This window comes from Lactuca serriola, chromosome 4 (genome assembly GCF_051521515.1).
Source record: "Lactuca serriola cultivar US96UC23 chromosome 4, Lser_US96UC23_V15, whole genome shotgun sequence".
NCBI lineage: Eukaryota > Viridiplantae > Streptophyta > Magnoliopsida > Asterales > Asteraceae > Lactuca > Lactuca serriola.
In genome coordinates, this window is record NC_136411.1 from 148,464,801 (window position 1) to 148,536,889 (window position 72,089).

Below are 72,089 nucleotides of genomic sequence, written 5' to 3' on the forward strand. Positions count from 1 at the left end.
GGCCGTGGGAAAGCGAAGGCCTGATCGTGCACATCTTCCTATTTTCATGATGTTGATTTTTGGGACACTCTTATATGACTTTAATTTTGAAGCAATTATTCTTTTTGTAAACAATTATGGATATTGGTTGTTTTTGAAAATTTTAAATTCCTATGATTTTTGGAGTGTTACAATTAGAGAATATTCATTTAATTTGTTTTGTTAAAGAAATCAAATATACACTCACTTTGAATTGATTGAGTAAAAACCCTAACGAAGGCTCTCTCTCTCTCTCTCTCTCTCTCTCTCTCTCTCTCTCTCTCTCTCTCTCTCTTCTTGCTAGTTTTAATAATACGAAGTTGTTTACTAAATAGTTGTTGGTCTAATGACATCGAGGAGTTCAAAATGTGTCCCTCCATATTCAAATCTCATTGTAAACTATATAATAGTTTATATAGTTAGCCGTTAAAAAAATGAAGTTGTTTTAAAAAACAAATTGAGTCTTCCTAATCAATTTGATTTTTGTAAAGCACTCTTATCATATAAACAAGATAAAAGTTTCTTTCTTTTGGTAGATGGATGCGTCTTACTTAACACTAGGCGATATTCTACGTGCTGCATAGTTATAATTAAAATATTGATAAATATATGTTAGTAAAATAAATATATTCTTGTTAGTTACTTTAAATTAATAATTATAACACTAATTTATTATAAATTATTTTAAGTATTTTAAATAAATGATAATTATTATCAAATATAGGTGTACGAAATTACTTTCGTAATGGATTTATGAGTATAAAATAATAGATCTCATATTATTTTATTTAAAGTCGGATCATCTCAATAGCCACTACCCGTGAAAATAATAATAAACTCAATTTAGATAGACATATTTTATGTGATATTATTTCAATGAAATATATCTATAGGTTGTGTGTGAATTTGGAATTACAATGTAGGTTTTATATTTAACATTTTATTTACACATTTATTATTTTTAATAATTTTTTAAAGCTATCTTTTGATACATGTTTTATATTTAATATTATATTTAAACTTTTAATATTTTTAGTTTATTTTAAACTATCTATTTTGAAGAAAAAGTTATTATTATGAAAAAATAAATTTTAATCAAATTTTTTTTGTTAATTTAACATTTTTATTTAGATCTTATATTTGAACTTCTTAACTATTTAGAAAAAATAGGTTTTGAATATATTATAAAAATTATGTTTTGAATTTAACATCATATTTAGATTAATAAACTAACTATATTATAATGAGAATAAAGAATTAATATTGAAATTACAATAATATTAAATTTAACCTATTAATTTAAAAAAAAAAATTGAAAAGTTAGGGGTTTCAAATGAAGATGGATGAAGAAAAAAAATACTTTTATTATAAATATATATAAATATAGATATAGTCATATAGATATATAGACAAATAGATATAAATATTATAGCTTAAAGAAAAAGAAAATGCCTCTCGATTTAAAATATGTTTTATTTTAAGAAGAGTAAATTACACGAATGGTCCCTATAGTTTGGGGTAATTTTTACGCTTGGTCTCTAACTTATTTTTTTAATTCGGAAGGTCTTTACTGTTTTGTTTTTGTTACGCGTTTGGTCCATAGTGTTGATTGAGAAATTAAATATTCTCCTACCTTTTGATCCTACCAATCCTCCTACCCATTTAAATGATGACATGTGTTATATTAGTATCTAAAAATATCATAAAATCTCATTAAATGTTACACATGTCATCGTTTTATTGGGTAGGAGGATATGTTGGAACAAAAAGTAGAAAAATATTTAATTTCTCTTTTTGATTTTTGCTACGCGTTTGGTCATTGTCTTATCTAAAAAGACTATTATTTAAATAGGAAAAATAGTGAGATATGTAAGGTAACGTGAGAGGGGTGGGTTGGGGTGTATTTATTTAAATAAGTTAAAAAAAATCAAGGACAAAATAGTCTTTTTAAATAAGACATGGATCAAAAGTATAACACAAACAAAAAATAGAGACATTTCAAGTTAAAAAAATAAGTTAGAGACCAAATATTTAAATTACCCTAAACCATAATTATCATGTAATTTACTCTTTTAAGAACTTTGCCAACAAATATTTAAGACCGAATGACAACGGATTTGACGATTCCAAAGTTGCCCCTATGGTCATCGAGTTTGAGTAAACTTCAAGCAAGACACTTTTTGGTCTTTTTACAAATTATCTCTTTTACAAATTATCTCTTACTTGTTTTAAAATTAGAAAGAAGAAAGATAGGATTCTCATAGCACGCGTGATCTTGCCTTTTATTTTTCTTCTTTGATTGTCATAAAATTCTTAGCTAGCATATCCCTAGCCATTTTTATATTTGAAGAAAAAGCACGGATCAACTAGAATTAACAACTTAGAATAGCGGTTAAAACGAGATAAATTTGAGTTTGTAACATGTTTATTTATTTAATTTTTAAATTAACGAATAATTAATGTATAAAATATAGCTATAAAAACATATTATTACAAACTTATTCATGCTGATAAATAATTTATGAAATTGTACAACTTTGGCAACCTTCAAATCTTTCGACTGTGATTTATTTTCCTGTTATCTGTACTTTCAGTTTATACTTGATTACTCGTTACATATAAAATATAAATCAAAATTAAAACCCTTTTATCAACCCTTCTATTTTATTGTATCAATTTTATGGTTATTTTAGTTGATTACTTGAATGTGGTTTAAGCACATTTATGGTTTAGCAAACAAGTTAACAACAAATTATACCAAAGTCGTATTCATCATTTATTTATTGAGAAATTAAATATCCTCCTACCTTTTAATCCTACAAATCTTCTTACCCATTTAATTGATGACATGTATCATATTAGTATCCTAAAATATCATTAAATCTCATTAAAGGAGCATTAAATATTAAACATGTCACCATTTTATTGGGTAAGAAGATATGTAGGAACAAAAAGTAGGAGGATATTTAATGTCTCTTATTTATTTGATTTGATTGGTTTTTCAAACAACACACCACTTTATTAAATTTTTCCTCAATATTGACATTTTTTATGGTTAAGGGTTTGCCTCGTGGTGAACCCTCTTACATTGGATGCAAGACAGTTTTATATGGTGTCTCATAGTAGTACCCGTAACGCCTGATTTTCGTGTATGCAGTACAAAAAATTTTGAATTTTATTTTTTCTACTATTGTTTCACTACTATCTTTTTCTCGTGTCATACCTAGTATGAAATCCTATGTTCTCCCCTGATTGGATGCAATCTCACTAAAAAGGGTGTTATGTCTATTGAAGGTTAATTAGTATTACATGAATGATGAATGTCTCGATAACTTACAGGCTAATGTAAGATATGATTAATTAATTATGGTTTTTATGGATACCGTAACATCCACCAAAATTTTATGTTCCGTCTACTTGTTCAAATTATGGTTAGGAAGATATAACATTCTTGAAATCATGCACAATGTACTATATATTAATTATAGTCACCAAAGGTATATTATTTATGGTTCATATTAATGAATTGTAATTGAATGAATTGTAACTGAGGGCATCCTAGGCTGCGATTAATAGGGACCCTAAATTATAAATGAATTTATTTTCCTAAAAAACTAAATATTATTATATTCTAAAAAATAAGTAAATAACCATAAAAAAATCAGATTCTAGTGTTGAACATCAGTAAAGGAGAGAAAGAGAGACACATGCGAAAGGTAAAAGAGTAGATGCAAGAGGCATGAGAGAAGAGTGAAGTATATGAAAGAGAGACAGGGGAGAGAGATAGAGAGACAGAGAGAAAGGGAGACATATGAGATGGAAGAAAGAAAATGAAGAGATACAAAAGTTAAAATTAGGTATGAGTATATTAGTTTTTGATTAATTTTGAATTTAGTATTGAATTTTTTTTATATGTTTGACCTTTTGACTTTTTGACTTTTGACTTTTTGACCACTAGATAGATTTTGCTGATTTTAATTGAATTTGTCCTTGACTGATTACATTAAATCATAGTCAGGAATAGCTACCAAACGCCGATTAATCGACCTCCTAGGCTAATTTTTACAACATTTAAAGAAACGCATACTTGAAATGCAGACTTAAAACATGGTTGTTTAATCAACCCTACATGGATTACCCATTTATATACTATAGAGTTGAATATGAAGCAAAAAAAAAAAACCAAGGATATCAAATAAGATGTGAAGAAGAAATTTATATGTGAAGTATCATTCGAACAATGTTAAAGAGTTGACTATGGTAAGGATGGTTCAATTTAAGAAGTGCTAGTTTTGAATAATATCTATGTTTATCAAGAAAGTCAAATACTAAATAAAGGAGTATCACTTGTGAATGATCATGTAACCAAAGAAAATGGTAAATGTGTAAACATTGTTCATGTTGTAGAAAGGAGGTTTAACATACAAAATAACTTGAATGATGATCCAGTTGGAGAATAATATGATATTGTGTTGTAAGAACCTATAGAAGATGAAGTGTTTCAAGAATTTCATGTTGTAAATGACTTGAATGATGATATAGTAGGGAGGAACCTCATAAAAGCAGGGTATAAGTTGATGAGATATTAGTTGTGTTGTGAGAACATTTGGAAATTGAAATGTTTATAATAAGTGATCTCTTATATACATGTATTTGATAAAACTTTCAAGTGATCTCATTTTTACAACTTTGTGAATGATATAGTATTTATTACTTTGTAGAAAGAATTACAAGGTTTCGATAGATGTGGTGAAGAAACACAAGAAGATGAGGGTGTTGACGAAATACAACCTAATCACAACCACCTATGATGAAGACGAAAATAAGAAAGAAATCTAAGATGATCAAGAAAGGTAACTCAATGAAAAAGGAAATCCAAAGGATGAAATATAAAGAAGTAGTGGAAAGCCTCTTACATTACATTAGTGTAATGTTGAAAATATAAGGGGAAAATAAGCACTTTTTTAAACGTCCATTTTCTTCATTTTGATCCCCTTTTATGTAGTCCAAACTTGGTTGTCGTTTTGTAAATAATTTGATGTTTATAACTAAGGTTCTAAATAATGTAAGGCGTGACTTAGCGGCAATGTCAAGCCTCAAGCTTTTCTGAGCCTTGGCGATCCACATCGTTTGTAAGGCGTGATATAAGGTGACAATTTTGTATATAATTAATATTTTTATCTGTATTTTCAACTATTATTCATTTTTATACACATATATTAGTTAAGACGACATTTTGGTAAAGCTTGGCGGCATGTACAAGCCTTTGAGCCATGGCGTGCCATGACGGAGCTATGGCGAGCTTTTTAGAACCCTGTTTATAACCATCAAAACACATTAAACATGTAACGTCCCATTTTTCATTCCATTTTTTCAAATAAAGATTATAATAACCAAAACTATTTTTCATAAAAGCCAAATATCAAATTGTTTCAAAATAAAAGAAAAAAACATATCATAATTTGTATCATAATCATAAAAACAATAGAAGTCAAAAGCATAGAACATCAGCGATGCATGTGCGGTATTGTAACAGCCCAAAAATAGTAAAGAAAATTTTCATTAAAAATCTATCAAATCATTCATCAATTGTTTCAAAATCCAACAACAAATCATAATATCCAAACATCATAGTATAATTATTCAATTTGTGGAAATCATGAAGGGATGATGTTGTGTCATGACTTCGGGCCCTTCCCTTTCAAATCGGAAGTACCTGAAACCATAAATATAAACTATAAGCACAAAACTTAGTGAGTTACCTAAAGTACCACATATCATACATAAGAAAGTGAATGTTATGGGCCAAATCATAGTCTTACAATCATTTCCTACCATGGACCAAAGCATGGTCTTTCCTTGCAACGTCGAGGGCTACATCCCGGTCTTACATAGAGTGTTAGGGGCTAGATCCTGGTTTTTCATAAAATTACCAGGGGCCAGATCCTGGTCTTTCATACAATTGCCAGGGGCCAGATCCTGGTATTTCATGCAAGTATCATAGAGACAACTAACATCCTACATAACAAAGTAATGGGCCGACATTGGTGTTGTCGACCCATGGATCTAGTGATGAGACTCACCTCTCAATATGAAAGATCATTAAACATGACACTGCTCCGAATATCAGCTCTACCGGTCACCTATTCATCGGAACATGATCAAACTTAACTCATAATCCACACAACCAAAATACCCCTAGGTCAAAATTGGTCAAAGTCAAAGTCCATCGAGTCAACTCGATGAGCAAGTTGGGCGTACACAAATACGCAGGGCGTACTACACGCTTGACCAAAGTCGAGGGGCTGACCACATACGCGCAATGTACCCTTTGGTACACCCAACGTACGCAGTTGCCACCCTTTCTTCCCATTAAGAGCTTAATCCTTAAGCTCTTTTGTCTAAAATCCAGATCTAGCCCTCAAATGATGTTCTTAATCGTAAAGTTTCCAACTTTATGATCTTGCATGGCTATCAAGTGCTCAATACCAAAAAACCTAACTTCTTAACTCTTTAAGACATCCTAGCTCATACATGGAAGGAAACTAAGGTCCAAGATTATATTTTTATGGTTCCTAATTGATGCGTTTTATACAAACAATCCTATGTATGCATGAAACCCTAGATTTGGATCTATGTTTTCTCTATTATACATACAAGCATTGAACACAAAAAGGAAAACCCTAATATGCATCAAAATATTCAAAATATACAAAGATTAGATCAATTACCTTTGTTGCTATATAGTAATAACAACCAGTTCTTGAAAATCACTTGCTCTTGAGAACAAGTACCACAAGTGTAGTACCTCTAATGGCTCACAAGCACACTAGGGCAAGAGAATGAATATGAAGAGAGGAGAGAGGAGTGACTTGATAAAAAATTCAGCACTTCTAGGGCTTCTAGAGGGGTGGTCGAATTCAAGAGCCAAGGGGCTCTATTTATACTTGAGGCTAGCTAGGGTTTTAAGGTGGAAACCCTAATTCCTTAACTTAGGGCCTAAGCAAGTCCATAGACCCCTTCCTTAGGGCTTGGAAAAAAATCTCTAGAACCCTCTAGGGATTTTTGGCCCTCCCTAATAAGAGTGATCCAATGGCCCAAAACCTGAACTGTCAAATATTTACAAAACAACCCATGCATTTTCAGTCCATTCCTTTAATCCCAAAATTAATTCCATATCAATTTCTGATTAAATACTGATATGTGCATATTTAGTGTGTATTTAGTATAGTTTTTTATTCATATATTAGCTAAATTATCTCATATTATGGACAAAAGGTACTTAAAAGTGTTAAATTATGTTTTTCAGTCCAAAGATGAAGTTCGGAAGTGAAAGGAAGCAAGAGGAACAGTTAGGAGCTCGAGAGTGGAATGAAGAAGGAAAAACACCCAAAAAAGGCTTCTACTCGTCGAGTCAGATAGCTACTCGACGAGTCCGGTCGAGGAATCAGAAGGATAACGACTCGGGATCCCAGATAGTTATCGCAATACGGGGAATGTGAGAGGGACTCGACGAGTCACCACTTGACTCGACGAGTCGGATAGCTTATTTAAAGATAACTCCACAGATCGATGGAGAGGAGTTCTGGGACGATTCAGAAAGGTTTTGCTGCGATTGAGAAGCCAGAGGACCCTTAGAGATCGTCAAAGCGAGCTAGAGTTCAATTCCGAAGGAGCATTGAGGCAAAATTTATCATACTTCTTAAATCTTTGTGTTTAGTTACTATGTTTGAACATTTAGATTCTGTTTGTTTGCTGAATTTTATTTCAATGATGAGCTAAACCCTTTAAACTTCTATTTGGGGATACGAAATTGGTAGTATGGTTTGATTCTTGGTAGGATTAATTCTATGTTGGTTAATTTAGTTATTTTAGCTTGCTAAAGAACCTTGTGTGTGAATGATAATTGATTTTCTGTCAATAGGGAGATAATTAATTAGCATGAACATCTATTAGTTATCAATCTCATATGCTTAGTGAACACTTCTTGTCATATGTCTAGTGTAGTGAACATGAAACTAGGATTAATAAGAAAATCAAGTAAATTTATGTGCAAGCTTGTGAGATGACCATTAAACAAGAAGTTAATTAAAAAGGAAAACTTAATTAGCTATTGCAAGTCTAACTTAACCCGAATATTATATCTAGTAAATCTAATTGAAATAGACAACTGGCCATTGTTTAAATTGATTTATTTGCTAAGTATTAATGAAGTGAATACGGAACTAATCAATTGAATCGGTAACTAGCAAAAGAATTAATCCATTGCACTTTTACCTTGAAATCAACCATAGGATCAATTAAGTTGAACTAAATAGAAGTACTTCTCCGTTATTGAATCTAGTCAAAGTCTTTATTTTCTAGCTTAAATTAGTAATAATTAGTAAGTTTCTAGTCTTGTAAAACTAGAGAACAACCCCTGCTTTTTAATTAACTTAGATTAAATTAGTTTTTAGTTTAATTTGCCGTTCCCTATGTTCGATACCCTGCTTATTTAGCTATACCACAATTGATAGGTTCACTGCCTTTTGTGTGTTATTTGATAATTAAAAGTAGGTTTAAAACTAGTGGGTTTTACACACATTAAGTTTTTGGCGCCGTTGCCGGGGAACGGTTCAAATAGTTAATTTTATTTGCTAATTGTTATCGGTTTTATTTTATTGATTATTTTTTTATTTAGTTTAATTTTTATCTTTATTTTTTATTATGTATTTTCCAAATCTCGATGCTTTTGATGCTTTTCTTGAGGAAGTAGTGCAGGAAGATGAGGATTATGACTCGGATGAAGATTTGAAGAAATTTGATAGATGGTTAGATATCATCTTGTCTAACAATCAAGAACAATTTGAGTCACAAGAGCTAAACTTACAAGATGAAGAATTTAATCCAGAAAGAGACTTGGAGGTGCTGGAAAGGTTGCTAGCAGAGAGGTCAGACGAAGAACAAGAACAAGCTGAATTGCAGGAACCAAGTTGTGGTTTGACCATTACCATGACATGGTCCCCTGTTCTTCCGGTTTGTGTTTCAAAGCATGGGGTGACGATTCCAACTTTGGAGAAAGTTCTGAAGCGCGATCCATTTCTGATTAGTACCCGACCGGTCCCAACCCTTGTCAGAATTCTTGGGTTTTATGTATTAAAGCTCGTTTGGCCAATTTTAGAAGCAAAGAGTCAAATTTTACAAATTGATCCAAAGAAAATATTTAATGCAATGGATGGATGGTCATTGATTTTATTAGAAGTTTATTAAGTTGGGAGTCCAGCTAAAGACTCGCACAAAAAGAAGCGCTTGCGGGAGGCAACCCGTCATTAGAGTTTGCTTTTCTTTTTCTTTCTAAACTTCTAGTGTTTAAGGATAATTTAGGATTTTTTTATTTTAATGTTTTTTTATTACTTGGTTTTTGTTTTTGATCTTTTCAGTTTGAGTGTAAGGATGCATGTGAGGGTCTAAAGTCAAGGCTAAATGAAGCGAGAAATCGAGTCTAGGCGAGAGAGGAAACGAAGTTTTGAGTCAAGCTATGAGTCTAATTGATAGAAGGGTTATAGAGTGTTTATTCTCTGAAGAAAAATGAGGGAAATTATTCGTTTATATAACCCCCATGCATCAGAAACGAACTTGGGCAGAATAAAATTTTTGTCACACAGCGGTCTACTCGCCGAGTGCATCTTATGGACTCGCCGAGTCCATGTGAAAATTCACGATTCTTCTGCCATTTATGCTTCAACTCAGCAAGTTCACTTACCTACTCGACGAGTCCCAGTATAAAAACTCGACTTCTGCCAGTATTACGCTACAACTCGGCGAGCCACCCTACAGACTCGACGAGTTGATCCTTATTTTGTCTCTCAAGCTGATGATTTGATACGACAATTGGCTACACCTTTGAAGAACATTTTCCGAGCGTTTCCGAGAGTTTTTTTTCGTCTACATTTGGAGCTATACCACACGATACTTGACACCCAAGGCATGGAAGAGTTGTTACTATGGCTAAAGTCAGCTGAAGATGAAGCTTTAAATGAAGAAGTTCAACCTTGCAACTACTATCCCAGGGGAGTTTGTTCCAATTCCCTCTTTAGTTTATATTTTATGCATCATATGCAATGAGGGCATTGCATCACATAAGTGTGGGGTAGGGGGTTGGTTACATAATAGTCAATTTTAAAAAAAAAAATTTGCATACCAAAAGTATTACTTAGGATTTAATTAGAAAACTTTGGTAAAAATTAGGATTCCATGTTAGAGTTGTGTTGATAATTGCATGATAACCCAAATGTTTAGTTGAGCCTATACACGTTCTAGTGCATTTGTGGCTTCCTTATTTCAGTGAAATCATGAGACAAAAACACAATCTTGCTCAGCCTGAGGGATGCAATATGTTTAGTAGCCTAAACCTGAAATGTATCCAGGAAAGTTTTTATCATTAGCCAATAAAGGTTGAGATTGAGCGCCCCTGCTTAAGCATGTAGGTTTTGAGTGAAAAAAGTGAGGTATACATGTAAAAAAAAAAGAGAGAGAATTACAAGAAAAGTTATAAGAATTTTGGAGCAAATAAAGTGAAGATCAAAAGATCAAAATTCCAAGAAATCCAAAAAAGTTGAAGATACCAAAAATCAAACAATAAAGGTGGTGAATTCAAAGAGATCAAAGATCAAATTATCAAGAAAGTGAAGAATTCAAAGAATTTCATAGTCGTATCGAAAAAATTGTAATTTTCTAGAATATGTATGCTTGGGTTGCTCAATTAAAAATACCTTGAGGGTAAAGAGGTTTTCTGCGGATGGATTCGGAGGGTTGCATAAAATGAGCATAGTTCGGGGTGAGTGGGTGAATGTTTATGAGGATTGTGAGTATTTGGAATATGGGAGGTTCTTTAGGAAAAATTTTAGACACAAATGCATGCGTTGCGGTCTTGGCATAATGGCTGGGTTAGATTGGAGTTGTTATACATAATTCTAATGTGTTAAAATTCAGTTTTGCTTGAGGGCAAGCAAAAGACAAGTGTGGGGTATTTTGATATGTGCATATTTAGTGTGTATTTAGTATAGTTTTTTATTCATATATTAGCTAAATTATCGCATATTATGGACAAAAGGTACTTAAAAGTGTTAAATTATGTTTTTCAGTCCAAAGATGAAGCTCGGAAGCGAAAGGAAGCAAGAGGAACAGTTAGGAGCTCGAGAGTGGAATGAAGAAGGAAAAACACCCAAAAAAGGCTTCTACTCGTCGAGTCAGATAGCTACTCGACGAGTCCGGTCGAGGAATCAGAAGGAAAATGACTCGGGATCCCAGATAGTTATCACAATACGGGGAATGTGAGAGGGACTCGACGAGTCACCACTTGACTCGACGAGTCGGATAGCTTATTTAAAGATAACTCCACAGATCGATGGAGAGGAGTTCTGGGACGATTCAGAAAGGTTTTGCTGCGATTGAGAAGCCAGAGGACCCTTAGAGATCGTCAAAGCGAGCTAGAGTTCAATTCCGAAGGGGCATTGAGGCAAAATTTATCATACTTCTTAAATCTTTGTGTTTAGTTACTATGTTTGAACATTTAGATTCTGTTTGTTTGCTGAATTTTATTTCAATGATGAGCTAAACCCTTTAAACTTCTATTTGGGGATACGAAATTGGTAGTATGGTTTGATTCTTGGTAGGATTAATTCTATGTTGGTTAATTTAGTTATTTTAGCTTGCTAAAGAACCTTGTGTGTGAATGATAATTGATTTTCTGTTAATAGGGAGATAATTAATTAGCATGAACATCTATTAGTTATCAATCTCATATGCTTAGTGAACACTTCTTGTCATATGTCTAGTGTAGTGAACATGAAACTAGGATTAATAAGAAAATCAAGTAAATTTATGTGCAAGCTTGTGAGATGACCATTAAACAAGAAGTTAATTAAAAAGGAAAACTTAATTAGCTATTGCAAGTCTAACTTAACCCGAATATTATATCTAGTAAATCTAATTGAAATAGACAACTGGCCATTGTTTAAATTGATTTATTTGCTAAGGATTAATGAAGTGAATACGGAACTAATCAATTGAATCGGTAACTAGCAAAAGAATTAATCCATTGCACTTTTACCTTGAAATCAACCATAGGATCAATTAAGTTGAACTAAATAGAAGTACTTCTCCGTTATTGAATCTAGTCAAAGTCTTTATTTTCTAGCTTAAATTAGTAATAATTAGTAAGTTTCTAGTCTTGTAAAACTAGAGAACAACCCCTGCTTTTTAATTAACTTAGATTAAATTAGTTTTTAGTTTAATTTGCCGTTCCATGTGTTCGATACCCTGCTTATTTAGCTATACCACAATTGATAGGTTCACTGCCTTTTGTGTGTTATTTGATAATTAAAAGTAGGTTTAAAACTAGTGGGTTTTACACACATCAATACTTAGTAGTAATATGATTTATAATTAATATGTTATTCTTATAATATATTAATAAATAATATTTATGCACCAATTTATTATTCTAAATAATAAAACCAGCCTCTCTCTCTCTCTCTCTCTTTCCAATAGTCATCCTGTCTAGTTGCTAGTGTGAAGGCAACCTAAAAGGACCATGCTACTATCAAATCAAGTACATACCAATTATAGTTATGGGCTTAGACACCTAATCCAACAGCCTCACACTTGGATAAGTATAATAACTATAATTGCAAGTATGACTTTAAAATATGACTAGCAATCGTAGCTCTCAAAAGTTGCTGTCGAACTCTGACCTAGTCAGCCACGTGTCCTTAGATAAAGGATCATACAATCCTCCGTTCTGCAAGATATCATGTAGACAAAGACATGGAGCATAATAATTCTCATTGTCCAACAATTTGTTTCCCGATTTCTGATTTGTTTGACAACAAACTTAATTGAACACATCAATTCAATCCTGACCGGGCCCGACAAAAAAAGTCAACACAAAATCATCGAGTGGCCCAAGATATCATTTTTCCCATTAGGGCAAAAGGAACAAATAAAATTTAACTTATATGCTTGTACTAGTTACTCATCAAATAATACACAACACGTTTTATAACATCAAGTTACTGATGCGTTTACGCATTATCAATGCACAACCAACTCGTAAACAACAACTCATATATCTTGGTTTTTAGATTATAGGCTATTATCGTCTCACAATTACTCGTGATAAATTCCATGAAGTAAGTCAAATGAGCGTGGGTTTAGTCCAATACTTCAATCCTAAACCTTTGCTATGTCTAAGCACTTAGACAATCTACAAGCCAATTCATGATAGTCTGGACTCATTATTTACTTCCAAAGTATGATCGACTGTGGATAATTTTTAAATAATCCAATTATTCATGAAGTAAAACATGCAAAAATGAAACACAAAATAAACAATTGACAAAAGATAGTAAACAATTACTTATAGATAAATCTCTATTAATTAATCATCAAATGTCAACTACATTTTTATTGTTACAAGTTTCTAAAATATCTATCTAATCACCAAAACTAATATCGTCCTACAGACCAATGTTCCTCACATGTGGAATGTGCTTAGTCCTACTCAGACCCTTTGTGAGGGGATCTAAAAGATTCTTTTCTGACGATACCCTCTTGACGACGAGGAGTCCTTCTTCTACCCGATATTTGATAAAATGGTATTTTTTGTCGATATGTATGGATCTGCCAAGATCCCTTGGTTCCTTGGTTAAGGCAACTACTCCTTCATTATCGAAAACAATCTCCATGGGCTCCTTTATGGCTGGTACAACTCCAAGGTCTCCAATGAAGTTCTTCAACTATATAGCCTCCTTCGACGATTTGCTAGCAGCTATGTACTCTAATTCTCACGTTGAATTAGCGACGACCTCCTGCTTGGAACTTTTCCAAGTTACTGCTCCTCCATTAAGGGCAAAAACCCAACTTGACTGAGAACGGAAGTTGTCTCGGTCGGTATGAAAGCTGACGTCACTATACCCTATGAATCTTAAGTCATCTCTGCCACCAAGGACAAGGACCCAATCCTCGGTCCTTCGCAGATACATAAGAATGTTCTTAACTGCTATCTAGTGAGCTCTACCCGGATTCCCTTGATATTGACTTACCATGCTTAAAGCAAAAGCCACATCAGGGCGAGTACATGTCATGGCGTACATGATCGAGCCAACGGCGGAACATATGGCACTCGACTCATTTCTGCTATTTTTGCATCAGTACTCGGACTCTAAGTGTTACTCAGTTTGGTATTGCTAAGTCCAATTATGTCTTTTACTCCTATTTGTCAAGATCCTCATCCCCAGAATATAAGCAACTTCCCCTAGATCCTTCATAGAGAAACACTTCCCAAGCCACGACTTAACATCCTGCAAGGTTGGAACGTCGTTTCCTATGAGCAGTATGTTATCGACATACAATACTAGAAAGCTAACTATACTCCCACTAGCTTTGACATATACACATGACTCATCCTTACTCCTAGAGAAACTAAACTCTTTATCTTTCTCATCGAAGAAAAGATTCCATCTGCGAGATGCTTGCTTCAATCCATAAATGGATTTCTCAAGATTGCACACTCTATTGGGGTATTTAGCACCCAAAAAACCTTCTGGCTGACATACGTAAAAAATTTCAGCCAGCTTCCCATTAAGGAAAATGGTTTTGACATCCATCTGTCAGATTTCATAATCACGAAACACAAAGATGGCTAACAGAACCCTAATAGACTTGATCTTGGCCACTGGAGAGAAGGTCTTATCATAGTCAACCCCACGGGGTTTGAGTAAATCCCTTCACAACCAGCCGTTCCTTGAACGTGTGCACCTTTCCATCCATATCGGTGTTCTTCTTGAAGATCCTCTTGCACCCAAATGTCTTTCGACCTCATACATTGTCAAAAAAGTTCGAAACTTGATTGTCATACATGGACTGGATCTCGCTGTTCATTGCCTCATTCCATTTTGCAAACTCAAGGCCCGCCACAGCTTCTTTGTAGCTAGAAGGCTCATCTAAATTTACCAGTGTACTATCACTGATAAACGTATCACCATCCGTAGTAATATGAAAACCATAAAACTCCGGTGACATTCTAACTCAAGAGGACCGTCTAAGAGGTAATGAATTGTCAATGGGTTCAACAAGAATCTTTTCCTCAGGTTGAGTGCTAGTGTTAGAGGTTCTTTCACCGCTTGATTCTTGAATATCTTCAAGATCAATTGTCCTCCCACTATCCCCTTGGCATATGAGTTCCCTATTGCGGAAAACTCCTCTACTTGCTACGAAGACCACGTTATCACTAGGTCTGTAGAAAAGATATCCAACGGATTTCTGTGGGTAGCCGATGAAAATACACTGCTCACTTCGAGGTTCAAGCTTTTGGTGAGTCTCTCGTCTTACGAAAGCTTCATAACCCCAAACCTTGACATGTGCCAAGAAGGGAACCTTCCCCGTCTACATCTCGTGGGGTGTTTTGGCAATCTTCTTTGTTGGGACTAGATTAAGGATATGGGTGGTAGTCTCTAAGGCATACCCCCATAATGAGATTGGTAGCAAAGCTCGACTCATCAGGGAACGAACCATGTCCATCAAGGTGCGATTATGCCTTTCAGCCACACCATTAAGTTATGGTGTCCTAGGAGGCGTTAATTATGAAACAATTCCACATTCCCTAAGATAGTCATGCAACTCGATACTAAGATACTCACCACCCCTATCGGATATGAGCATCTTTATCTTCCTGTCCAATTGATTCTCCACTTATTCCTTAAACTCTTTGAACTTTTCAAAGGCTTCCGAATTATGCTTGATTAAGTAGATGTATCCATATCTGCTATAATCGTCGGTAAAAGTCACATAGAAGTGATTAGCATCCCTTGTGGTGGATCTGAAGGGCCCACACACATCTGTGTGTATGAGATCCAACAATCCCTCACCTCTTTCACAAGTACCAGTGAAATGTGATTTAGTCATCTTTCCAAGAAAACAAGATTTGCACGTGTCATCTGACCTAAGGTCAAATGACTCCAACACTCCATCCTTTCGGAGTTGGGCTATGCGCTTCTTGTTGACATTTCCAAGACGACAATGCCACAAGCATGCCTTGTCTAAACCATTAGACGAATCAATATGCAACACATTATTTCCTAACTTACCTACAACCGTCACAGTTTCATATACACCATTACAAGGCAATGCTTCAAAACAAAAATAAACCTTTATAATAAGCATTAATAGAACCAATTTCATTATTAAACGAAAATCTAAAGCCTTGTCTGTACAAACAATGAAAGGAAATAACATTCCTCGTAATTTCTGACGAGTAGCAATAATCATTCAAATCCAACCCTAACCCACTACTAAGAACTAAAGAGTAAACTCCGATCTTGGTATCTAGAGACAACTTCCTATTGCCATTATCAGTTCATCTTCCCATGGTCCACATCCCTACTTCTTCTTAGCCCCTGAAAATCAGAACAAATGTGAAAACCACATCATGTATCAAGGACCCAAGAACTAGCATGTGATGTGTTTTTAGATAGAATAGTATAAATACCTGTAAAGGTGGGCTTTATCTTCCCATCCTTGATGCCTTGCAAGTATTTTGGGCAGCTTCTTTTCTAATTCCCCTTATCATGGCAGTAGAAGCACGTTGCTTCTTTTGGATCAGAGGAGGGAGGGGCATAACTGATTTTAGCTTTGGATCCACTAGAAGAAGATCCATCATGAGACTTTCCCTTCTAGTTCTTTGAGGGAGCTTTCCTTTGTTTCCCTTTTCATTGTCTAATAGCCAGGACTGGAGCAGTAGCAGGAGTAGGAGCAAAATTCGACACTTTTCCCTTTTAATCCACTTTCAGTACTTCTTAGCAGGCCTTGAAGCTTCCTCAATGTGACTTACTCATTGCTCATATGATCAGTCATCTTGAAATGATCATAGCAAGCAGTCAGAGAGTGTAGGACTATGTCAATATCCAACTCTTCATCAAAGTTCACATTCAACTTCAAGAGATGATCCACATATCTTTGCATGCATTGCAGGTGGGTCATGATGGACTCTCCATCCCTCATCTTGGTCGTGAAGAATGAGGTGACTATTTCATACATCTCTTGACGCACTCTTTGATGGTACTTTTCCATCAAGTTCTTGCACATCTCATAAGGCCAATAGTACTCGTAGAACCGCTGCAGCTCAGGAGTCATGGTGGCTACCATAATACAGGACACCTTAGTATCATCCTTGTAGTGAGCCCCATACTTAGCTATTATTTCAGGAGTAGCTTTGGACTCATCAATCTCATTCAACGGTTTGTAAAGGACCTATTCTTTGTCCTCATAACACAAGCTCATTCAAATTTTTTTGGAACCAATCATTGAAATTGGAACCATTGAACTTGATCCTCACACAAATGTTCAAGAGCAAGAAAGAGTTCTTGGAGTTACTGTTGGAGGAACCGGAAGCGTTGTTTGACGTAGACATCTGCAAAAGAAGAAGGAAAAAGTTTTGATTAGAAGGAATCCTTAATATAACACCCAAAATGAAATATTAAGGCTAGGACCCAACACAATAATTCATAATTCGGAAGAGGGATGTCGTAATCCAATTGTAAATTATTTGAAGGTAGGTAAATGATGATTTACCAATTCCACCATGAAAAACGAAATTAAAATAATTAGGTTTTAAATGAAATGAAATTCCTAGATTCTTTGAGATCCATTGAACTATTCAATGGCCTGTTTAATCTTGATTATTCCCTTCAAGTTTGTGACTGGGATACCGAGGATCACAAACAAGGTGTGAATAACCATGCAAATTAGCTTGGTACTCTCGATGTCATTTACCACCTAATCAATGTGCCAATTAACCACACACGCTCCATTGATCTATGATAATTTACGAGCTACCCATTGCCACCCTTGTTAGTCTAAGTTAGTGTGTCGGTTAACCACACATGCTCCACTAACGACTTAACAAAGTTCAATGTGCAATTTCATGGATTAGCATCAAATTCACATTTTCCCAAAGTAACTAATATTGAGAATTTATAAAAACATTTAGTTATTTTAAATTTATCATTATACATATTAATGAGAGAATTAATGTCCTATCATACACGTTCGGCTAACAACCCTCCACTAGTCAAGAGTGCGGTGGGTAAGAATGGATACCCAATGGCGGTCATTTTATAGGCCACTTCCTTAAACACCCCTTATAGACCAGCTTCATGAATGAGACCTACTAATGGTAAGATTGACTTTTCTTATACATATACAATATTAAACTTTTAATTATATATAGTATAAGGCTGTATTTTAAACATTTCAAAATACTAGGGTTTTTAATCTAATTTAAAATTTTTGTAATTAATACCTTTTAATTTAAAATCTTAAATATTAAAAAACTTGATTTTATAATTATCCAAAATTAAACAATTAATTTGAATTATTAAATCTCATAGGATTATCCATTTAAATAATTTAAAAGACACTACTACCCAAAACCCTAGATTTTCGAAATCTAATATTGGGCAAGGCATTTTTCGAAAATTCTAGGCTTAGCAAACCCTAGAAATCGGAAAAATGATGGCCAAAGGAACAGGTTCAAAAACCCTAATCAATTTTCGAAACTAGGGTTTAGAAACCCTAATTTCAAAAATCCAAGCCCTAGGGTTTAATTGTCATAACCCTAATTTGTTAATTTCAATCTATTGTATCAAATCTAATTGAAAACAAAACCAAAAGCTTCGACACCATTGATGAGTTTTATACAAACAATCCTATTTGTGCTTACAACCCTAGATTTGGATTTATGTTTTCTCTATTAGACATACAAGCATTGAACACAAAAAGGAAAACCCTAATATGCATCTAAAGATTCAAAATATACAAAGATTAGATCACATACCTTTGTTGCTATATGGTAATAACAACCAATCTTGAAGATCCTTTGCTCTTGAGAACAAGTACCACAAGTGTAGTACCTCTAATGGCTCACAAACACACTAGGGAAAGAGAATGAATATGAGAGAGAGAGAGAGAGAGATAGGAGAGAGGAGTGAATTGCTTAAAAATTCGGCTCTTCTAGGGTTTCCAGATGGGTGGTCGAATTCAAGAGCCAAGGGGCTCTATTTATACTTGAGGCTAACTAGGGTTTTAAGGCGGTAACCCTAATTCCTTAGCTTAGGGCCTAAACAAGTCCATGGACCCCTTCCTTAGGGCTTGGACGAAAATCTCTAGAACCTTCTAGGGATTTGGCCCTCCCTAATAAGGGTTATCCAATGTCTTAAAACCTCAGCTATCAAATATTTACAAAACAGCCCCTACACTTTCGGTCCGTTCCTTTAATCCCAAAATTAATTCCAAATCAATTTCTGATTAAATACTTATTACCAATATGATTTCTAATTAATATATTATTCTTATAATATATTAATAAATCATAATTATGCACCACTTTATTATTCTAAATAATAAAATCAGCCTCTCTCTCTCTTTCTCTCTCCAATAGTCATCCTGTCTAGTTGCTAGTGTGAAGGCAACCCAAAAGGACCATGTTACTATCAAATCAAGTACATACCACTTGTAGTTATGGGATTAGACACCTAATCCAACACTAATAATTCCCTAATGGATAAATTTTCCAACTTTATCCATTAGAATGGTCCAAACAACCAAGATCTAGTCTTTAAGTCTCAAAGGGACCAAAAATGCATCTTTTTCAACTTAATCCATTAAGTCCAAGTCTCTAACATTTAGATTTGAATCAATATGATGTTTAGATGGATAATAGTTCCCAACTTTATCCATAACAAGGTCACAAACTTTCAAGATCTAAAATTTATGCACTAAAGTGACTAAAAGCCCATAATACCAAAAACTAGCTAGATCCAACAAATGCATTATCAAGATTCAATCCTTATACCTCTAGAAGAAAGATCAAGGTGAACAAAGTCTAGATCTACAAGCTCCAATGCAACCAACACTTCTCCAATGAGCTCCTTCTTTTCCAAGATGCACCAAGAACACTCTAAATCACTCAAGAACACCTTCTTTTTCTCACAAAGTTCAAAATAAGGTTAGGGTTTTCAAGGGAGGGAGTTGGAGAGGTGGAGGATGAGAATGGAATGGGCTTGTGAAATTTAAGGAGCTTAAATAGATCTTAAACCGTGAAAATAGGGTTTGGGAACTGATTACGTATGCCCAACATACTCTTTTTACGCCCATCATACTCAGTGATGCCCTAGTACGGCCAATGTACTTCCCCGTTCACCCAGTATACGCGGCGTAACCCAAAATTGTCCTAACTTCAAACGATCATAAAATTTTCCTATCAACTCTGATTTCGACGATATTTATATCCACAGAAAGGTGTTGAGGAGCTATACAAACCTATCTAATTACTTTTTCCTTAAAACACATAGAACTAAAATCATTAATTCATAAAAGAAGTATGAAACACCACTTTTCCCATTTTACCCTTTGAATCCAAAGCACCAACCGAACTCTTGGATCACATAATCTACATTTGTAACATCCCAACTTCCAGGTATAAGAGTTATCTTTTATATGATTTTTCTAGTTGAACTCAACGATTTGGGTAGCATCCGCTCGACGTGTTGAAGAATGTTTTGGCCGTGGGATTTAATGAAGCAACTCGTCGAGTTGAGTAGCCTCAACTCGACGAGTTGACAGCTGGGAAGGAAACCCTATTTTTAGGGTGTTTCACCCTATTTAAAGGCGTTAAGTCCCTTGGCTAGCCGCCTTACCAGCCTCCTCTATCTAGAAACCCTAAATTCGAGTATCATCTTCCATAGTTGAGTGTGTGAGCTTGTGGAGAGCTTTGAGTGTTGATTTTGGTACTCTTTTGAAGGAGCCTTGAAGTGAAGGAGTCTAGATTGGTGGAATGGCTTTAGATCCAGAACTTCCCCACTTATTGCAGTCTCTTTGAGGTATAAAGTTTGTACCTTGCTTCTTCATTGATTAGATCTCTTCTTTTAGGGTTTTATCTTGATTATTGGATTCTTTGATGGATTGTCCAAGGATTAGAGTGTGTTATGGGTTTTCATTTTAGATCTGGCCATTGTGTGGCCTCATTTGGCTTAAAGTTTCAAGATTTATGAGGATTTTGGTGTCATGCATGCATTAAGTCAATTCTCTAGCCCATTTTAAGCTTAAGAGCTTCATTTAGACATGCATAAACGTAAAGTTGGAAACTTTATATGGTTTTCTAGCACAAGGAAGTCAAATCTTGGTTTTGGAGTCATGTCCTTATGTATTAAGTGCTTATTGTACTAAGCTGTTGAGTTTTGAGTGGACTCGGCGAGCTTATTGATAAATTCGGCGAGTTGGATCGGTTTTTCCCGACTTTGCAGTTAAATTGGAAAACACGATGAGTTGGGTCAACTCGAGCCGTTGAGCTTGATTTTTTGACTTATGTCTTTGACCAAGTTTTCCTAAGGGGGTACTTGAGGTAACCTGAATTGTAATAAAGGAAATTATGAGCTTAGGATAAGACTCATATGAGGTTGGGCCCAATTTGGAAAATTAGGACACTAGTGGGACTTTATGGATCTTTTGGTTTTGGAAATTTAGGTTAATGGAATTGGGCCTCAGTTTTTGTTCATGTTGGGTCAGAGGTAAAATGGTCAGTTCACCCCAACTATGGATGGTGGGCCTTAGAATGAAAACCAATTGCTAATTGGGAGTTATTTTGATATGATAAATCGGAGGTGTCTTCGGGGCAAAAACTAAGGATTCTTGCAGTGAACTTCAGTATTCGAAGTGAGTTTTCCTCACTGTACTTGCAGGTCGAAGGCACTAAGGCCGGCCCTTTGGATTGTCATCCTAGTTTATCTTATGATGGTGTGCTGTAGTGATCTGTTAGATATGTATCCTGGTAGATAGGATGATGTTATGCTTAGTGATATGTTAGATCTGCTTGTTATCTGTTTTGGCTATATGTTTACTAGTTGTATGTTTTGAGGTAGTGCGGTTAGGTTGAGACTATACTTCTTTGTGCTACCAGTCAACAAACCCGGTAATTTTTATTATCGGTATATGATGTGTGCCTATATGTCATGTAAATGTTGACATGGTTTCTGTGTGTGTGGTTGGGTTGAGGCGGCCCTTCTTTGTGTTAAAGGCCAACAGACCCAGGGCAGCCCAGATAGAATGAAGGCCTATGAGGAAGACCAGTCTGGCCGAAGGCCCAGAGAACGGTCCAGACAGGCTGAGGCCCGATGAGACGGTCCAGACAGGATGAAGGATCTATATGCATGCTGTTATTTGTATATGTTATATGTTGGGTGTTGGTACTTTAGGGGAACTCACTAAGCTTTGTGCTTACATTTTTGTTTTATGGTTTCAGGTACTTCATCGGATCTTGTCGGGGTGAGGGCGTGACCGTATACATTCTCGTGTTTTTGGACTTATGATTTCTTGGATACTCTGATAATGACAAAGTTTTGAAAACTATGTTGAGGACGATTCTGATCTTAAATAATGTTTTGGAAACAATGGGTTTTGTAAATACTTCTATAGAAAAATGGTTGCTTTGAAAAGTTTAAATTTTATGAAACTTTATGGATGTTACAAGTTGGCATCAGAGCCTTGGTTTGAGTGAATTGGAGGAACACTCGTATGAATCCAGTCTCAAACTAAGAAAAAAAAGATTTTAAAAACGAATTTCAAATGGTTTTTAAAATAACAAGCAGTATGCGATGTCTACGATCAGCCGGAGCCAATAGGTAGACCCAAAATTACCATACAGTTATTTGAGATTATGTTATGATATGTTTAAACAACATGCTAGTGATAGGCTAGGGATCTTCAAGAATTGCTTGATAGAATTACTTGATTATATGATGCCTTGTCTCTTATAAAACCCCTGGTTGATTGTGGTATTACTCTTTCGCATGTAAACTGACTATTAAGTGAATACGCTAAGTCACATGTTGCATGGTTTAGATGATCTTAGGGTAAGGGGTTTGGCCCTACTGTGTAGCTCTTTTCTGAGTCCAACCATTGTGGGATTGAATCTGTTAGTCTAAGATTGTTTAAATTGTGGGGTATGTAATTGTATTCATGCAATTGTCATTTGGAATCAATGGAGAGTCGCGTGGCATCTAGTGGTATGGTGAGTCGTGTAGGGTCAGCCGACCAGTTGTGTTATTAGATGAGGTAGCGGTGGTTTCGTTGGAATGGGCACGGTTAATAGCGGGTCGGCGTGATGAAGGATTAGCCACTCTTGAGAGAGTGAGGGCAAGGCGAAAGTGCGCCCGAGATGCTGGGAGTCTGAGATTGAGGATTTCATTGGAGGATTTTTCAGATTTTGTTGCATGTTAGTGCCAGTCGGCTGCTCTACACAAATGCTGCTTGCTTTGTTCTTTGTGGAACTCATGGGTGATGTAGGTTAGCCATAAAGTGAATATGTCAAGTCGCATGTGAAAAAGGTTGAATAATCTCAGAGTGACGAATTTGACCTTATTGCGCAACTCTTATCTATGTCCAACCGTTGTAGGGATGAGTCTGTTACTCGAAGGATTATCTGAGTTTTGTTGCACGTGACTGTATTCATGGAATGGCTAATTGACATTGTGAGGAGTTCTTCAACAGCTGATGGCAGACAAGTGTAGAAGCCTAGGATAGCCTAGGGAGTATTTTAATGCAGTTATTCCACCGTGGGCAGGTTTCAGGGTTATTTCGTGACTAAGTATTAGAGGACCTAAGATAATTCTTGAGGAAAGCATGGATAGGTGTGGAAGGTAGTATTGGGCCTGTACTACTAGAAGCACATGATCCATAATCGAATCAAGGGAGGTTTCAGGGATTCTAAGGACTGGCCGGGAAAGATAGCATGGTTGGATACCATGGTTCGAGGCAGTGGTTCCGTATCTATCGATCTTTTGGAATGGGCTGCTTATGCGAGGATGAGTTTTGTGTTGTTCAGGCCCCAGTGGCGACGACGATGTCGCTTGAGTGGTTCAGACCCATATGAGTATGTTGGTTGGAATTCTCGAGGGTTTTTTGGTCATGCCTTGGACCTCGAGACACGGCGAGGAAGTGGTTGATATGATCGGCTTGGAAATTACATCTGGGATTTAAGTGGCAGATTGTCATATTAGATTGTCATTATCTGTGGCAAGGATCTTGCCCTTCATATTTTCGAGTTCGAAGGATTGGGCAGGATTGTGACCTCCCGAGTTAGGTTGGATTATCAGCATGAGGTATGTTGGTCGCGATGGTGGGCGACAGTATGTCATCGCCGGTGTGCGTAAGTGGTTTGATGTGGCTCGAGTACCTTAGCGATGTGAGCAAGGTCCGTATCCGTGGGAGATTGGAAATCCAGGTTCTGGATTTTTCGCTTGGGTTGCAAGCAATGGGTGTATGTTTGGATTGTAAATCGGTAGTTGCCTATGCTCTATAATTGGTTATTATTGGAAATTTAGATGTTTTTAGCTGGAATTAGGGTTTCTCTTGGGGTTCATTCGGTCCGTATTTGGAGGACTGTTTGAAAGATCTAGTATGCTCAAGAGTCATATTTAAATGATATTTCTAAATAACATATGATCCTAAGGGTCACACTAACAACAACTTGATACACATGATTATTTATTACAAATTGATTTTAATAAATATTCATAAACTCTTATAATAAATTGGGAAAATATTTATTTCAAGGAAATAATTATTTTACGATACAAATCACACATTATTTCATAATGCATGAATTAATAAGTCATGTACAACATTTTGGACTAGTTGAATCTTTTGTCTTTTACCTAAAGAAAAAGTTTATATTTTATAAACTTGGAGTTTATAAAATTTAAACATTTTGTCTTCTTTTTAAAGGCATGCCCGAAACTAGTCTAGACTAGTGAAGGGTATGGCCTTTTGTATTTGTTTATTGAAAATAATAGAAGCTAGAAGAAACACACTGATGACATAGGGACATGCTTGCAAAAAGGTTTAAGATCTAATGGGTATTGACTTCACTTCATGGATATATAAAGATTGCACTCTTGCAATCTTCTTCTTGCACCAAAAACAAGAAAAAGGCCGAGAGCCTGCCTCCCCTCTCCATATTCTCTCTAAAGTCTTGGACTTGAAAGATTTCTTGTTGCTTTCATTCTCTATTTAAGTCATAATCTTTTTTTTGACCTAAAGCTTAAGAGTTGTAACTAGCATTACATCAAGTTGGAAAATTGTTGGTGTCTCAAGGTGTCACACCCCAAAAACCAAAGGCGGAAACATTTCCTGGGTTGATTCCACGTTGAGTATCAAATCCAATGTACATAGTAATCACAGTAAACAACCATTACATTACATATATTTGAAAGTTTACATTTGTTTCAAAAGTAAATTGTACAAGTGTTATACATATATCATATGAACAAAAGTTGAGACGAGTCTTCTGAGCACTCCGTCTTCACCAAAAGATATCGCCGGGTAGCTGTCTAAAGTGGACCTGAGAATACAAGCGGTTTGAAAATCAGCATAAAGTTGGTGAGTTCATAAGATGTTTGTTTTCTGAAAATGTACCAGTTTCCTTTAGTTTTCCGAAAGGGTTTGTTAGCCAAGAAAATCCCATATTTTCTTATGTAAAACAGTTTAGTTATCCTTCATTACAGTTCAATTACGCGTTACACATTACCCCAGGAAAATCCCATATTTTCCTAATTACAAGACCGATTTAATATCACATAGTATAGTTTAATACACAAAACTATATATTGAGAATCTTGGGATTTCTATCCCGAAATAGATATAAAATACTTTAATATACGTGAACTGAATGATAGAAAGTAGTTTGAAAACCCTTGGGATTAACATCCCGTATTACGTATAGATTTAATACCATGGGACTATCATCCCAGACTAGATACAAGATAGTTTGATATACTTGAAAATATAGACTGAAAACCATGGGACTACCATCCCGGACTAGATACAAGATTGTTTGTTAAAACCATGGGATCACTATCCCGAACTAGATATAGATTCTAACCATAGGAATAACATCCTGCAATAAATATGAACCCTATAGACCAAAAACCATGGGATTCCCATCTCGTACTAGATATAAGATCTAAAGATAGAAGATTGATTTAAAATCAAATCCAAAACTAAAGTCGTGAATAAACTTATATTAATACGTATTGTGAGTCGGGTAACCATGCTGATACGACAACGAGACCTCCTTGACGCTTGTCAGGCGTCGGACGATATCCAAAATTTGTCACCCCAGGCGTGCCCGCCTAACTGTAGCTAGCAGTTAAGGTGTGGGATTGTCAGTCCCGAATAGATCTATTCACAAATTCCTCGCTCTCCTTCCAGGAGACTCTGGTTACACTTCCGGGGAGGATTTACTGATCATCCATAAAGGATAGTGACTAACTCACAAACTAGTACTAAACTATTCACAGGGTTCTCATACGATATCAAACATACAAAAGATTATGAAACATAATACAGTGAATATAGATACATACAATGAAACTATCTGGCAATACATTCAAATGATACGGAGATAAACTGAATCAGACATAGTTTATCTAATAACTTTATACACATATCAATACATGATAAAACGAGAACTAAAGAACCCCAAATTATTCCCATAATAATTTGATTAGTTTGGTTATTTTCTTAACTAAAATCCATTTAGTTGTAGTTGATAAATCATCCCTTATGCTCAACATAATACATAAGGGGTTAAAGTGTTTATAAGTTTGCCAGATATTATTTGAAACATATCAATGTTATAATTCAAAAACAGTTATAGTTTGCTTGTATTCCCCCCCCCCCCCCCCCTGAAAACATTGAAAAACACAGAAAAAGCGTAGGGGTATGAACTCACCGGACGAGAAACGTGATGATTTCGGATGCTAAACGTTGGTTCGGGGCTTGCAAACGCACGAAGTTCCTATGAATTATGAAAAGATACATATTTGTATCTAATTAGGACTTAGATTATTTATTTGGTAGAGACAAACACTTCTAGTTGCGGAAACACTCCCTTACAAGTGTTTGGAAGGACCCGGGTGACATTTGGGGACACATATAGCTAGGATATTGAATTGGAACTTCAAGAGTAAACTCCTTAAGGAGTTTACGGCCCTAAATACCACACCCACATGAGTTCACGGCCGTGAACTCATAAGTGGTGTTTTTGGATGCTAAATGGCTTCATAATTCATGGATAACTTAGCTAGGATTGCATCTAAAGCATAGGAATGAATTTAAACTCACTTAGGGACCATTTATTGGAGTTTACGGCCATAAACTCCCCCACACACAAGATCCTTAATGTTTTGGTCCTTTAATCAAACATATGTGATTCTAATGATTTTTCCAAGCTTTGAATGGATTTTTAAGGGACTTTTGACATGGTTTTAGGAGTTTACGGCCCATGAACCCCCTCATGGCCGTGAACTCCTTGGAAGGGTGTTATAATATGTTTTAAGGTCCAATACTTGTTTGCAAACACTTCTAGAATTTATCCCGAGGCTTTAGGTGTGTTAAAGTGGCATTTTAACACATTTAGAGGAGTTTACTCTTCATGAACAATGAGTTTACGGCCCAAGCATGATCTTGGGCAGTAAACTCAAGTTTCGTCCTCTAAATTGATGTTCAAGGTGTTCCAAGGCCAAATCCATAATTCTAAAATTCATATCTAAGCCTTATTAGTGTTTTGGAAGGTTTTAAGGTCATAAAAACCCCATATATATGAGTTTACGGCCCAAGCATGTTCTTGGGCAGTAAACTCATGTTTACTATTCAAAATCCATGTTAAAGGCATTCTAAGTCCAGTTCATTAAGCCATTAAGCCATATCTAAGTCCCAAAATTGTTTAGGAGAGGTTTAAAGGCAATAAAACCCCCTTACTATGTGTTTACGGCCCAAGCTCCTTCCAGGGCCGTAAACTCATATACAAGACCTTAATTCATGTTTTAATCCCGAATTTGAAAGCCAAATATGCTATAAAATGAGTTTAGGAAGGTACCTCAAAGATTTGAAGCCTTAAATTGATGATTTGGACCCTTAAACTTGAATTTAGGAGAGAAGTTAGAGAGAGAGTAGTGAGAGAGATAAAAAGCTTCAAATGAAAGGGTTAACATGTTTATATAGTTTGCAAAACTTGGACACGGTGAAATTCTACCCGATACCGACATTAAACGGGGCTTTTGGTCGCACCCGATTAAGTTTTTGTAACCCGGCGGGGACGTTCTATAATTTTTGAAATAACTTTTTTGGGCTAATTTCATGAGTTCCAAAGGGGTTTGGACACTCATTAGCATCAATTAAACATATAAGTTTAATTAACTTAACCTAAAAACGACATCGGAACGTTTCGATATACAGCGAGTTATACGGGTAGAATGGGTTTTCGGCGATGAACAACTTCGGGTTGTTACACAAGGGTTCATCCTCACTCCATCAACTTCCAAGCCTCCCTTAGAGGACTCAAAGTGCTTCAAAGGTTGTTATCACTTCTTCCTTCTATGGTTATGTTTTAAATCTTTCTTTTACTTGCAAGATGATCATTGGTGGGTGATAAAATATTTATGTTATTTATTAAACACAAGATTTCCATTTGCCATTATTTGTAGTTTTTGAAACTAAGTTTTAAATAAAACCAATAATTGGTATCAGAGTCACCTTGCAAGTTTGGTTAGATTTTTGATCTATGGAAATCTTAGTTTTTGGAGAATATGGATAACTTGTTTTTGTATAAAAACAAGTTCATACATATTTTGTTTGACAACTTTATAATTGTTATTTTATGTGACAAAAACTTACATGCATTTTGATCACTTAAAGGTTTCTTAGAAAAACATAGGTGGTTTTAAGTTTATATGTTTTTTAGAGTGCATAAACAATCCTTGGACTATTTTGTGTTGTTGTTTGTGTGATTTGGTTGAAAATGGTTTGTAATATTCTTTTATTCATAAAGTATGTAATAAAAGTAGCTAGTTTTTATTCTTGTTATTTTTATGTAATAGATTAGTTTTAGACTATATTTATTTGATGAAAATGTAACAAGATGAAGATGGAGGCCATTTCTTGAAGAACCATGGAGACCCGCAGCTTTATAAAGTTTTTATAAAGGTTCATAACTTTTATAAAGTTTTTTTAAAAATTGCAACAAAGTTGGTTGTCATTTCAAGTGGGATCTTGAAGATCACATGTAGAACAAGTTGTAATATTTGGTCCCTTTGTCCCTTTGGAAGGACTTCACACTTTTGTGTTGGCTCACAAAAGTGTTATATAGTTTAAGGCTTGTTTATGTCAAATGCATGCTTGTGTTGTTTATTTTTCAAGTAAATATTTGTGTGGTTGATAATTTAGTTTTTCATAAACCCAAACTATTTTTTGGACAAAATAAACGTCACATGAAGTTTGGATTTCAAAATATAAAATATGGACATTGGATGAAACATATTTTAGCCATAAAATAAAATCTGGTTTTATAAAATTGTTAATTACAGCAACTTTTGAAATATTGAATTATAAGTGTAAAAATCATGTTTTTATAACTTATTCAAACTCCAAAGTATTATTTAATAAAATGAAATTTTATTAAACAATATTAAAAGGTTATACATGGCTCAAACACAAACTTAATACTAGATATTGATTTTAAAATTGAACCAAGCCGAAATATAAAAAACTGGATTTTTATAGGAACCTTAAAAGTGATTTTTTTAGAAAAATTGATACCATGACATATCGGATGCATGCAATTGTCATGATATAACATGTTTTAAATATAATAATAAAACATTAAAATCATTTTTTTTAAATGCAAGTCTATACCGTGCAACTTTAGAAACAATTTGCACATCACTTGTATGATGTTAGTGGGATAAAGGATATCTGACTATTAGTATGATCTTTTGGTGGCCAAAGTATTTTTGTGATTTCTATAACCAAGTTAGAGATCAATTATACGCATTTCTCTAATTGGATGACTTGATTGGAAACCTCTTGTGATAAAGGTCACCTAAGCAAGAGTGTTCCAAGGCATATATGAGACCAAACATGACAAATTAACAAATAGATTGTTAAGGGTATCATACATCTAGGAGTTACAAATGGTGTAATTAATACAAGTTATTTACCTTGTTAGAATTGAGTAAATGGAATAAAGGATACCTAACCATTTATTTGAGTTGTAACTTGGATCCTAGACTTTAAATAAATAATGTTTTGGAAACAAAAAGGGTATTATTTTTTAAGAATTAAATACTAAATGAAAACTTTGTTATACTTTTGTAGATGGCTCCTCCAACTACTGTAACCCATCACCACCCAATGAACATTCGATCAATTCTGGACAAAGAAAAACTCAACCACTCCAACTTTTAGGACTCACACAGTAATATAAGAATCGTTTTGAAACAAGAAAAGAAAGACTATGTCCTTGAAAACCAAACCCTTGATGAACCACCTGCTCTCCCAAAGGTTGAACATGATGCATGGATAAAGCATATAGATGATTCACTTGATATTTCATGTCTTATGCTTGCCTCTATGGTTCTCGATCTTCAACGGTATTTGGAACTCTTTACTGCCTTTGACATGATTAAACATCTCAAGGAGATGTTTGGTAAGTAGGATAGAACCGAAAGGTTTGAAACTGTGAGGGCACTCCATGGAATGAAAATGGAGGAGAGTGGAAATGTGAGCACACATGTTCTCAAGATGAAAACTTATCTGGATCAATTGGAGAGATTGGTCTTTCCATATCCACAAGACTTGACCACAGACTTAATTTTGAACTCATTTCCAGAGTCTTATGTTACCTTCATCATGAACTACAACATGAATGGGTGGGAGAAAACTGTCTATGAGTTGTACGTGATGCTAAAAACTATAGAGAAAAATATACCAAGTAAAACTCCTCAAGTGCTCATGATTAGGGAATGAAAAGTCAAGAAGAACAAAGGCAAGAACTTCATGGGAAAGCCACAAGCTGTCAAGGGAAAAGGGAAGAAATCTCCCCAAAACCCACCACCAAAGAAGAAGGAAAAGGTTGCCAAATATGACACATGCTTTGAGTGTGGAGTTTTCGGGCATTGGAAAAGGAATTGTCCCAAGTACCTTGCTGAGTTAAAGAACAAGAAGGCTGAGGAAGGCCCTTCAGGTATATCCATTTTCATGATTGAAATGGGATTATTTACTTTTTCATCTAACACTTGGGTATTTGATACTGGTTGTGGAACTCATAATTGTAATTCGTTGTAGGGGTTCAGAAAGAGTAAGGAGATGAAAGCAATCGAGATGGTATTGCATGCCGGCAATGGAGCACGTGTTGCGGTCCAAGCTTTAGGAAATTTTGATTTATGTTTACCATCTCGTCGGTACATGACATTAGACAATGTGTGTTTAATTACTTCTATTACTAGAAATATCATTTTAGTTTCACGTTTGAGAAAATATGGTTATGATTTCAAATTTGTTGATGATAACATTCACTCATTCTTCAAAGGAATCTTCTATTTTGAGGCTTGACCAATAAATGGAATTTATGAATTAAACTTTTATGACACCTCAAACAATAAGTCCCTTTATCATGTTAACACCAAAAAGGCTCAAACCAAATTTGAACCAAACATATCTATGGCATTGTCGCCTTGGACATATTAACAAGAAACACATATCTCAATTCCAAAAGAGTGGACTTTTGGGGGGAAATGACACGGAGTCATTTGACATATGTGAATCTTGTTTATGTGGCAAGATGACAAAATCCCCTTTCTTTGGGACAAGTGAAAGGGCAAGTGTTTTATTAGGCATCATACACACTGATGTATGTGGACCTTTCAAAACAATGTGTGTGTATATATATATATATATATATATATATATATATATATCACCTTCACTAACGACTTCAGTCATTTGGATTATGTGTATTTGATGAAACAAAAACATGAAGCATTTGAAAAGTTTAAATTATTTAAGAGTGAAGTTGAAAATCAAGTCGAAAAACAATCAAAATCCTTCGTTCGGATAGAGGAGGCGAGTACTTGAGCTAAGAGTTCCAAGACCAAATGGATCTACCAAATGGATATCTGTAGGATATCCTAAAGATCGTTTAGGATATTACTTCTACATCCCTAGTGAGAATAAGATCTTTATTTCACGAAAAGATGAATTCTTAGAAAGCAAGTTTCTAATGGGTGAGGCTAGTGGGAGGCTTGTAGAACTTAAAGAAGATCCAAAACCTCAACCCGATGCATCTTTAGTTGGCACTAGTACTAAACAAGAGGTTGTTGAAGATGAAGAGATCATTGTCCTTCAACCTACTGAAACACAAGATGTTCACACATCAGGTAGAACTCGTCATGAACCTGAGAGATATGGGTTTCTCATTGAAGAGTGCTTCATAATGACGAATTCTGATGAGCAGGTCAGCTACCGGTATGCAATGACAGATCCTGAATATACCAAATGGCTTAAATCCATGAACGCTGAGATGCAATACATGAGAGAAAATCAAGTCAGGGATTTGGTTGATCTTCCTCCCAATAGCAAGACTGTTGGAAGTAAGTGGGTCATCAAGAAGAAGACTGAAATGAATGGCAACTTACACACATTCAAAACAAGATTGGTTGATAAAGGATTCACTCAAACTGTTGGGGTTGATTATGATGAAACGTTTTCACTGGTAACTATGATTAAATCAATTAGGATACTACTTGCCATAGCTGGACGTTATGACTATGAGATAAGGTAAATGGATGTCAAAACCGCTTTTCTAAATGGACACTTGGAAGAAGATGTCTACATGGATTATACCAAAGGTTTTTTTGACCAAAAGCATCCTAATAAAGTATGTAAGCTCAAGAGATGCATTTATGGGTTAAAGCAAGCATCTCGTAACTGGAATCATCGTTTCGATGATGAAATAACAAAGTATGGTTTTATAATAAATGAAGATGAATCTTGTGTTTACATGAAAACTAGTGGGAGCTCGATGACATTCTTGGTCCTATATATGGATGACATATTAATCATGGGAAATCACATTCCAACTTTACAAGGTGTAAGGACTTGGTTTGGAAAGTGTTTCTCGATGAAGAGCCTAGGTGAGGCACAATACATTCTTGGAATCAAAATCTATAGAGATAGATCAAAACGATTAATAGGTCTAAGCCAAGGTAAATATATTGAGAAAGTATTAAAACGGTTCAATATGGAAAACTCTAAGGGATGATTTGTAACCATGGAACATGGCACTCTACTAATTTCATCACAATGTCCTAGCACAAAGGCTGAGCTGGACAAGATGAAAGATATTCGATATGCTTCTACAATTGGATCCATCATGTATGCCATGAATTGTACAAGACCTGATCTTACTTATGCTATGAGCATGGTAAGAAATTTCCAACAATATCCATGGGAGAGTCATTGGAGAGTTGTGAAGAACTTTCTAAAGTACTTACGAAGAACTAAGGATTTGTTCCTCGTCTATGGAGGCATGGAAGACAGCTTAAGTGTAAAGTGCTACACTGATGCTTCCTTCACAATTGATCGAAATGATTGCACGTCACAATCTGGATATGTGTTCATTATCAATGGGGGTGCAGTTTCTTGGGAAAGCTCCAAGCAAAGTGTTGTTGCACAATCCACTACAGAGTCAGAATACATTGCTGCTTCTAAAGCTGTACAAGAGCCTGCTTGGATGAAGAAATTCATTGGGGATCTAGGGGTAGTCCCTACCATTCAAGACCCCCTAGAGGTTTTCTGTGACAATGAGGGTGCTATTGGTTTGGCAAAAGAAACCCGAGCACAGAAGAAGACCAGACATATTAGCCACAGATTCAACTTCATCTGGTATAAAGATGAAGAAGGTGAAATTAGTATTTGCAAAGTTCACACTGATCAAAATTTGGCGGACCCTTTCATGAAGCCTCTTCCTCAAGCAAATCTTGAAGGACATGCTTGATGAATAGGACTTTGCTATTCTAGTGATTGGATTTGATCTATGTATTAGTATTGAATAATGGAACAATATGTAACATCATCTGTTGTAATGACTATGATATATGTGGTATATGATCTTTTCATTAAATACTTGTTGTGTTCTTTATTAACATGTTTAATCTTTGAGTAAATTTATTCTCTCTAAAACTCCATAGTCAGTTATTGTTGTGGAAGCAATAACGAAATAAGACTAATATGAAATGGGATGGTTAAGAAAGCGTTGTAACCAGTTTCATAGATACTTACTAGAGAGTAAGTATTGTAGTGACCCGTTCAAGATCACCTCATGTATCGCTGTCATGAATGATACTTGATAAAAGGTAATATATGTATATCCTTAACACCTGAGATACATATATGGGACTTGAGTGTGGGGAACGTTATGCTTTGATATAGTCAAAAGTTGTTCTTTTATTAGGCAGTTATAAAAGCTATTATCGGGTGTGATGTAAACCATGCAAGAGGCATAAGTACTCTAGATGGGATTTGTTCCTCTTATTCATTGAGAGTTTGACATCTAAGGCCTGATGTAAAGTTGAACACTTATATGATTTTTGAATGCGATCAATATCTCATGTTCAACATGATGTTTGTAACAAAGGGATAACTGATAAACTTACCTTACTCACCAATTGTAACATTGGGGCTTCAGGGGAATTGGGCGTTGATGGAATGGAGCTATGTCATATGTTTTTGGGGGCAGTGAAAATGTTGCTAGACGTTCACCACTGTCTATATCAATTTGATATGAGTCTTGCGTAAGTGGGAGATTGAAAGATCTGGTATGCTCAAGAGTCTTATTAAAATGATATTTCTAAATAACATATGATCCTAAGGGTCACATTAACAACAACTTGATACAAATGATTATTTATTAGAAATTGATTTTAATAAATATTCACAAACTCTTATAATAAATTGGGAAAATATTTATTTACAGGAAATAATTATTTTACAATACAAGTAACACATTATTTCAAAATGTATGAATTAATAAGTCATGTACAACATTTTAGGCTAGTTGAGTCTTTTGTCTTTTACCTAAAGACAAAGTTTATATTTTATAAACTTGGAGTTTATAAAATTTAAACATTTTGTCTTCTTTTTAAAAGAATGGCCGAAACTAATCTAGACTAGTGAAGGGTATGACATTTTGTATTTGTTTATTGAAAAGAATACAAGCTAGAAGAAACACTCTCATGAAATAGGGGCATGCTTGCAAAAAGGTTTAATATCTAGTAGGTATTGACTTCACTTCATGGCTATATAAAGATTGCACTCTTGCAATCTGCTTCTTGCACCAAAAACAAGCAAAAGGTCGAGAGCCTCACTCCCCTCTCCATAGTATATCTGAATTCTTACACTTTGAAGATTTCTTGTTGCTTTCATTCTCTCTTTAAGTCATAATCTTGCTTTGACCTAAAGCTTAAGAGTTGTAACTAGCATTACCTCAAGTTGGAACATTGTTGGTGTCTCAAGGGTTCATCCTCACTCCATCAACTTCCAAGCCTCCCCTAGAGGACTCAAAGTGCTTCAAAGGTTATTACCACTTCTTGCTTCTATGGTTATGTTTGAAATCTTTCTTTTACTTGCAAGATGATCCTTTGTGGGTGATAAAATTTCTATGTTATTTATTAAACTCAAGACTTTCGTTTGCCATTATTTGTAGTTTTTGAAACTAAGTTTTAAATAAAACCCAACACTATTATGCGTATGTTATTCATTCCATGGTCAAGTATGGTTGTACCTGGTTGGGTCGGTTTGGTTATGTTCTGGTTTCACCACCAGTGGGTGGTGGTTTGAGTTCTAAGTGGGGGAGAACTGGGATTCTTAGGTTGAGCGCCAATCATTGAGGGTTTTGTCTGTTCGCTGTTCGGATTGCTGCTTTCAGATTTGTTGGGCAGATGTTGATCGATGAACCCTTTCTAGAAGAGGATATGTTCAGCTCCAGGTGGGTTTGTTGTTCTTTAGGTTACGTTTCAAGATGTCCTAGACCATTGGTCATGGATTGTCTTTCAATGGGAATTCTCCGAAGGATTCAAGTGGTGACAGTTTAAGAGCAAGGAATGTGTCACCTAGCCTCCTGTGCAGTGTGTTTATATTCACTTGGTCCTTAGGTATGTTTACCCTCAATGGTGGAGTGGAATTCTTATTTGTAGCAGACTCAGGTTTTGGAAACCTTTGGGATCACCTTGGAAGTCTTCTCAAGCTAGTTTCGTGTTGTTAGAATATGTTCATCCTCAATCAAGTATGGGATCTTTTTGCGATCAATCATAAGGTTAGGGGTTCCCTAAGAATGTGCATAGCGGTAATTATTTGTGTATATCTATGTGCTATAAAAGGTAGCATTGGGGTTTGGTTCGACTTATGTGCATGGTTCAGTTGGGTTATAGTCTGCGAATTAGATCAAGAGTTCGACCATTATCCTATCCTCGGGTCTTGTGCGACCATGGTTTCGTAAGGTTTTGCTTGGGTTGTAGGTTATTCTATAAAGAGAAACGTATGTGGTAGGGTTACAACATTTTTATGCTTAGTTAGCTCTGTGAGAGTGTTGAGAAGGTCGGTGTGTTATCAAGGGATTTCCAGTTATGGGCCTGGTGATCATGCTAGTTCATTTCTTATGCTTGTAGTGCTTTTAGTGTTGACACACTGATAGGAGTCGGGCGAGTTGTAATTCTGTTGGTTAGATAAAGGGAGCAGTAAGGGTTGTGTAGAGTATCAGTCAGGTATCAAAAAGTCTATGCAGGATGTACACATTATATTTCTAGTTGTTTGCAAACTGTTGTTAAGGTTTTGATTTTCTAGCTGGAAGTTTCTTATAAGGTCTCAAGTCATAAAGTTTTTTAGACTTATCTCGAGTGGTGGTCCAGGTGGGGGTGCACCTGAGCCGATAAGTGGTTGGAAGTAGAGCGTAAATTCTTGGTTTAATCATCTTCTCTTGGTAAAGTAGTGGTTGGTAATGGCATAGAAACGAGTAAAGGGTTGTTAAGATTTTGGTTCATCATATGGTTTGGTTTTGGTTTAAGTTCGCGGTCGGTGTGTTTTGAGGATCATTCTGCATGGTTCTGGTAGTGCCTAGTCAAGGACTAGGGGTAGATTCAATTAGATATTCATCAGCTTTAGGGAAGGTTCCATGAGTAGCCATTTTCGAGCAAACGTTTGGTGGAAACTCATGTCGGGAATCGCGAGTGGGTTCGTGCAAATTCTATACCCCGAACGGAGGAGGTTAAGGAATCGGTATGTCAAAGGCATCAGGTGGAGGGTCCGGACTTAGTTTGTGTGTTTTTCCCCTGGGATGGTTCTATCGGTATGAAGGTCGGGCAAGTCGTGGGGTTTTCAAGATTATAGCAGCCGCATATCGTTTCGACAGTTAAGGAAATCCATTTTTTGTAACTCATTGTGTTTATGGAATTGTTATCATCAAAGGTTGAATAGGTTGTTCGATGGATAAGTGTCATGATTTTAGCAATTGGTTCAGTTTGGGTGGTATGTCAGGGAGTCATACCAATTCGATACCTAAGTTCGGATATATAAGGTTGGATCTTGGCATCAGATTATGGGTCGTTCTTCTTCAGGTTGGCAGTTTCTGTTTTGGTTTGATTGTTTTGGGAAGGTCGTTTTATGTGCAGAATTTGTGGTTGCGTTCATCAGGATGTTAATATGATATAAATGTTAGAAAGGAATGATTTCGAGGACGAAATCTAATTTAAGTGGAGGAGAGTTGTAACATCCCGACTTCCAGGCATAGGAGTTATCTTTTGTATGATTTTTCCAGTCGAACTCGACAATTTAGGTAGCATCAACTTGGCATGTTGAAGAATGTTTTGGCCGTGGGATTTAATGAAGCAACTCAGCGAGTTGACAGCTAGGAAGGAAACCCTAATTTTTAGGGTGTTGCACCCTATTTAAAGGCCTTAAGTCCCTTGGCTGGCCTCCTTACTAGCCTCCTCTGTCCAGAAACCCTAAATTCGAGTATCATCTTCCATAGTTGAGTGTGTGAGCTTGTGGAGAGCTTTGAGTGTTGATTTTTGGTACTCTTTTGGAGGAGCCTTGAAGTGAAGATGTCTAGCTTGGTGGAAAGGCTTTATATTCAGAACTTCCCCACTTATTGCAGTCTCATTGGGGTATAAAGTTTGTACCTTTCTTCTTCATTGATTAGATCTCTTCTTTTGCGGTTTTATCTTGATTATTGGATTCTTTGATGGATTGTAGAAGGATTTGAGTGTTTCATGGGTTGTCATTTTACATCTGGCCATTTTTGGCCTCATTTGGGTAAACGTTGCAAGCTTTATGAGGATTTTGGTGTCTTGCATGTAGTAAGTCAATTCTCAAGCCCATTTTAAGCTGAAGAGCTTCATTAACACATGCATGAACGTAAATTTGGCAACTTCACGTGCTTTTCCAGCTCAAGGAAGTCAGATCTAGGTTTTGGAGTCATGTCCTTATGGATTAAGTGCTTATTGTACTAAGCTGTTGAGTTTTGAGCAGACTCGGCGAGTTTATTGATAAAATCGACGAGTTGGATCGGTTTTTCCATCTCTGCAGTTAAATGGAAAAGCACAACGAGTTGAAGGAACAACTCGGCGAGTTGGGTCAACTCGGACCGTTAACCATGACTTTTTCACTTATGTCTTTAACCAAATTGTCCTTAGGGGGTACTTGAGGTAACCTGAATTATAATAAAGGAAATTATGGGCTTTAGATAAGAATAATATGAGGTTGGGCTTAATTTGGAAAATTAGGCGACTAGTGGGCTTTTGTGGATCTTTTGGTTTCGGAACTTTTGGTTAATAAAGTTGGGCGTCAGTTTTGGTTCATGTTGGGTCAGGGATAAAATGGTGGGCCTTAGAATGAAACCCAATTGCTAATTATGTGTTTTTTTGATCTGATGGATCGGTGGTGTCGTCGGGGAAACAACTAAGGATTCTTGCGGTGTACTTCAGTATTCGAAGTGAATTTTCCTCACTATACTAGCGGGTCAAAGGCACCAAGGCCGACCCTTTGGATTGTCATCCTAGTTTATCGTATGATGGTGTGCTTTAGTGATCTATTAGATCTGTGTGCTGGTAGACATGATGATGCTACGCTTAGTGATCTGTTAGATCTTCCTGTTATATGTTCTGGCTATATGTTACCGGTCGCATGTTTTGAGGTAGTGTGGTTAGGTTGAGACAGTTTACTGCTTTGTGCTGCCTGTGAACAAACCCGGTAATGTTTATATCAGTATATGATATGTATGATTATTTGTTATGTATATGTCTACATGATTTTTGTGTGTGTGTTTGGTTGGGTTGAAGCGGTCCTGCTTTTTGCTGAAGGCTAACAGACCCAATTTGAAATAATGTTTTCTGGGATACTCCTCTTTTTGGACTTGTGATTTCTGGGATACTCAGATAATGACAAAGTTTTGAAAACAATGTTGAGGACGATTCTAATTTGAAATAATGTTTTGGAAACTATGGGTTTTTTGAAATACTTCCATAGAAAAATGGTCGCTTTGAAAAGTTCAAATTTTATAAACTTTTACTGATGTTACAACATGACCCACATCCAAATGGGTCTAAACGTCTCTTCCCCAAAGCCCGAAGCCTTATGATACTTGATCTTCTGGTCACGGCCCCGCATTATGAAACGACTTGAAACAAGGTGTTGCAACTCTCCCCCACTTAAATTAGATTTCGTCCTCGAAATCACTCCATGCTACTTTCCAGGTAATCAGACGATCTGACCATATCTTCTAGATACCTGATAACTAACTGTGACACCCCAAATCCCATGTATAAATTTTGAAGTTTTATATTTATGTTTTTAGACCTACTCGACGAGTTGGATACCCCAACTCGTCGTGTAGAGAAGGTTAAAGTCGCGTAAACTTTGGGGCCTACTCGACGAGTTGGTGCTGGAATATGAGACCCTAATTTCAAGGGGTTTTCACTCAATTTAAAGGCTCATTAGCCACCCTCTGCCTCTCTTACCACCCCTAATGACCTCGGAAAACTCTAATCGTGTATTACTCCTCATTTTGTGTGTGTGAAAGCTTGGAAGGTGGTTTTAATGAAGGAGACTTGAAGACTCAACAACTTGGATCAAGGAGAAGCTTATAGATCCAGTACCTACTCTGTCTTGGCTTCCATTTGAAGGTAACAATTTGTTACCTTAATCATTCTAGTGTTAGATCTCCTCATTCAAGGGTTTAAGGCCATTTTTAGCATATTTATGGGTCATTTCTGGTATTGAGCATGATCTGAAGTTGTAACTTCACATCTAGACTCCTTTAAGGCCTCATGGTCATAAAGTTATTGAATTTATCAAGCTTGGCCCTTCTCTTTGACTTAAAACTCTACCTTAGCTAGGTTTTGGCATTTAAGGCCTTGCATGCACATAAAGGTTGCAACTTTACGTGGTAACTATGCCCAATGAGGCTAGATCTACAATTTGGAGCCTTAGTTTTGATTAAAAACATCTGGATGAGAAAAGGACTGAAGGGACTCGACGAGTTGCATGGTCAACTCGACGAGTCGGACGATGATTTCTTGTTTTTGGTTTCTACATGGACTCGACGAGTCAGTGAGGTGACTCGACGAGTTAGTCATGGTTTGTCCCGATGTTCTGGATGTTGCATGGACTCGTCGAGTTAGTTGGTAACTAAGCGAGTTGATGGGGGATTTCACGACTTTATGAGTTCTGAAGGAACTCGACGAGTCTACAAAATGCACTTTGACGAGTCGGGTCAACATGGATTGTTGACCTTGACCGTTGACCTTGACTTTGACCAAAGGTTGACTAGTTGATTCTGAGGGTATTTTGGTAATCTGGGAATTTATGAAATGGGATCAATGGTGGTTGTAGGTGTTAGTGTTTGGAGCCGCATTTCGAGAGTTTGATATTTCAGTTCCGATCAACTTTGTGAGGTGAGTTCTTCTCACTATATCAACATGGTCTAAGGCACCACGGCCGACCCTTTTTAGATTTGTATCCGGGTTTATTGCATGATATGCTTATTGATCTGCAGCCTGGTAGATAGGATGGTGTTATGCTTATTAATCGGTTATATATGTATCCTGCTAGCTAGGAAGGTGTCATGATTAGTGATATGTTAGATCTGTTTGACTATTTGCGCATGCTAGCTAGCTTTTGATATTTATGTGATTGGTTGTGAGATTGTGGTTGGGTTATAGTGGTCCTGTTGTGTGCTGAAGGATAACATACCCAGGGCAGCCCGAATTGGTTGAAGGCCCGTTGCAGGCGGTCCAGTCAGGACGAAGGCCCAGAGAATGGTCCAGACAGGCTGTAGGCCCGAAAGGGCGGACCAGACGTGCTGAAGGTTCTGAGAGTGGGCTAGATAGACTGAAGGCCCGGTTAGGGCAGTCCAGTCATATTGTAGACTCTATATGCATGTTGTTTACTATGTTATGGTTATGATTTGTATGACGTTGGTATTTTGGGGGAACTCACTAAGCTTCGGGCTTACAATTTTGGATTTTGTTTTAAGTACTTCGGATGATCGCAAGAAGGCGAAGGCATGATCATGCACCTCCTCGCATTTTTATGATTTGATTTCTGGGATACTCAGATATGAAACTATTCTGAAAATGTTTTGTAATAATGATGATTTTTGAATGTTTAAAAAAAGTTTTAAATTGGCTTGAATTTTATGGAAGTTACAAGTTGGTATCAGAGCCTTACTTTGAGTGAATTGGAGGAACACTCGTGTGAATCCAGTCTCAAACTAAGGGAAAAGATTTTCAAAATGATTTTCAAATGGTTTTCAAAATACTAAAGGATGATGCAGAGTGTACGATCAGTTGGAGCCAGTAAGTAGACCCCAAAATACCATATAAATATTTGATATTATGATATGTTAGAACCACATGCTAGTTCTAGGCTTGGGATCTTTAGGAATTGCATGATAGAATTGCCTAATTATATGATGTCTGATACACTACGGTCTTCCTTATATGAAATTGACATAATTACCGTGGTTGCTTAGTGTATCCATCATGGTTGTACATAATTAAGATCTTATAGCCTGAGAATGTTGTGTTTGGCCTTATTTCCTGATCTTGTTGGATGAAGGGTTAAGGGTAGGATCAGATATTTGAATGTCTATAGGGTCCAATGTTATGTACGACTAACATACACGAGTGTTGCAGGGTTGCTGCAAGTTTCATAGGTGAGTTTTGCGGGGTTATTCAGCCAGTTATAAGATATTTAGCCTTCCTCTAGTAGTGAGGATTGAGCGTACGCCATGCTTACATATATTGATAGGTCTTTGTGATGATACTTGAGAAAAGTATGGGTAGGTGTGGAAGGTAGTATTGGCTCGTACTACTGAAAGCACAGGACCCATACGAGTAACAAGGAAGTTACAACCCCAAGTGCTTTGTTGGGAGTTGGTTCCCGAATTATTATATGAAATGTCTGATATGGAGGGATGTTTCTTCACGTATTCATGCCCTGCTGATAAGAGGATGAGGTACGCTCTGAACCTGCTGAAGTCCGGAGTGAAGGATTGGTGGAGGTTGGTTACTGGATCATATTTTGATGAGCAGCGGGCTACAGTTACTTGGGATCGGTTTAGAGACATGTCCAGTACCTGTTACGTCCCGCGGGTTGAGCGGGAGAGACTAGCGCAGGAGTTCTTGGATCTGCGACAAGATACGAAGACGGTGACGAAGATTTCCTGATTGTTCACCGAGTGGGCGATTTTTTTCACGGAATTTGCTTCTGAGCAGGCTCAGATGACTCGTTATCTGAACTTGTTGAACCGGATGCTGGTCTTTTCTTACTTAAATCTTGCTTTGACAGTGGACAATGCCTCCCATATCAAAATCGAAAACCAGATCACCCGAATATCCTCTAAGCACGGCTCTTGGTATGCAAAATGGCATATGAAGATTCTCAAAATAAAATGTCTAGACCATCATGAGGAAAATTGTAATTTCTAGGTGGAAACTTAGATAAACCACACATAGCGTCTCACACAAAACATACCATCACAAACGCAAACAACAATAACATGTAGGAAGAAAAACAACACATTCGACGTCAACTGGTGAAACTCGGATCTCCTCAGCTTGTAACTGTAATGCTCGATACCCACCATGGGAACATTCACTCTGCTCTCACGACCATTAGCGATCCTCAAAGTAACTGGAGCAGGTGCACATACTGCTCCACCCCACAACATCAGACCGTCAGCCTTCGTGTGGCCCACCTGGCTGCAATGAAAACACATCGGAACTGATCCACAGGGGCAATCCCTATTAAAATGACCCATCTGACCACAACTGAAACATCCTTTTCCTGTCTCCTAACAGTCTCCCTCATGGGTCCTCCCACGCTTGGTATAACGGCGCCGACCCTGATGGCCTCCCAAACGTGAATCCTGAGTCTTGGGCCTCCTCGCCTGGCATACTGCGATCTGAATCTGCTCTGACTTCCTCTTACTGAGGTGCTCCATATCAATCTCCCACTCTCGGGCTCTAGCTATCATGTCCTCCAAAGTCTGACAAGCTGAAAAGCTAACAAATTCCCGGATATCGTCTCACAACATATCATGGTACCTTGTCTTCTTCATCTCCTCGTGTGTGGCATACTATGGAACCAAAAGATCCCTATCCCTAAACTTGGCAGTGATCTCTGTCAGAGTCTTAGTTATCTGGCGATGGTTCTTAAACTCCCTCGCCAACTACTTCACCTCAATGGCTAGAGAAAACTACGCCCTAAACCGAGTAACAAACTCATCCCAAGTCATCGTCTCAATGGCTTCGACTCACAAAGAGAAATCTTCCTCCTCCTACCAATCTCGAGCTCTGCCTTTTCAAAGGACATGAATCAAATCTGACCTTCGACCCCTTGGGGTAGAAACTAATCTGGAAAGCGATCACCATAGGGTAATATATTTCTCATTGCCAACTCTACTTATGACAGGTTACTCCTGACTAGCCGGGAAAAATGACTTAATAGGGTAATATATTTCTCATTTTTTACACATTTAGTACTTAATATTTTTGTACGTATTTAGTCCTTAATATTTTGTACACATTTAGTCCTTAATATTTTTTTGTTTTAAAAACATGACCCATGACCCATATGTCATCCATGGGTGGTAGCATGACACCCATGACCTATATGTCATCTATGGGTGTTAGCATGACAACCATGACCCATATGTCATCCATGGGTGTTACCATGACACTATAAGCAACTACCACATGACCCATGAACCATATATCATCCATGGGTATTACCATGACACTATAAGCAACTATCACATGACCCACGACCCATATATCGTCATACATGGATATTACCGATATGTCATGCATGGGTGTTAGCATGATACCCATGACCCATATGTCATCCATTGGTGTTACCATGACACTATAAGCAACTACCGCATGACCCATTACCCATATGTCATCCATGGGTGTTACCATGCCACTATAAGCAACTACCTTATGACCCATGACCCATATTTCATCCATGGTTGTTACCATGACACTATAAGCAACTACCACATGACCCATGGCCCATATGTCATCATATATGGGTATTACCATAACACATGATTCATGACCCATATGTCATCCATGGGTGTTAGCATGACACCCATAACCTATATGTCATCCCATAGGTGTTACCATGACACTATAAGCAACTACCACATGACCCATCACCTATATCTCATATGTGGGTATTACTATGACAGTATAAGCAACTACCACATGACCCATGACCCATATGTCATCATACATGGGTATAGCCATAACATATAACCCATGAACCGTATGTCATCCATGGGTGTTAGCATGACACCCATGACCAATATGTCATCCATGGGTGTTACCATGACACTATAACCAACTATCATATGACCTATGACCCATATGTCATCCATAGGTAATAACATGACACTATAAGTACTACCACATGACCCATGACCCATATGTCATCATATATGGGTATTACCATAACACATGACCCATGACCCATATGTTATCCATGGGTGTTAGCATGACACCCATGACTAATATGTCATCCATGGGTGTTGCCATTACACTACATGCAACTAACACATGACCCATAACCCATATGTCATCCATGGGTATTACCATGACACTATAAGAAGCTAACACATGACCCATGACCCATATGTCTTCCATGAGTATTACCATGAGACTATAAGCAACTAACACATGACCCATTACCCATATGTCTGTTAGATTAGGTGTCTAAGCCCATAACTATATTTGGTATGTACTTGACCCGATTGGAGCATGGTCCTTTTGGGTTGCCTTCACCAAAGTAACTTGACTGGAAGAATTATGGAGAAAGAGGATAAATGTGATTTATTAATATATTATGAGAATAATATATTAAAAGAGAAATCATATTATTTAATTAACATCGGTCAAGAATTAGTTTAGAATTACTTTTGTGGTCAAAAGGGTTTAATTGAATTAAAGGGACTGATATTGTAATTATGTGATAATTGCAATAATGGGTTGAGGACCTCTTGGATAAGACGTAGACGAAATCTTATAGGAGCCCATAAGGATTTCGTCCAAGGCTAGGGTTCTGCAAGGTTCCTATGGGCTGCTTAGGGATTAAGCAACCATATTAGGTATTTGACTAAAACCCTAATCCCTCACCTATATAAAGACCCCCTTAGCATATTAATTTCGTTAACAAGAAACCCTAGAAGGATCCTTAGAGCAAAAATCATCCTCCCTCCTCCTCTCTCTCTAACATTCTCCAATTGCTTGTGGTGTTTGTGATCGATTAAAAGCATTACATTTGTGATACTTAGCTCTCCAGGCAAGGATCTTCAAGCTTCAAATTGAAAGTTAACATTCTTACTTGCTATTTATGTTGATTTCGATTTTGGTAGGCTAGATTTAGGGTTTACAAGCTTTGGATGATTATTGCATGTACAATTAGAAAACCCTAGATCCAAAGCTTTAGGGTTTGCATGTGTACCATAGGATTGTTGTTTTGCTCATAACCTAACAAGGTCATCCATGGGTATTACCATGACACTATAAGAAACTAATACATGACCAATATGCCATGCATCTATGGGTATTACTGTTGGGTTTTTATTTAACTTACTATTGTCGTGATCATCGTTTCTTGTTCTCTGATCATCTTCATATATATTATCATCTTAAGTTACAGCTACATTGGTTTCGCTTTCATAATCAATGCACTTTAATTACATGTTAACGAAGTAGGCAATATTATTCAAAAGTTGTATTCAAAAGTATGCATGTGTAGCAATGCCTTCATCTATAACTTATTAACTACAAGAAAAACATGATTTTGCTAGGGAAGTTCGTTATGGAACGTGTTTTCTTTGTTAATTTGCAATGATTCGTACTATGGAATGTCATTCCATAGCAAGGCTGCTACCATAATTTCTACGGATTTTATTTCAGGTAGCGAGAATGAGACTTGCTAGGGAAAATGCTACCGACTCCATATCTAATGATTTTATGCTACCGATATTTCTATGGAAAAAAATCTGTAGCAATTTTCCAATGACATTTGTTATGAAATCACTTTCCGTTGTACTGCTACTATGGAATTAATTATCGTGGTTACTATGCAACAAACTTTTTTACGGAAACCAATTCCGTAGTAGCTTTGCTATGGAAGTATCATTCGTAGGTATTTGCTAGGGAATTCTGCTAGGGAATTTGATTTCGTTTGCTTGTTTTGTTGTGGAATAAAAAGTCTAGCTAATTTGTGATGGTATTTGTTATGAAATTATATTCCATAGCAACATTGATAAGGAGTAGTTCAATTTCATAGATATTTAGCTACGGAAATTTGCACCGTTAATAAAACTCGTGGAATCATCAAGTTCATGATGGTGTGTTTGGTTTGTTTCTTTGTTGGGATGTTGTATACTTAATTAATTTTCTTATTCTATGGATGAATTGTTATTATGATCAATGGAATTGGTAAGATATGGTTTGAATGATATGTTTTTGAATTGGTAATATGTTTTGTTTGTTTTATTGTATTTTATATGTAATTAGTATTAGGAAAGAGCAAACATTTGCTATTATATATGTTTATGTTATCTTGAATAATTTTTTGCATTTCAATGTACAAAAACTGGATTATAACATAAACGATTACTTAATTGGATATTTAATGAAAATATGTACATACAAATATATCAAAAACACATACCCCCTTTTAGTAAATGCTTTCAATGTACCAAAGAATGATAAAATTTCACTTTATTTAATTCTCATGACGGGCACTAATACATAACATCACATTTAACCACTTTAGTCATCTCCGGTTCTATTCCCTTTTCCCTCTTAATGTCCTAGGCATTTGGAAAATTAGAACACAAGAGTATTGTAGCATATGCAATCGATCCTATACCCGAAGCATATGGGATGCGATTCATAATGTTTAACATAAAGACATGATACTTGATCAGCCTTTTGCTATAATATTTCTACTTTCTATGTTCTCATAATTCTGGTTATGAAGAGTGATGCCGTAATCATAACCAATTTTTTCAGAACACAATTAACCTTTCCATATATAGAATTTCCTTATGTTGAACCATTCCATCATAACATTCATATATATTTGACTAAAATTGATTAAAAGACTCAATCTAAGCTTTTAGATTTTGAAATGAAGTATAAATTTATCTCCCTTAATTATAGCAAAAGAACTTTTCAAATCCATAAATTTGTGAATTGAAACTTTTGTTTTATATAATTAACATTGATAACTTGAAACACTTACAATAATACTTAATCTCCCACTAGCATGATAATTATTATCTTACCAACATAACACTTATGCTCCCACTAGCTTTGACTTGTACTCATAAATCATTTGGACTTCTAGAAATCAACACTTTGCTGACTTTCTTACCAAATTTCAGATTGCGGATATGAGATGCTTTGATAAGGATTTATCTAGGTGTCTCAAACTTATACACCTTTCCTTAGACAGCTTACATGTGTGTCTAAACAATTTAAGAACTTACAACAATAAGTCTCAAATGTTTAGACCTTTTGTCACTTCTCACAATTCGAATTATGAAAAGGGATGTCGTAATCATAATCGTATTTTAGAAGGCAAATATCACAATTTCTATCTCCTTAAAATCTACTTAGTGAAAGCATTTCCTCACCGTCATTTTCATGAATCAGAGAGAAACCTTATGACACTTAGATTTTATGGTGTATGTGTTTCTATCCGTGTGAATTTTGTCATAACCATAATCACAAGACAAGGTTAGCGACAAATCCAAACTCAAATGGACTGAACTTGTTCATTCTTAATTTCTTACCACTTGGCAGGACAAGGCCTACCATTGCTTCCGAGTAGTTATGCAAACAATTGAGAACTCATAGAACTCACATGCGTAGTCAACCTTAACATGAATAGGCACATAAACAAGAATATGTCAACACGATAGGTTACAAACCTCAAATCATGTGCTAGTGTTTAACATTAGGTTTATTCTTGATTAGTTCTTGAAACTTGTCAAGATCCTTAAGACTTTCACTGACCTCTTGACATATAATATTCTCTTGTCATGAACCATTCCTTGACAAACAAATATTTAAGAGTTAGTGCAGATTCTAATAAAGACAAACAATTCACACAATTGGCTTTAGTTGGTCTTTGTATTATCCAAAAACATCACAACTTACCCACTTCAAATGTACAAGAGTAAAAAACTTTTACTCTACATTTGATAAGTGTTTTAAACCTTTCTTAAGATTATGTCACTCAAGGTTACAATCTTGGAGTATGACTCTAAGACTTGTTTGGGGAACAAATTATGACTCATCCTCTTGATTTAAACTATTTCAACAATTGACGATTCCTCTTCTTAGCCATAGAAATGCACTAAGATGACCTTAGAGGATCAATTGTGATATGGTTTTCCATAAACATTAAGATGATCATAAAACACGATACTAAAATACACTCCCATATTTTCAGATTGGAGAAACTTTTATCTTTCTGCCTAATTTGATTCTTCTTATTCGTTCTGCCATACATTGAACCTTTTCTGATGTTTCAGAATTATACATAAACTTGTAAGCATAACCATGTTTACTAAACTTTAGTAAATCATGACGAATAGTCTTATCGGTCTTTGTGGTAGATCTTGAACATCGCACATACAGTGTACCCGATCCCTTAGTCCTTCACTTGACTCACATATTCATGTGAACAAGGAATTAGTCTTAATTTACCAAAGATGAAAATTCTCATTCATCATAAAATACAACTTGCATGATTCCAAGTTTCTGTCCAATTGAAACTTGGGTGATGAGAATATTTCCTTATTTGGCAAATACTTAACAATACCACAAACAAAAGAATCAAATTCATATTGCTAACGTAGAAACATACACACATCCTTTTTCACAAATGCCATTGCAAGGGGATATAATAAACTAAATCAAAATTTTATTTATTTGAAAAGTGCAGAATTTTTTTTCTAACAATGAAATTACAAATGCAAACTATGTTATTACATATTTCCTAGCAATCTATCATAACTCTTAAGCAGCAACTCAAAAACCGGATCATCGAACCATGCGATAGAAATCCATTTTCGCGATTAGATTCAACATACTCTTCCTTTAAGCTTCCTTCCCTTTGCATGATCCTACAAAGCAACAAAATGAAACCTTGTCACATCATGTATTCAGAATCAACAATTAGGAACTTAATAGAGTTAGACAGTAGACTTACCTGAAGCAGAGTCAAACTTTCAATTCTACCTTTTTTCAGATCTTTCAGGTAGTCAGGGCAGCTTCGCAACCAATACCCTTTTCTTGGCAACAGAAACATATGGACTCTTTGGGAATGGTACACGGGAAAATCTCAGACTTAGCCCTTCTCTTTTCCTTGGAAAGAGAAATCTTTTCTATACTTTCAATGTTTCCATTGTTAATGACCATGGAAGTTTGGGGAGTAGATCTTCCAATCAAATTTACTTTTCCAGTGTACCACATCATTGTTGATTCAGTAGCAAGAAGCAAATAGTTAAGATCAATAAGGGTCATGTCGTGGTCTGTTACATAGTAGTCCTTAATGAACTCACTGTATGACTCACGAAGTGATTGAAGAACCCAGTCAAAAACTAACTTCCTTGAGACTTCGACACTCAATACTCTCAGCCTATCAATATGTGATTTCATCTCCAAGGCATGAGTACACACATGCCTTCCATCTTGATGTTTCATTGCAAGTAGGGTTTGAGTGATCTTGAATCTTTCAAGTCTTTGAACTTGTGGGTTAGGGAGAATTATTAGAGGAGGTGGAGAAAGTAAAGTATGACTTCCACGATCCAACCACGAGACATCATCTTCAAGAGGAAAACTTGTTCCAAAGGATTTGGGAAGACCATAGTTGTCTAAACTAGACATCAATAATGGTAGAAATTCAAGTTAGTTGATTTAAGTCCTTAATATAACACCCAAATGAAATATTAAGGCTAGTACCTAAGACAATATTTTACAATTTGGAAGAGGGATGATGTAATCCAAACTGCAAAATATTTGAAGGTAGGTAAATGACGATTTACCAATTTCCACCACAAAAAATGAAAAAGAATTTTAGGTTTTAAGTGAACTGAAACTCCTAGATCCTTTGAGATTCATCGAACAATTCAATGACATGTTTAAATCTTGAATGTGCCCTTCAAGTTTGTGACTGGGATGTCGAGGATCACAAAAAAGGTGTGAATAACCATGTAAATTAGCTTGGTACAACCAATGTTACAACCACCTAATCAATGTGCCGGTTAACCACACACGCTCCATTGATCTATGATTAACATCAAGCTACCCTTTGTCACGCACTGTCAGTCCCGATTAGTGTACCGGTTAACCACACACGCTCCACTAACGACTTAACAAGGTGGAAAGTGTAATTTCATGGGTTAGCACCATATTCACATTTTCCTAAGTAACTAAGATTGGGAATTTATAAGTGCTTAGTTACTTTATTTTATCATTATACTTTTAATGAAGGGAGAATTAGAGTCTTATCCTACCCGTTCGGCTAACCACCCTCCACCAGTCAAGGAAGCGGTGGGTAAGAGTGGAAACCCATTAAACTGCCATTTTATAGGAAGTAACCTTATACCCCCTTATAGATCGGCTTTGTGAATGAGGCCTACTAACGGTAAGACTGACTTTGTTCTTATATATATATATATATATATATATATATATATATATATATATATATATATATATATATATATATATTAGTCATATAATATTTATAATAGTATAAGGGTTAAATTTTAAACTTTTAAAATTCTAGGGTTTGGATCTAAATGTTTCAAAAGTTAGACTTTTACATTTACAAATTCCAAAACTTGAGGGCAAGTTTTGAACAATTTAAAAACTTTTGGAATCCATAACTTATGAGTTTAATATAGATTTTAATGAAAAGACTTTTGACAATCCATAACTTGAGGACAAGTTATGGAGTTCATAAAACCATTTATGGGAAAAAGACTCTTCAAGTTAATAACCAATGATTTTAATGATCACTTTAAAAGAAAACTTTTCATTTTTCCATAACATCCATAACTTGAGGACATGTTATAGAATTCATCAAAATCCATTTAGATCGAATATTATAACTTACAAAAATAATCAATTTGTCAATGAACTAAATTAAACTCATAAGAACAAGACAATTCATATCAAACATATTTCATGTAAACAATTACAAAACATGAAACTTTGACAATTATATTTTAATTGGACAAGCATGAACATTAACCTATTGAAAAACAGGTTTCTAGGTTCAAAAAACAGTTTAGGGTAATGATCCTAATCCAATTGCAAGCCAAAACACAAAATTTTGCTCACATGTGCATCATCACGTCGTGGTAAAAGTTGCCACGTCGTGGTGAGCTATTAGATGCTAAAATGGCACATTTTCAACATTGGAAAAACAAGAAGCATCAAGTATATGAGAAAGCGAGCCTAGTCTCTGATACCACTGTTGGGTTTTGAGTATTCTAACACTCCTAAGGTGTACATGCAACCCTAAATACCTTGGATCTATGTTTTCTCTATTATACATGCAATCTTGAACTTTCCAAGGTATTACCCTAAGTAGCTTACCAAACATTGATACTTGGGTAATAAAACAAGTTAGATAACATACCTTTTCTTGTAGTTGGAAGCCTTGGACCTTTAAGAACTTACTACCCCAAGTGTTGCACCTCAAATGGAATCACACAACACCACCAACAATTGGATTAACTTGAGAGAAGAACACTTGCACTTCATGAAATCGGCTAGCCCTCCTTACCAAGACTCTAGCTCACATTCCATGAGCTATAAGGCTTCTGATATAGTTTCCACATTAGGGTTACACCATGTAACTCATGACTTTCCACATTCCTCATGATCCATGGGTTTTAACCTCCATGGAGTATCCATGGGTAACCACATGGGTTTAGCCCAACATGAAGAACTATGGATCATAAGCCCACTTTATAAGAATGAATGATTTACCAAATCAGTCCCCATTTATTTAATTAGTCTTTTTTGATCACAAAATTAATTCCAAACTAATTCTTGATCAATATTAATTAAATAATATGATTTTATATTAATATATTAGAACTTATAATATATTAATAAATCATACATATCCTCTTCTCACAAAAGTCTATCCAAATTGTTCTAATGTCATGCAACCCAAATGGACCAGGCTACTCTCGAGTCAAATACATACCAATGATAGTTATGAGCTTAAACACCTAATCCAAAAATTACCATGACAATATAAACAACTAACACATGACACATGACCCATACGTCATTTATATATAATTTTTGTTTCAAACATAGCAACATAAAGATGTATATTTTATTATTGTTTAATTCTCATTTATAATTTTAAATTAAAATTATGGTATGAAAACCTCGTTACTCTTTGTTCTTCCTTAACGATATATACCCTTCTTTCTCGCTGGAACTACTTTTAAAAAATTTAATTACTAAGTATTTATTGCTAATTTGTACAGTTTAAATGTTTCATTAGCGGAGCTTCAAAATTTTTTGCAATTCCTTTCCATCTAACCTACACACGTTAAGGCTGCATATTAGAGTAAGTTAACTTATTAGAAATAGGTTTACATTTTCTGTAATCATCTCCAGCGGCTAATTGATCTAAATCTACATTTCTTCATTATGTTTGTGCACTGACTTTGATGATATAGGTTGTCACTCATCTAAAATTTATTTTTATTTAACTTACTGTTGCCGTGATCATCGTTTCTTGTTCTCTAATGGTTTTATGCTAGGGATTTTATTTCAGGTAGCGAGAATGAGACTTGCTAGGGAAAATGCTACCGAGTCCATATCTAATGGTTTTATGCTACCGATATTTCTATGGAAAAAAAATCTGTAGCAATTTTCCAATGACATTTGTTATGAAATCACTTTCTGTTGTATTGCAACTATGGAATTAATTATCATGGTTACTATGCAACGAACTTTTTGACGAAAACCAATTCCGTAGTTGCTTTGCTATGGAAGTATCATTCGTAGGTATTTTCTAGGGAATTCTGCTAGGGAATTTGATTTTGTTTGCTTGTTTTGTTGTGGAACAAAAAGTCTAGGTAATTTGTGATGGTATTTGTTGAAACATCCCAAAAATACAGTCTGAAAATTTCGTTTTAAATTAGTAATAAAACCATATTCATCAATCATCATATAAGAATCATAAAGAATGTATCTCAAAATATCTTAACAACTGTCAAATATATCAGAGTATAAACATCCCAGGCTGAACAAATGGTATGTGCACTGCAATCTTCCTGAGCTCCTCTTTTGAAAACTGAGTACCTGAAACCAAAACTGAAAACCGTAAGCACGAAGCTTAGTGAGCTCCCCCAAACTACCACATACCATACAATAACATATAAAGCATCTACTGGGCCTTGCCCACTGCATCGGACCGAAGTCCGGAAACTGCATCAGTCCGAAGTTCGGAAACTAACCAGGGCCTTGCCCTCTACATCGGACCGAAGTCTGGAAACTGCATCGTACAGGAGTCCGGAACTAACCAGGGTCTTGCCCTCTGCATCGGACCGAAGTCCGGAACTGATTGGGACCTTGTCCCCTGCATCAGACCGAAGTCCGGAACTGACTGAACATAACATAGCATAAACATATCAACAAGCATGAATACATATACTGCATACTGCATCGGAACAGAGTCCGGAACACGTAACACAAAACATGCTTGAATCACAAAGACATCAAGCACTCTAACTACTGCATCGGACCGAGGTCCGGAACTAACTGAACATAGCATAACATAATCATAGCATATAATATAAACACATATACTGCATACTACATCGGACCGTAGTCCGGAACACATAACTCATTTGTATCACAAAGACACCAAGCATAATGAACTATTGCATCAGACTGTAGTCTGGAACTACTGCTAACTAAACGGGCCGGCATTGTGGCCGTAGACCCGTTCCTACTGGAAGGAAACTCACCTCACACTGCTGAAGTCCCACAGACTCAATCCTACACTGCTGAAGTCCCGCAGACTCAATCCTACACCGCTGAAGTCCCGCAGACTTGACCCCAGCTGCTAGATAACAGATCCCCGATCTGTCAACATCAAAATAACACCCAATTAATAATTGGGTTCTAACACATAACTATAAATACATACTTTGGGTAATTACTACATTACCCCTAGCTTGGCTTACCCAAGCCCAAGGCCCAATCCATAGGCCCAAAGTCAACTATGGATCAAAGCCCAAAATATGGCCCAATTTTCAAAATTTGGCCCAAACCTCTACATGGACTTCCCTTATGGCCCAATTGCTCAGTCCAGTCCAACATGTCTCATTCTAAGGGCCCAATATCATACAACCAACTAGGCCCAACTATGGCCAATCTATGGCCCAATTTTCCAAATTGGGCCTAATCCTTCATATGGGCCTTACCCTAGAGCCCAACTAATTACTCTAGTCCATTTGATTATTCTTGGATGGCCCACACCAAGCCCATGTGAAATTAGGGTTTCACATAAAATGATAATTAGGGTTAAGTGTTTCTCACTTAACCCATTAAGGGCTTAACCCACTAAGGACTTAATCCATTAAGTCCATTATTGCTTAGATTAATTTCTGCCAATGATTGTTATTTAATATTTCACTTATTAAAATAAGTCTCGTGTGTGTCATGATAAATTCTCAAATATTAGGATTTTCTCAATTAGCCCATTAAGGACTTAATCCATTAATTCCTTTACCCCACTAGATAAATGGCATGGAATAATTTGGGCTTAATTCACAATCGAATCCCAATGGTCCACAAGTGGGCCCAATAAGTCTAAGGCCCAATACTCATAATTAGGGTTTTCCACCCAAACATGGCCCAATAAGCCCAAAACTAATCTCTAGGCCCATTAGGGTCTTGCTAGGCCCATTAGGGTTTGCTTGTGGGGCACCACCCACTACCGCCTCGGGTAGTGGTGGTCAATGGCGGCTCATGGCGGCGGCCACCACCCTAAGGTGGTGGTTTTCCATTTCTTTTCATTAATCTTTTGTAAATTACAATTACAATGCTTTATACACACACACTAACTAACTAACACACACACACAACCACCCTAGTGGTGGCCGGCGGTGGTACAAGGCGACAGCCACCACCTCACGGTGGTGGCAGAGGCTTTCCGTGAACTCCTACTAAACAAAACACCCAAACACACATGCTGCTAACGGAAATACAACCACATACACCTACACATAGTAAAACACACACACAACCACCTTCCACAGTGGTTAGTGGCCACGACAAGCGGCAGTGGTGTCATCGGCGACGCTACAGCGGCAGAAGGTCATGGCAGCAGCGAGATAGCGAACACACACACACCACTATCGAGATCTAGCGGCAGTCAGCCAACCGGTGGTGCTCATCGAACGGCAGCAACGTCGCTCTAGACCGTCAGCAGCGACGTGAAGAGCTTCTAAGGTGGCAGGTGGAGCAGTCCTTGACGGAAAACACTAACAACGAAGCGGCGACGGAAACATAACCCTCGACGATAGTAGCAACGACACGACAGAGAGAAGACGGCTGCTTGCGTCCTCGTCGGCAACTGGAGCAACAGCGGATCGACGTCGGCAGTCGTTCGGGGATTGAACAGGTAGGAGAATGAGAGGGAGTCCGGTGGTGGTAGCGCTCCACGCGTGGCGGTCCACTCATGGCGTCCGACGATCGCTCAATGGTGAAGAGGAGGGCAGGCGGTGGCTGTGATGGGAGGAACAAGGGTGGCGGTGCTGGAGGACCCTCCGACGATGGCGGCTGCAAATCTTGGGCTAGGGTTTAGGGTTAAACGGTTGATGCCATATATACTCCCGTCCATCACCAAACTTTTTCCATGATGACACTTCTAGTCCCTCCACCTCCTTCTTCTTTCGAACTAAGTTCAATACTTACCAAACAGCCCCTATCTTTAATAATTTATTGCAATACAAGTCCCATAAGTTCCCCCTTAAACCCTCGGCATTTAAAATCCTTTCAATTTAATCCCAATAATTACCAACCAGCCCTCAACCTCCAAAATCGTTTACAAATCAGTCCGGAAGTTACATTTTAACCCCCAAAACTAACTCCTTGCTACACTACTTCGCATTTAGGCTATTGTTCTTTTAATAAATCTTTATCTATTAATTTATCTACTGAACGGGGTGTTACAATTCTCCCCCACTTAAATTAGATTTCGTCCTTGAAATCATTCCTTATCATACCTTACATGCTAACTACTCTAGTAACATGGCCACCGTCCTGGGCACACCCTAGCCTTTCTAGGGTAACTGTAACCAATCATCTCAAAGCCCTAACATCCGCAAGCGAACTCATTCCTCGCAACAAGATCACATTTATTTCATCTGAATTATGTTGTCTCGAGATGGTCTGAATCTTGACAGACCACTCTTACTAAATCATTATTGATGAAACCAGCCTGCTTATCTCTCAACTGACCCCTCAACATCCTGCTAGCTCGAAATTCCCACTACAAAACAGGTTCACAAACCTAATTATCCCTGTAGATCACTTATACTTGGTCAATGCTCAGATCTTTCCATTGTGAGTGACTTGTCACTTCCCAATAAACCAGATATCCTATCTGTATTTGCACTTAGGGCACAATTACTAACATTGCCCAAACGCTGAAACTGCCCGAACACTGAACTGCCTGAAGCAGTATGCTGCCACATGGATGCTCTCCAAAATCTAACGAGACCTCCCTGGTCTTAGTTCGATCACCAATTATCTGAAATACCGGGTTCCAACCCGACTACGGAGCCAAAGGACTCCCTACTTATCCGCCTCACATGACTTCTGAACGAAATCCTTCTATGGATCTAGCTGCTACTAACTATCTTGTCACTGGCTCAACTAGATCTAATCCATCTAGATAATTCCAAAATCCAATCCATGGATTTCCATATCCTTACTGCTACACCCGAACTGGTGGGTACTACTGTTCTTTCCGCGTCCTAACAACGCACTCACGCTATCTAGCAACCTAGTGAAGGTTGCGGCTACATCCACAGACTCACATCACTCTAGTACTATCTGCTAATCTTGTGAATGCTACGGCTACACCCGCAGACTTACAACACTCTAATACTATCTGCCTGCTAGTGAATGCTATGGCTACACCCGCAGACTTACAACACTCTGATACTATCTGACTGCTAGTGAATGCTACGGCTACACCCGTAGGCTTACAACACTCTAATACTATCTGATTGCTAGTGAATGCTACGGCTACACTCGCAGCCTTACAACACTCTAATACTGGATCGAACACGCGCTTGCCCCACACTCAGCTGAACTCGTGTCCTGACTGGAATCCCAAACCTGATTCCCTAAGGCTTGCTAGTAACATCACGGGAACGCAATCTCCTTATTGGCAAACTTTTCCGAACTTCCATATCACACTATCCTCAAACCATACGACAGCTTGGGCTATCTTCCTTCCCAATAAAGATGCGAAACTTATCCTCATCTCAAAACTGCTTCTGCTTCCGAATCCTTGGGCGATTCTCCCCTACTTTGATTCAGCTAATGCCCTACAGCACACAAAACTAGAAGAATTCCCAATCCTTCTCACCACCCATGACCAATCTGCTAGAAACCACACTTACCATTGCTAGGGTTTCAACACTAGCTAATCCAAAAGATCACACAACTCTAAAAATTCGAATAAATCTCCGGTAATAACCCACTAAACCTAGGAAGCTCCGAATCTCAATTTGAGACCTCGGAATCTCCCACTGCATCACGGCCTCTAACTTGGCCGGATCGGCTAGAATACTCTTCTAATTTACAAGTTGCCCAAGAAATTGCACCCCGCACAACCAGAACTCACAATTGGAGAACCTTGTGAAAATTCTCTCCCTTCTCAAAGTCTCTAGCACGTCCCTCAGGTGCTTCTCGTGCTGCTCCTCAGGCTTGGAATAAACCAAGATGATGTTGTACTTTCCCAATCCCGTAATCTGGGGAATTGCTCTTTCACTATTCGCAAATGCTTCTCAGTATGCAATTGGCATATGACATCTCTTAAAAATACAATTCAGACACAAACAGATGATAAATCAGGGTTACACTTACTCAAACCCTTGAAACGAAAGGCCCCCTTGTGTAGTTTCTTGCACGTGTTGTACCGAATCTGACCCTGCTAGCCTCTCAAAAGTTGATCTAGAATCTACGGTCTCCTCCCGAGACCCTTCACTATAAGCAACTGATCTGGTTCCTTCTTCCTAGTGTGCTCTAAGTCCATACCTCGTTATCAAGCTCCAGAAGTCATATCATTCAGGGTCTTGCACCCCGAGATACTCATGATCTCCCTGCTATCATTCCACAGTATGTCCTGATAACTTTCCTTCTTTATTTCCTCATCTGCTGCATATTGTGGTACCATATAAACTCTTTCCCGTGACTTGGCAGTGATCTCTGCCACAGTCTCAGTCGTCTGGTGGAGATCTAACAACTCTTGCCCCAACTACTGCGCCTCAATCGCCTGGGCACACTCTGCCCAGAATCTAGTCTAATAGTCATTCCACGACCTAGCATTAACCGCACCATCACACACCTCACTACCGACCTCTTCCTATCAATCTCGTGCTCTATCCCTCAGGAGACAGGAAGTAAGTCAGATCTTGTCTCCTTTCGAGACAACGTCTGGTACGAAAAGTGTTGGCAACATCTGCTAACCATCTGCTACTAACAATGGGGTCCCTAACACCCATGTCAATCTGAAGCCTCACAAACTCTGAATTCCTGAAACATCAACGTACGGGTCTCTATCATGACTGTTATCTCAGTGCAGAATGCACTCGGCCTCTCATTACAAATCTCTATAATGCTCTCCTTAATCATTGAGGATCACAGGAGTCTAGTCAATGATACTACGCGAAATTCTCGGATGGAATGAACTCCGTCATCTGATCATCAATCTTCCCGACTCCAGAGTCCGAGCCTGATCCCTCGTCGACGCCAGAATTACCATCCGGTCTACCACGTAGCGTCACTATACTCGGTAATATACCACCACTAACATCACAATGCTCATCAAAACTCGAGGGATCTCACACACTACATTTTCCTGGATTCATCTCAGCCTTCTTTGATTCGAGTACGGATCCTCTGCTTTCAGTAGTATGGGCCCATACTACCTTCTACATCTATCCGTACTTTCCTCAAGTACTGCCTCGACTCCACAAAGTCACTTCTACTACTACTGATCTGTACTACTCTCATCCTAGGATTGCCCTAGGGAAATCTCGGACTCCACCAACTCACTCCCCGCCATCAGCTGCATAAGAAGTTCCTACTTTCTTCCCCTAACTAGCTTGCAAATACTATTACATATTACTCAGCCTAGATAATTCTTCGAATGAGAGACCCTACCCTACAACGGTTGGACTCAGACAAGAGTTGCGAAATAGGACTAGACCTAACCTTCTGAAATTATTTAGTCCTTGCAATATGTAACTTATCATATTCGTTTACTAGTTAGTGAAAGACAACTAGAACTCCTAGGAGCACAAAGCAAGCAACATTCGGGCGTTGAGTACACATACTAAAGCATATACTACTCTGGCTATCATACTGACTACTTTGTACTAGCATGCATCTCTCAATAAGCTGGTACACATATAACAGGCACATAAGGCATCCTCCCTAGATCCTTAGCCCTAACTAGCATGCAATTCTCATAAAGCTGATACACATATAATAGGAACATAAGGCATCCGTCCTAGATCCTTAGTCCTATTCTAGCATGTTATTCTACTGAAACTGAAACTGATATTCATAACATAAACTTGTATGGGTAATTTGGGAGTACTTACTTGAGCTCGGCTGATTGCATGCACCACACCCTTTTCTCTTTTCAAATCTCTTTTCGCTTTTTCTAAAACTCCTTTCTTTATACTTTTTCTAAAATTGTTTTCTTTTCTCAAAAAAAATTTGTAACCATAGTTTTCTCTTGAAAACTTTATACCACTTCCTTACTTTGAGTTCAGACACACTCGGTGTAACGACCCAAAACTTCACGTCCAAAAATTTCGTTTGTAAAACATTACATAGAAAACATTAACAATTAAAACATTGTTTAGTTGAACCACTTCTCATCGAAAACCAAATTAAAACCACAACATTCGATCAATCAAAATATCAGAGTATCAATCCCAGAATAAACTCGTAACTGCGGAAACAAGAGAGTGTGTGTGACATGCTGCTACCGCGCCGGCTCCTTTCCCCTAGCTGAGGAGATACCTGAAACCAAAACTGAAAACCGTAAGCACGAAGCTTAGTGAGTTCCCCCATAATACCTCATACCATGCAAGCATATAACAAACAACGTTCAACTAGGAGTTACGGGGCTTGCCCACACTCGGGAAGATACGAGCCCTGCCCACACTTCGCTAGCGGGGAGATACGGGCCTCTCCCACACTTGCGAAGATACGGGCCCTGCCCACACTTCGCTAGCCGGGAGATACGGGCCTCGCCCACACTCTACTATCTGGGAGATACGGGCCTAGCCCACACTCCAACCTCAAAGAGATACGGGCCTTGCCCACACTCAACCGCTAACCCATAATATACAAGTATCACACAGACAACAAGTATAAGCAACTCTATCATATTGACACATATATCATACTCAACTAAACCCAGAGATACGGGCTCGGACCACACTCTCGTACTAACATCTCGTCTACACGGGTCGGCCTTGGTGCCTTAGACCTGTTTCTACTGAAAAGGAAACTCACCTCGAAATAGCTGCTAATCTGGTAGAGAACTGACTGCCTACTGTTGCTCCGGAAATCCTCCGGCTGCAAATCCCACAACATACTCAGTCAATCACTGCTAACTGTCCATTGGGTAAAATGACCATTTTACCCCTGATCATGTCATAAGTCAAAGTCAGAGTCAACTTTCAGTTGACCCGACTCGCCGAGTTGGCTATCCAACTCGTCGAGTCCCTAACCAAACGACTGTCCTGGATCCCGACCCTACTCGTCGAGTTAGGCGTTGCCTCGATGAGTTCTTCTTCTTAACTGAGGTTCAAGTCCTTCATCCTACTCGTCGAGTTGTATGAACAACTCGCCGAGTTCATCTTCATCCGAAGAACACTTTATACTGTGACTCGCCGAGTTGTATGAACAACTCGCCGAGTCTGTTCTTGATCTAAGGAGATTGCCTTGAACTCGCCGAGTCAGGGCATGGACTCGCCGAGTTCCTCCATGGATGATTTTGGCTTCCAACTCACTGAGTCACACCCCGTGACTCACTACACCCACTCGACACAACGAAAAGGGGACAACTCGGAGACTCGCGAGCAGACTCGCCGAGTCTGATGAACGACTCGCCGAGTCGTCGCCATGCATTCACTATATATGCGATTTGCTCAATTCCAGTCCATGCCATTTACAGATCTGGGTTCCTAGAGCATGAATGACACGTAAAGTTTCCAGTCCATGCCATTTACAGATCTAGGGTGAACAAGCAACATGGGTCCATAAAGGTAACAGATCTGAGCTCCTGGAGCTCAATCTTGCCTAGATCTAAAGGCCAATCAACTTATGACGACTTATATTGCACATACAAGCTTGGGGATTGGCTCAAGAATGACTTACATGAAGTAATAAGCATAGAAACAGGGGGAAATGGGTTATACCTCAAAGGAACTGCTGAGAGAGCACAAAGATGCTTGGATTCCTTCCCTTCCTCTTGATCTACTCCCCTTTTGCTTCAAAACCTTCAAGAACACACAACAATTTCTTCAAACTCTCAATGAACAAGCTTAGAACGAGGGTTGGGAGCTCTGAGGGTGAATGGGGGCTGGCCTGGGGCGGATATGACGTTTAAATAGGGTGAAAACCCCTGAAACTTAGGGTTTCATCCAACAGCAGTGACTCGCCGAGTCCAGGATATGGACTCGCCGAGTCGCCAACTTAAATGTGTCCCGCGTCCCGTATCTACTCGGCGAGTCGGACCTATGACTCGCCGAGCCCAAGGCTACAAAAAAGAGAATACTCAAATAGGATTTACGTACCAAGAACTAGGTGCTACAAATCTCCCCCACTTATTTTAGACTTCGTCCTCGAAGTTTGCTGCTCGAACCTGAAACAGCTCGGGGTAATGCTCCATCATCTCATCCACCGACTCCCAAGTCCATTCCGAACCCTTGCGGTGCTGCCATTGCACCTTCACTAGCTCCACCTTCTTGTTCCTCAAATCCTTCGACTTCCTGTCGAGGATTGCGACTGGGCGCTCAATGTAATTCAGGCTATCATCAACCTGTATATCCTCTAGCGGCACCACCGCTGAATCGTCCACTAGGCACTTCCGCAGCTGACTCGTATGTCATCCATGGGTGTTACCATGACACTATATGCAACTACCGTGTTGACCAATGACCCATATGTCATCCATGGGTGTTACCATGACATTATAAGCAACTACCATGTTGACCAATGACTCGTATGTCATCCATGGGTGTTACCATGACACTATAAGCAAATACTATGTTGACCAATGACCCATATGTCATCCATGGGTGTTACCATGACACTATAAGCAACTAACATGTTGACCAATGACCGGTATGTCATCTATGGGTGTTACCATGACACTATAAGCAACTACCACGTTGACCGATGACCGGTATGTCATCCATGGGTGTTACAATGACACTATATGCAACTACCATATTAACCAACGACCCATATGTCATCCAAGGGTGTTACCATGACACTATAAGCAACTACCATGTTGACCAATGACCCGTATGTCATCCAAGGTTGTTACCATGACACTATAAGCTAGTACCATGTTGACCAATGAACCATAATTCATCCATGGGTGTTACCATGACACCATAAGCAACTTCCATGTTGACCAATGACACGTACGACATCCATGGGTGTTACCGTGACACTATAAGCAACTACCATGTTGAACAATGACCTGTATGTCATCCATGGGTGTTACCATGACACTAGCAGAAACTACCATATGCATGTTGACCAATGACCCGTATGTGATCCATGGGTGTTACCATGACACTATAAGCAACTACCATATTTATAGATGACCCATATGTCATCCATGGGTGTTACCATGACACTATAAGCAACTACCATAATGACCAATGACTCGTATATCATCATGGGTGTTACCATGACTCTATAAGCAACTGTCATGTTGACCAATGACCTATATGTCATTCATTGTTGTTACCATGACACTATAAGCAACTACCATGTCGACTAGTGAACCGTATGTCATCCATGGGTGTTACCATGACACTATAAGCAACTACCATATGCATGTTGCCAATAACTCGTTTGTGATCCATCGGTATACCATGACACTATAAGCAGCTACCATATTGACCAATGACCCATATGCCATCCATGGGTGTTACCATGACACTATAAGAAACTACTAAGTTGACCAATGACCTGTATGTCATCCATAGGTGTTACCATGACACTAAAAGCAACTACCATGTTAACCAATGACCCGTATTTCATCCATGGGTATACCATGAATAATAAGAAACTACCATGTTTTCCAATGACCCATATGTCATCCATGGGTATACCATACAATTATAAGCATCTACCATGTTGACCAATGACCCTTATGCCATCCATGGGTTTACCATGACACTATAAGCAACTACCCTATTGACCAATGACCCATATGTCATCCATGGGTGTTACCATGACACTATAAGCAACTACCATGTTGACCAATGACACTTATGTCATCCATGGGAATACCATGACACTATAAGGAACTACCATGTTTACCAATGTCCCATATGTCATCCTTAGGTATACCATACAACTATAAGCATCTACTATGTTGACCAATGACACGTATGTCATCCATGGGTATACCATGACACTATAAGCAACTACCATGTTGACCAATGACCCATTTATGTCATCCATGGGTGTTACCATGACATTATAAGCAACTACCATGTCAACCAATGACCCGTATGTCATCCATGGGTATACCATGACACTATAAGCAACTACCACGTTGACCAATGACCCGTATGACATCCATGCATAGGTATACCATGATAGTATAAGCAACTACCATATTAGCATGACTCTTACGTCTTTTATATATAGATTTTGCTTTAAACATAAAAGCATAAGGATGTATAGTTTATTGTTGTGTAATTCTCGTTTATAATTTTAAATTCAAATTATGTTATGAACACCTCGTTAGTCTACGTTTCTTGACGTTATATATATATATATATATATATATATATATATATATATATATATATATATATATATATCCTATCGTTCAATTTGGAACTACTTTAATAAATTTGAATTACTAAATATTTAGGGCTAATTAGCATAGTTCGAATTTTTCATTAGCGGAGCTTCAAAATATTTTGCAATTCCTTTCCCTCCAACCTACACACGATTAGGCTGCATATTAGGGTAAGTTTACTGATTATAAATAGGGTCTATATTTTCTATAATCATCATCTCCGACGGATAATTGATAGAAATCTTTGTTCATTACGTTTGTGTACTGACTTTGGTGATATAGGTTGTCGCTCATCTAAAATTTAATCTTATTTAATTTACTATTGTCGTGATCATCGTTTCTTGTTCTCTGATCATCTTTATGTATATTATCATCTTAAATTAAAACTAAATTGGTTTTGATTATATTCAAAGTTTGCATGCGTAGTAATGCCTTCATCTATGATTTCTTTTTATTGTTTGGATATTGTTCTCTCTGCTCATCAGTAGTTTATCATCTTTAATAAATTGGTATTGACTATAGTTTTTTGTTTATTTTTTAGCAAGAAATATATCAAACTTGAAACAAAAAGGAGCATCAGGTGTGAATTCAACTAAATTCATTGTACCACAGGTTTTGAACTGCAACAGGACTTCAAATGAAAAATTCATAAGAAGACAATTACAAGATGAAGAAATTGACTTGCCAATACCAGCAACCACATCCAATGCACCTATAACATCTACCACCAAAACCCCTAAACCTAAATCGTTAACACCAACCATGACTACCACTTCCTCGACATCACTTAAAACATCCACACCATCCTCAGTAAATACATCCAAAAGTTTAGAAATTGGAACAATACAATCCTCGACACTTACATCAATAACCAAAACTTTGGCACCTGCATCATCTAAACCATCCTCAACACCGACATCCACTACCACATCACCAACACCTATAACTACTACCACAACCTCAAAACCTGCATCTACACTGCCATCCTCCATAACTACAGTAACTACCACATCCTCTTTATGTAACAAAACTGCCACATCCTCAACATATACATCTATCCCAACACCTACCCCAGATTATACCCCATTAACAACACTTATCGCAGAATATAACCCATCACCAACACAACCATCCATGAATGGATCTGTTGTGGCAAATATAGAAGGTGAAAACAATTCCTCAGAAAATTGTGGACCAGATGGACGTTTAACTGTTCATTTTTGGAAAAAAAAAATGTGAGTTACCAATCATATCTTAAAATGATTTCTATGTATAACCTTTTGGTTTACATGTAAGTATCAATTCAAAACTAAACCAGTCACATTATTATTTGTAGGCTCATGCCACCAGGCCCTTGTGCACACTTTATTAGTCGGTCCTTTTTACAAAGAGTAGATCCACAAGGGTACACTTGGGGAAAAGTAACCAAAAAAATGCGCGAATTATATTGGGAGAAGTTCCAGGTAGTTAACTATATGTGATAAATTGTTGTTTGGTAAACATTTACATTTAAACTTAGAACAAATTACTAAAATTGTCCCTGTGGTTTAGTCAAAATTCTGAGTTTGGTCCCTAACTTTTGTTTTGCACTCGGACCATCCTTACAGTATGATTTCGTTGCATGTTTAGTCCCTTCCACAGTTGAAAAGACTATATTACCCTTTGTTTTTTATTTTTCAATTTTTTTAATTTTTTATTATTTACTAGTTAAAGAAAATGATTAATAGAAATGTGGGACCCATTTATATTGCCACTTCCACAGGCAACCACCATCGGTTACTGGCAACACCGCCCACCTATTCCGTCACCACCACTATCCACCTATTCCGGAACCACCACCACCATATCATCGATTTCATCAGGTGACACCCAAAGATTAAATCTCGGAAATCAAAACCATACCAAGATCAAATCCAGAAATCAAAAACAAATTTGGAAATCAAAACCCAAAAACTAACCTGAAATCGGAGATGAAAGAAAAATCTCATGGAATCCCAAAAATCAAATATGATTTTAAGAAGAAACTAGGTTAAAGGAGAATGACAATATTCACGATTTTTGATTTGGCAGTCTAACTTTCAATGATTTTTGATGGAGATGATGGTGGTCGGGGTTACAGAGAAGGAGACGACGGTGGCGGTGGAAGGAAACTTCTTTCAAGGCATTGACAGGTTTGATTGTCTCATTTTCCAACACAACGCTCCACTTACGATGGTAGAAAAGCAGTCGCCAAGACGATGGTGGTGGAGCGATTTAGGTTCAACAAAGGGAGGTACTTCCTGCGTTTGATTTATCCCAGATGATGGTAGCGGTGGTGTTTGATTTATGGGTCCGATGACAGCACCGGTTATGAAGAAGAATGAGGGAGATGAAGATGAGTTTCAGTCAAAGGGAAGGGCGAGATTTAGGTTAACGTTGAGGAGATAAAAGAGTTCAGGTGGGCCCCACATGTTTTATTAATTTTTTAATATAATAAAATAATAAAAAACTGAAATATAATAAATAATAAAAAACTGAAATATAAAAAAAAACAAAGGGTAATATAGTCTTTTCAAATGTGGCAGGGACTAAAAACGCAACGAAATCATATTGTAAGGACGGTCCGAGTGCAAAACAAAAGTTAGGGACCAAACTCGTAATTTTGACTAAACCATGGGGACGATTTCAGTAATTTGTTCTTAAACTTATGTTTATATTGTTAATGTGTAGAAAAATGTTGTTGGGATGAAACAATAGACTCGCTGGTGAGGCAAGCTTGGGCTAGGAAAGTGGCACAAAGTTATGGACAATATATCTACAATATGCGGAGCCCACAAAGAAACCAACATGGCTTTAAACCAGCTCATATTCCATAGGAAGTTTGGAACTCCTGGCAATTAAAATGGAATACATATGAATATAAGCTAAAATCCGAGCAGAACAAGAAAAATAGGCGTAACGGTGTGGCTGATGGAATAGCACAACCTACACATAACGCTAGATTCGCAAGTCATTTGAATATAACTTCTGATTTTGTATTTTTTTTAATGATACATCAATGTTTATATATGTTTATCTGTATTTTTGACATTTTATGGTTTTTATGCAGAAGAGGAAATTAGGACATGATCCACCCCATAGTGAATTGTTCCTGTATACACACACGAAGAATCACGATGGAACCACTTTCACAAATGAAAAAGATAGACAAATTCATGTAATATTCATTTCAGTGCAATTAAAATTTTATATTGTAGTTAGTCCATAATATCATTCATAACTTTGATATCTTTTAACTTATATTATTTTCATTCTGTAGACGACCTATACAGAAAAACGGGCAGAGTTGGAAGCTGAAGGTGCTAAATTTGAGGAGGACAAACTATTTTATGATGTTGTTGGTGGTTATGAAAAAAAAAACTTTATGGATTAGACTCTTTTGCAAAGGCGGTTCCCAATAGGAACGGTAAAACGGATGTATCTTACATTCTGGAAAATAATGATGAAGTAGAAGAAATGAGGGAGCTTATTTCTAAACAAAAAGAGCAAAACAAAGAGCTTAAAGAAATGATGAAGGCCCAAAAAGAACAAAACAACGCAAGAGTCGGGCATCTTGAAAAACGAATTCAAACAGAAATGGATATTATTATTGTCTTTACAAAACAACAACACTAGTAGGTCGTAAAGTGTTGATATATGTTTATTGTAAAGTATTTATTTTAGATTAACAAGTTTCCTTTTTCCATGTAATAAATAATTATTGTATTATTTTATGATCTAATGTTATTTGGTTTTTTTGTTATTTTTGTTTTTCATATATTACTACAAAATAATTTGGATCTAATTTATAAATCAATTATCCATCCGTCCAAATGGAATCTTTGATATGGAATTTGATATATAATATACACCACGAAATTGCTAGGGATTCATGACCACAAAATTTGCTAGGAAGTCATCAAACAGAATTTGCTAGGAAGTCATCAAATGGAAGTTGCTAGGGATTCATCACCACCAAATTTGCTAGGGATCCACGACCATGGAAATTGCTAGGGATTCATCACCACGGAAACTGCTAGGGAATCAACACCTCGGAATTTTCCGTGCTAGGGTATCACTACCATGGAATTTACTAGGGAATGACCACAACGGAATTTACTAGGAATTCACCACCACGAAATTTGCTAGGGAATCATCACAACGGATTTTTCTAGGGATTAACTACAATGGAAATTGTGATGGAATAACTAGCACGGAATTTGTGACGAAATCCTACTACGAAATACATGACGGAATACCATCTACCACGGATTTCATTCCGTTGTCACAATTGCGACGAAATGATTATTTCCCTAGAAAACGCTTGCTATAGGGTTTTTTGGGACGGAAATTGGTCGTCACAAATTCCGTCGCTATTCATCCTTTGCAACGAAATTTCATCTTTTCGCAACAGAATCCTTCCCTAGCAAAATCGCGTTTTTCTTGTAGTGATTGTATGATTGTTCTCTGATCATCAATAGTTTATCATCTTTAATAAATTGGTATTGACTATAGTTTTTTGTTTATTTTTTAGCAAGAAATATGTCAAATTTGAAACAAAATGGAGCATCAGGTGTGAAGTCAACTAAATTCATTGCACCTCAGGTTTTGAATTGTAACAGGACTTCAACTGCAAAATTCATAAGCAGACAATTACTAGATGAAGAAGTCGACTTCTCAAAATCATCAACCACATCCAATGCACCTATAACATCTAGCTCCAAAACCTCTAAACCTAAATCTTTAACACCAAGGATCACTACCACTGCCTCATCATCACTTACAACATCCACACCATCCTCAACAAATACATTAAAAACCTCAGCAACTGGACCATTGATACCATCTCTAACACCTACATCTACAACCAAAACTTTAGCACTTACATCATCGAAACCATCCTCAACACTGGCATCCGATACCACATCATCAAAACCTAAATCTTCTACCACAAACTTAACACCTTCATCGACACTACTATCCTCAACAACTATAGTGACTACCACATCCTCCTTACCTAAAGGAACTACCATATCCTCAACATATATATATATATATATATATATATATATATATATATATATATATATATATATATATATCCCAACACCTACCCTAGAATCTACCCCATCACCAACACAACCAACCGTGAATGGCTCTATTGTGGAAAATGTAGAAGGTGAAAAAATTCCTCTGGAGATTGTGGACCAGATGGCAAAAAACGTGAGTTACCAATCATATCTTACAACTTTTTTATATGTATAACCTTTTAGTGTCCACGTACATATTAATTCAAAACTAAAATGATCACATGATTATTTGCAGGCTCATGCCACTAGGCCCTTGTGCACACATTATTAGTCGGTCTTTTTTTTCAAAGAGTAGATCCACAAGGGTACACTTGGGGAAAAGTAAGCAAAGAAACGCGTGAATTATATTCGGAGGAGTTCCAGGTAGTTAAGTATATGTGATAAATTGTTGTTTGGTAAACTTTGACATTTATTCTTATGTTTATACTGTTAATGTGTAGAAAAAATGTTGTTGGGGTGAGGCAATAGACTCACTAGTGAGGAAAGCTTGGGTATGCAAAGTTGCACAAACTTATGGTCAATATCTCTACAACATGTAGAGTAGAAATAGGAACCCACATGCCTTTAAACCAGCTCATATTGCACAAGAAGTCTGGAACTCCTAGCAAGTAAAATGGAGTACAAATGAATACAAGTTAAAATCAAAATAGCACAAGATAAATAGGCGTAATGGTGTGGCTAATGGAATAACACAACCTACCCATAATGTTGGATCCACAAATCATTTGACAATAGCTTCTAATTTAACAATTTTTTTAATGCTACATCAATGTTATGTTTATGTGTATATTTTTCCATTTTATTGTATTTATGCAGAAGAGGAAATTAGGACGTGATCCACCCCATAGTGAAATGTTCCTGTATACACACACGAAGAATTACGATGGATTCACATTTATAAATGAAAAAGATAGAGAAATTCATGTAATATTCATTTCAGTGCAGGTAAACTTCTATATTGTAGCTAATCCTTAATGTCATTCATCACTTTGATATCTTTTAAGTTAAATTATTTTTATTTTGTAGGTGGCCTATACAAAAAAACAGGAAGAGTTGGAAGTTGAAGGTGCTAAATTTGAGGAGGGAAAACTATTTTATGATGTTGTTGGTGGCCATGAAAAAAAGTAAACTTTATGGATTAGGCTCTTTAGGCAGTTCCCAATATTAACGGTAAAATGGATGTATCTTACATTCCAGAAAAAAATATGATGAAATGGAAGAAATGAGCGAGTTTGTTGCTAAACAAAAAGAGAAAAACGAAGAGCTTAAAGAAATAATGAAGGCCCAAGAAGAACAACACAATCCAAGAGTCGAGCAACTTTAAAAACAACTTAAAAAAAACAATGGATCTTATTAATGTAATTACAAAACAACATCGGTAAGTCATAAAGATGTTGTATGTTTATTCTAAAGTATTTATTTTATAGTAGCCACTTTCCATTTTCCATGTAATAAATTATTATTATTTTATTTTATGATATAATGTTATTTGATTTTTTTGTAATTTTTGTTTTTCATATAGTACTAGAAAATAATATGTATTTAATTTATAAATCGATTATCCATTCGTCCCTACGGAATCTGCTATAAAATATACACCACAAAAATTGCAAGGGAATCATGACCATAAAATTTGCTAGGGAGTCATCACCATTGAAGTTGCTAGGGATTCATCACCACCAAATTTGCTAGGGATCCACAACCACGAAATTTGATTGAGATTTATCACCACAAAATTTTCTAGGAAATCACCACCACATAATTTTCTAGGGATTCATCACCAAAGAATTTGCTAGGGATTCACTTTAATGCCCGCGGATTCGGGTTAGTCAATTTAGAGACGATAAGCGTCAAAAATGACTTTTTGATAGGTGATTATTTAGAATAAATAATCTTAACTAATTTGTAGTATATGTCACAAGGTTTCGGTAAATATAAAGAACGATGAAATCTGAGTGATAACAAAGAAGTTATGACCTGTCAAATTTTCGTGACAAAATCGGCACGACACTGTGAATGTTAAAAACTGAGTTTATGATAAAGTACTTTTTCACCTTAGTGACCTAAACTACAGTTTTAGAGTACGTCTCCACC

At 37.0% G+C, this 72,089-nt stretch overlaps 1 protein-coding gene and 1 pseudogene across 1 annotated transcript; both read left to right on the plus strand.

Moving 5' to 3' along the window:
- Positions 1 to 30,948: 30,948 nt before the first annotated feature.
- Positions 30,949 to 32,731, plus strand: LOC145098903 (uncharacterized). Its single transcript, XM_079036494.1, has 2 exons — positions 30,949 to 31,135; positions 32,073 to 32,731. Exons 1-2 carry the CDS (start codon positions 30,949 to 30,951, stop codon positions 32,729 to 32,731), a joined length of 846 nt encoding a protein of 281 aa, XP_078892620.1.
- A 489-nt stretch (positions 32,732 to 33,220) lies between these two features.
- LOC145098904 (secreted RxLR effector protein 161 pseudogene) lies at positions 33,221 to 33,946 on the plus strand (annotated as a pseudogene).
- Positions 33,947 to 72,089: the final 38,143 nt, after the last annotated feature.

What these genes read in the sequence shown, in the direction of transcription:
- LOC145098903 (XM_079036494.1), top strand. Translation starts at nt 30,949, where the DNA reads ATGGGAAAGCCACAAGCTGTCAAGGGAAAAGGGAAGAAATCTCCCCAA. An exon ending in GGCTGAGGAAGGCCCTTCAG is followed by an intron (nt 31,136 to 32,072) that starts GTATATCCATTT and finishes GGATATCTGTAG; the next exon opens with GATATCCTAAAGATCGTTTA.